Consider the following 72,089-nt stretch of genomic DNA (forward strand, 5'->3'; position numbering starts at 1 on the left):
TGTGTTAATGACCGAATATTGTTATATTCTAAACAAATATGGGGCAGCTCGAATAAAAGGGTGCAATGGACAGTTGCTGAGGCCCCACCAGGTAACAAGGGCCATAACAAGCTGCTTTAAATTGAATAACTTTTGAGTTTAATACACATTTATTTTAGGAACTGTCACTGATAAATGTGTCCAGTGCAATTTTTCACTATTTTTGATTAAAACATATTTTTTTATTACTTATCTTTCTATGCAGGCCTCTCCTATTCATATTCCAGACTCTCAATCAAATAAGTGCAACGTTACTATGGTAATTTGGGCAAGATTCAAATTGTAGAGCTGCCGAATAAAAAGCTAAATAACACTTAGAATAAAACATGAAAACCAATAGCAAATTGTCTCATATCACTCTCTACGTCATACTAAAGAGCGCCTCATTTAGTTTGCCAGCAATGGTTAGATATTAGCAGATGTACTGGTTAATCTTCCTGCTCAGAGGACTGCCTAATGTTTACATTTAATTTACTTATCTACAGTGTATGAGGGGACTGTTTTCTTATAAGAGTAAATTGCAAATTACTGGGATTAGTCCTATAATTCCTTGTACAAAACACTGGAATGTCATTTTAGAATTTAAAAATCCCAGTGTTTCAATTTGGGATTATCCAAAGACACATACTATTATAAACTGTTTAAATGCATTTTAAATATGGTCAACAATGGTCAGAAAATAGCTTTCCTTTAATAAGGTCCATTTTGCTACAGATTCCCATTGGCTAAACCAAGATTTTAGGGCCCCTAAACATTTGAGAATAAGGCAAGGTGATAAAACGTTCCACCAGTGCCCCCCCCCCCGGACTGTTTATACTATAACTAGCACACCAAGTGAAAGAAGCAAAAAAGACTGGAATTATAATAACCGGTACCCTCACAATGCGTGATGTGTCACAATCTCTTAGTTACACACACTTGTTGTTCAGAAACATCACGCACACTCACTCACTCATTCATTCAATCCCTGGAATAACGATAGATTTAAAATAAAATGTACTAATGCCCGTGAAATGTGGTAAGATGAAAACGAGGCAGTCACCCCAGCTTTGAACAATAATCGCACTAATACTACCCACCCCTGCACCGTAAAGCTCTCACACCGTCCAGGATATAATTAGAAAACATTCCAACTAAACAACACTGAGTCACACAACAGGCAAGGCTAATAAGACCGGCGCGACGAGCGCTCTCTGATGACGTCACCACACGAAGGTATGTTCGGCTCTCCAATACCTGGGGTGGGGGGTTTGCCTTGTGGGCGTGGTTTTGGGCAGAGACAATAAGATGCGAAACCACTGGGTCCTAAAGAGTCTAACCAGTTGTTGCTGCCCTGGGTACTGAATTATACTTTGGGATGGGATTGGGACATAACTGTCCATTTAGTTTACTTTTGAAAATGAGAAAGCAGGTCAGATTCAAAAGCAAATTAACTGTCCCATGTGGCCCTGCATCTAATCACTGACCAGTAACAGGTAAGTGAGTCACAGGTGAGGGAGAGGTAAAGTGCAATGCAGATCCCCTTTCTCTAATAATAGTGGAAAGAACCATGGGAAGTTTGTAAGAGGGAATGAGGCGTCAAGTGCACCCCCAGCCATGAGGCCCAGAAAATGAAAATGCCCCTGTGATGTATAGTTTATGATATGTGCAATCTTTATACTGTTTCTTTTTCTAATGTGTATCTGCACGGATCCCATGGGTTTGTGTTTTACTTGCTGTGTAAACATGCACCATGTTGCCCTGTTCAGTCACAATGGCTGCCCCCATGGCTATACAGCAGCTTGTTTATATACATTTCAGCAGTGGGTTAGAAGCAAATGCGCAGTTTAGTGTAGGATGACAGTACATTGATATTAAAATGGATATAAAACACTTCATTTGTTTGGTCTTACTGTCCCTTTAAATGAGCAATAACAAACCATGCTCTGTGCGTGCGCTTTGGGAATAAGGTGTGTTAAATACCCTGTCACAGGCCGTAGTTTTCGGTTGATCACTGATACTTTGGTGTTCTGCTGCAGACAGTATACTAGTGCCTAAACTACGTAATAGCACGGAAGCAAGGGATTGTAAATTTGAACCCGGCACAACACTGAAAAGTCCCACCAAGCATCAAGCTCCGCCCCTAAGCAGCTCCAGTACTGAGGACTTGTGCACATAGTGAGCGGCCTAACACTGGCTGAGCCAATAGGCGGCGCAGGCAATAGGAAGGAGGAGGTGGCTTTGGAGCAGGAATTGGTGGGAGAGAAGGTGGGTCATAACTGTGCAAGGCAGGGGGGCGGACTGGGATGGTATTGTGTCTTACCTGCTTGCTTGTCTCGTGCTGTTCCTACACCGCTGGGTTGTTTAGGAGAAGCGGCGACTGCTGAGCTCTGGACTGGACACAGAGGCTACGTGAGCCGGCAGGTTGGATGAAAGTTTGTACGGGTGTCAGTGCAGGGTAAGAAGGCCCCTTTCCTTCCACTGTGTATTCTCCTCGTTGGCTTCTTTTATTGCAGAGTTTTTCTTCTTCTCAGCTATCAGCGCTTTCTTTCCTTTATTGGACCACAATTCCCAGCATCCTCCTACGACCAGATCTCCTGGCATACCTGCACAGCTCTACTTTGGGGCACACTCCGATGATCTAAGGCTGTAATGAAGAGATGACCAACCTATCGTCCTTAAATTGTTATGGACTACAATGTCCTCAAACCCAAGCTGTCTGGGACTACAAGTTGTAGATCATAAACAGATGGAGGGCACACAAGCTGGCCATCCCTTCTGTAAATGTAGAGCCTAAGCTTGTAGGTTTAGGACACTGCAGTGTTTAACTTGTAACTATGGAATTCTTTTAGTGATTTATAGAAAATGTACAGCCCCATACATCAGTACATTCCTTGCCTGTCACCCTTCTTGTGCTTTCCTCTTCTTCTTATTTACTAGCTGGTACCTCTGCTCTGTTATTATTGTACTCACCTTCTCCCCTAGTCCTTCTTTGCAGGACAGTGAGAACAGTCCATTTGTGTAAAGGTGATATCTCCTTTGTTCCTGGGATGTATTTATTTTGCCTGTACTGATACTTTTATTTCTTATTTGTGCACAGACAGGCAATCATTAGGCTGGGTGATTGCATTCTCAATTTTTTTTATTTTTCATAGCTTTTAATCAGTTCTTATTGTGGTTGATTGATACAGCTCACAAAAAATATTACAATGCAGTATTTCACATTTAGCCCTAAAGCATGGCTTTCCATTCTGAACCTCTACAACTTTTGTTGATATGCATCCTCACACAATCCTGAGAGTTATATTTCTACAACAGCAGGGGGACACTAGTCTAACATGCCTACCCTATAAAATAATAACCGTTCCTATATGTAATATTTATCTGAGGCCCACATTAGGACTGTGATCATGCCAAAGATGTAGAAATCCCACTGCCATTCTGGAAACATGTGTCAGTGACACAAATGGAGTGTTTCTATGGCTAAAGGCATTATTTGTAGGATAAATGATAGTATTTTGACACTGTCACAAAGATGGCATCATCCCAGCAGCTTTAGGTAAGTGCCCAGTGAATCACAAATGCAGTGCTTGTGTATAAGCCACAGAGGGAGTCAGTCAAGTGACATATTATTTAGCTTTTGTTTATTCTTAAACCCGTTGGAGAAAACAATGAGGGATAACTTAGAACTTTGGTTTCACTGTGGAAAGGATATAAATAGTAAGGTAGAGGAAGAATGGCTCTTGTGTAACTTTGTTTCCATGAAGTAAGTGGAGAGTCTAATGTCAATAAATTCCAGAGGTGTTTGAAGCACCGTAGGTGGTTCTTCACAGTGATAGCAGTGAGGTTGTGGACTACACTGCTGGATGATGTTGTGATGGCTGATTATGTTAATTCTTTTTTAGAGTGACTTGGATAATTTCTTTGACAAGCATATTATCATAGGCTTTTGTCATACTAAATTTACCATATGTATAGATATTGGAATATGCTGTTTATATGAGGGTATGGAGGGGTCGGTGTGTGTATGAATGCTGGGTTTTCATTTGGAGGGGTTGAACTTAATGGGCCTTGGACTTTTTTCAATCCGATTTAGCTATGTAACTATGTGCTTGGATTTGGGTCCCCAGATATTGTGTTATTTCAGCCCTTGCGACATTGCCCTAAGTACTTGGATTCGGGTCCTCGGATATTTCTAGGCAATAACTTCAGCGTGCTCTAGCCAAAAAACTGTACATTATATAAAATTTTCAATATTTTTAACGTTTCAAATATAATTGCTATTGAAGTATTGTATGTTGTTTTTACATTTTTTCCACTCCTGGCTCTGTGTCCTGAAACAATGTTGCAAGCCAGCTGATTAAAAGAAATGTCTCTTATTATATTGCATGAAGTGTCATACTTTGTTCCTTTGTTTTAAAACTCCTACGCAGAGAAAATAAAAGAATAAACTGCTTTTAGTGGCATTTTACTCACAAATAATTTAAAACCATCTTCAATGAATGTCTATTAGAAAGTTTCTTAGTTTTCAGTTCCTTAGTATTCTATTTTCTTTTATTATGCACAAAACAGGAAGTGGTGGTCCACTTGAAGAAACTGCTTGCTACAATTACATCCTGTTTAAAAGTCTGATCTAGAAGTTTTAAAAGTATAGTGTTGTCAGGAGAAATGGTATCAACTGTTTACAAACAAATGTAGCAATGTAGCATAAGGTAGTGAAGTAAGAAAAATTCTGCTGGAAAGTTATTGCCACTTGTTTGCATGTATAAAGAATCTGTTTCTGGTTGCATTTGTCTTTATGTTCTCCACCTTGCTTTATGGTAGAGACTATAGATATTTAGTCAACATAAAAGCCACTATCCTAAGAGATTAAGTAGGATTTATTACCATTTATCTGAAGCCCTCATTTTTTTCAATATGAGAACAATACACGTTCTGTATTGAAAATATATTCTGCCGTTATTCTTTTATGAAAAAAATCCATATTTCCTCACTTGTTTCTGTTATAAAGTACTTATAAATTGTGTTTTTTTACTGACTCTCAATTCCACTTTCTAATGAGGATAATTTGTTATGAGGGCTCACAGTATTTACCCTTGGATACCCTTGTATTACAGCTTGTATTCGCTTGCATAGTTCGAAAATGCCTTGCACTTCGTTAACATGTTTTACTTGTGGCAATTCTGCTTTATTGTGGGAAAATGTGAAAGCAGCTAGTGGTAGGGTATTGTTAACGTGGATGACAAATATCCATGTGTGCCATTGCCCTAAATGTAATGAAAAATGCCAAGATCTGTTTGATTTTGGTTGTTATGCTAAAAAAATTTGATTGTTTGGGAGGTTGCTAAACAGGCTGTTCTGAGAACATTTTGGCTACCCTTGGGGATGCAGTCCTCACCTGGAGATATTTTTATACCTGTCCAATTTCAACCAAAGATTTCTTGCTGATTAAATCTGACCCTGTATGGCCTGCTTTACATATAGTTTTAGAATGCAATGATATCGATTTAACAAAACACTGAGTGGTTGTGTGGAATGTCTGATGCCCGCAGTTTTGCTGGCCGTGTTCCCTAAAAAAGCTGCTCATGTGGCTAGACCCTAAGTAATACAACATTTTCATTATGCCAACTAAAACCTGTCAAGATACTATAGAATTCATTTGAAAGTATATAAAAACAAATGAAAAAAAACTCTCATGGAATTTTGTTTTTTAGAACGATCAAATATTCTCTAGCGTTTAAAAAAAATAATCAAGTAACTGTAGCACCCTGATGAGAGGGAATAGTGATGATTAACTTGATTATTTCAGGAACAGTATCGTTTCTTAGTTCTAGTGGATGAAGCATTTATTATTATATTAATTTTTGTTTTCATTCAACTTTACAAAAGTAGTATTCTTGTCACTATTAAGCCACCTCAGATGCATGTGACTGTAGGTGTGGCTGTAAGGGGTTGCTCACTCAAGCACATACATAAACAGATTATTAAATTCTGATGCTAGTTGCACTGGTTTCTGTGCTGCCATGTAGTAATTATCTGTATTAATTACAAATCAGCCTTATATTGTGACAATTATATTCTATCTGTACAGTATATTTTGAGTTGGTCCCTAAGTTCAGTAAGCGACAGCAGCACAGAGCATGTGCAGTGAATCAGCAGAAAAGAAGATGGGGAGCTACACAGGCATCTTTGGAGGCCCAGATCTTCCATGCTAAACCCCCGTTGATGCGCATGCGACGAAAAAGACGTAAATTTCCGAAGGCATGTAAGAAGACACGAAGATTAACCAAGAGAAGAAGATGGCGTCCTTGACCTCCGGTGCACTCACTCTGCATGTGCGGTCACTATTTCAAGAGGGGACAGAATCCTGGGGTAGACTGTGCAGGAGGGAGGCAGGGAGGGGGCCAACGGAGGGGGACCAGTGGGGACTTAACATCAACAGGGTTTAGTTCTCCCTTAAAGAGATACTGTCATGGGAAAAAACATTTTTTTTCAAAATGAATCAGTTAATAGTGCTGTTCCAACAGAATTCTGCACTGAAATCCATTTCTCAAAAGATTGCTCCAACTGCTCATGCGCCATTAGGCCGCTCACTTAACTTTACAAGCTAGAAATGTTGTGCATTATGTTTTGGGCTTCAGTACCAGCCCAAAGCAACCACAGCTAGACATATTGTCAATTTCCCAGCTGCCCCAAGTCATGTGACTTGTGCTCTGATAAACTTCAATCACTCTTTACTGCTGTACTACAAGTTGGAGTGATATCACCCCTCCCTCCCCCCCCCAGCAGCCAAACAAAAGAACAATGGGAAGGTAACCTGATAGCAGCTCCCTAACACAAGATAACAGCTGCCTGGTAGATCTAAGAACAACACTCAATAGTAAAAACCCATGTCCCACTGAGACACATTCAGTTACATTGAGAAGGAAAAACAGCAGCCTGCCAGAAAGCATTTCTCTCTTAAAGTGCAGGCACAAGTCACATGACCAGGGGCAGCTGGGAAATTGACAAAATGTCTAGACCCATGTCAGATTTCAAAATTGAATATAAAAAAATCTGTTTGCTCTTTTGAGAAATGGATTTCAGTGCAGAATTCTGCTGGAGTAGTGCTATCAACTGATGTGTTTAAAAAAAAAACAAAAAAAAAAAACATGTTTTCCGATGACAGGATCCCTTTAAACTCAGGTAACTGATTGCAACCGATTACAGCCCAGAGCTTGTATTGTGAATCAACAGAAAAGTAGATGGGATGCCACTGGGGTCATGGGGTCATTGTCTAAGGCAGTGCTGTCCAACTGGCAGCCCATAACCCCACCCCGTATGGCCCTCCACTGAAGGAACAGTTTAGAGTAAAAATGAAAACTGTAAAAATAAAAATGTTTATAGTATTATTAATGAGCCAAAAATGTAATCTATAAAGGCTGCATCAGTTTGTTGATATAGACCTCGCACCAATCACCTGAATTCCCGGTGTTGTGATCCAATAGTTGGGCCCTGGGGCCCAATTTAAAATGGGCATATTGAGACAAAATCTGCTCATTTGGCGACCTCTACAAACAAACAGATCTGTTCATGTATGACCACCTTTAGTGCAAACATTGAACACCTGTTCAAACCTCATACAGATTGGAGTAACAGAACAGGCACTGTGCATAGTACCGTACATACTGTTCATATCTGAGTGGTCCTGATCGGTTTCCCTGTCTTCTGCTCTGCCTGTGCCTGTCCTACACTTCCTCTGTGTGCCCTACACTGTCTGTCTTACTCTGCCGTTTTGGGCCATACTCTGCTTGCCCAACTCTGCCTGTGTGGGCCATACTCTGCCCTACTTTGTCTGTGTGGGCCATACTCTGCTTGTCCTATTCTGCCTGTGTGGACCATACGTTGCATGCCCTACTCTTTCTTTGTGGACCATACTCTGCTTACCCTATTCTGCCTGTGTGGGCCATACTCTGCTTGCCCTACTCTGTCTGTGTGGGCCATACTCTGCCTGTCCTACTCTGAGTGTGTGGGCCATATTCTGCTTCTCCTACTCTGCCTGTGTGGGCCATACTCTGCCCTACTTTGTCTGTGTGGGCCATACTCTGCTTGTCCTATTCTGCCTGTGTGGACCATACTTTGCATGCCCTACTCTTTCTGTGTGGACCATACTCTGCTTACCCTATTCTGCCTGTGTGGGCCATACTCTGCTTGCCCTACTCTGTCTGTGTGGGCCATACTCTGCCTGTCCTACTCTGAGTGTGTGGGCCATATTCTGCTTCTCCTACTCTGCCTGTGTGGGCCATACTCTGCTTGCCCTACCTCTGCCTGTGCAGGCCATACTCTGCTTGTCCTATTCTGCCTGTGTGGACCATACTTTGACTGCCCTTCTCTGTCTGTGTGGGCCATACTCTGCTTGTCATACTCTGCCTGTGTGGACCATACTCTGCTTGCCCTACTCTGCCTGTGTGGACCATACTCTGCTTGCCCTACTCTGCCTATGTGGACCATACTCTGCCTATGTGGACCATACTCTGCTTGCCCTACTCTGCCTGTGTGGGCCATACTCTACCCGCCCTATGTGCGGGCCCTACTCTGCCTATGCGGGCCCTACTCTGCCTGTGGGAGAGGTGAACCTGGTTGGGTTTGTTAGCTTTTAAAAATAATTGTTAGGGGGTCCCCAAGGTTTTTATAATGTGCTGGGGTTGCTGTGCTATCCATAGGGAAGCATACTTCCCAACTGTCCCTTTTTCAGAGGGACAGTCCCTATTTTGACAGCTCAACCCACAGTCAATCATTTGTACTGGAAAGTCCCAATTTTCTCTGCACTGAACATCCAGAAAAAGAAACAAAGTTTCTAACTTAATTGGCTTTTTTTTTTTTAAAAGTCTTTTACAGTGCTTTGCTAATGAGTGCTGCCATATTTACAGCTCTGTATTCATATGCAGTATGAACTAGGAAGCTGACTGGGGAGCTGAAAATAATAGCCTTAATAATTTTCTACCAAGTGGAGAAAATACTGCATTAAGCTTCCTGCTTTAACAAGATCATGTAAAGTGGAAAATGAAACCTTGCCCATTGTTCTCTCCCACTGAACAAATGGTGCATACTGCAATTCACATATAAATGTTGTTCTTCACATCTGTATTAGGGGTTATGTTACTTAGCAAATTGTATGTTTTGTCATCTTACTTGCATATGGCTCAACGTGAGCCCAAGCACAGCACTTTCTCAAGAAAATTGGTTGTGTTTCTCTTTTTCATGCTTCTTCTTGACTCTCTTGTTATTAACACTTGTTTATAAAGTACTGTACAATAGAAGAGCAGTGCCAGGACAAGTGGTAGGCAGAATAGGTGGCTGCCTATGTTGCATCCTGATGGGGGGCACAATAGTAAGTGGTTCAGGGCCCTTGATTGAGCAGATAAGCAACTGGTGGGGTGAGCCAGGAAAGAGGAGGGTTCTAGTGACTTAAAGGAGAAGGAAAGCTCAAAGACAGTTAAATGCCAACAGATTAGCCACAATAGTGCGAGCTAGAACGCTATATTTATTCTGCAGAATGCTTTACCATACCTGAGTAAACAGCTCTAGACCCTGTCTCTGTTTGTTTAGGATAGAAGCTGCCATATAAGTTTGGTGTGACATCACTTCCAGCCTGAGTCTCTCCCATCTCACTTACAGCTCTGAGCTCAGATTACAGCAGGGATGGGAGGAGGGAGGGGGAGAGGAGCAAACTGAGCATGCTCAATCCCTGGAGGTTTATGCTGAAAACAGGAAGTCTGATAAAGGAGTCCATGTTTACACAATAGAAGGAAAGAAATGCATTGTTTCTTTTGATAGAGGACTCAGAGCAGCATTACTTTCAGGGCTTACTTATGTATTTATATAGACCTTTCTGATAAAGCTTACTTAGTTTTAGCCTTTCCTTCTCCTTTAAAGTGATTAGTGGTGGCAGAGGGGAGTATGTGCGTGTTGTGCACTGGCCGTGAATAGAACCCTGTAGAAGGGGATATAATGTACATCTAATAATTCAACTTACTTAGTCATACAGGAGACAAAAAGCACCCTAACTGATAAAGCTTACTCCATTTCTTTCCATATCCCTGTCATTGATGTCATATAATTCATCATTGTACCTGAGCAGTTTCCCACCTATTGCAAGTCCTGGGTTTCAGACACATGCACAGTTGAAGCGACTTTGGGAATAGCTCCAATCACGCACGTGTCATAAAGTACTTTTCATCAGTGAATTGTCAGAATAGAATAGAATGGAATGCAAAGATACAAAAGATGGTGACTGTGAACTCTGCTGCGCTACTAATCATCTACATGTCCTGTTTACAAACAGGGATTTTTTTCCATGTAATGGGAGGAAGCAGGGAATGGGGGTTGATGGAGGCCTGTGAATGGTGGGGTTTGTGTATGTGGAGGTTTAGTTCTCCTTTAAGATTAACTTTTTTGAAACGATTTGCAACTGGTCTTGGTTTTATATTTTTTTTATTATGTTTTTAATTATTTGGTGTTTGACAGCTACATTTTGGAATTTAAGCAGCTCTGTAGATTGCTAACTGATAGAACAAGGAGGTTTGCTGTGCTGCTGACCCAGTTCACCAGTCATAACTGATTATATATAGGCAGTTGAAGTGATGGAGAACAGAAGCCCAGAACTTTTTTCTAGATTAAAGCACAGGACAAACCCATTGTTCATACAGTACTATAATTGCAGATGTTTAGAGATAGAGAGAGAGAAATTTAGTAGGGCAGGTCATTGTGGCTGAATTTATAAAAAGCCTATGGTGTATTTTTAAGGAAGGATTCTCCTTACTGCACCAACAAAAATCTCTGCTCTCCTTACCTTTGTAGTGGTGCTTTCTCTACCTAGAGAGCTGTTTTATGACTTAAAGGAACAATAACACCAAAAAATGTAAGTGTTTTAAAGTAATGAAAATATAATGTAGTGTTGCCCTGCACTGGTAAAACTGATCTGTTTGCTTCAGAAACACTACTATAGTTCATATAAACAAGCTGCTGTGGAGCAATGGCGAAATTGAAAAACGGCTAAATGTCACAGGTTTACGAATGGATAACAGATAACACCATTAGACAGACAGACAGCTTATCTGCTATTTGCTGTGTAACTTGAGCTTTTTCTCCTTTGAATGGCTGCCCCCATTGCTACACAGCAGCTTATTTATATAAACAATAGTAGTGTTTCTTAAGCAAACACTACAGTTTTACCAGTGCAGGGCAACACTGCATTGTATTTTCATTACTTTAAAACACTTTTATTTTTTGACGTTACTGTTCCTTTAAGTTCTCAGTGTTTGCTTGATTCTATTTTATCTCCCTGATTTGTCCCCATGCATGGGTGACCAAGTGGGGCAAGGATATGCTCAGTTGGTAACCTCATCATGGAAGTGAATGTTTCAGTGCATAACTACATTGAGTCACCCCCCAAAACAATAAAAAAAAAAAAAAAGAGCTGGCACGAATTGCTTATTATGCACATGCGCATGACGTCACATGCCCGCTATGCGCATGCGAGTGACCAGACAATGCTGCTCGCACAGGGAGCTCCCTCCCGTTGTGGGTAGCCTATCGCTGGCGGGGGGGATTTTTTTCAAAAAAACTACTGTTATCCCCAACCGGAATGTGGGCTCTATTGGCCCGCACCTTTAGTTGGGGGATAACATTTTTACCCAACAGGTGCCCTTTAATCATCTGCCTTGTCTTACATTATATCAACTATGGGGTTTTCTTTTATTAGGCAAAAATAATTTTTTGTTGACATTCACTTTAACCCAGATTTTTCTGTTATGGGTGGTTTCAGAAATATTTTGATCAGTTAGAATTTTGTACAATGCCTTGAGGACCAAAACGAGTAGAAAAATGTAATGAGGCAGGATAGCTATACAGAGGTAACTGTATATTGCGCTATACAAATCTTTGCATGCACAGCTCTCAGTTTAGTGTTCCAATGGATTCTTTCCTCATGAGGGGAAACTTTGCTATTTATTTATTAGCATTTGCTGATTGTTTTCCTTTAATTTTCTCTGACGGCACATTGTGCATATCTAGCCTAGGCATCCTGAACATCTGCTACTGTTTATCTTTTCTCTCATGTCTACTGACAGAAAACAACCAACACAGTCTACAATGATTTAATTCTACCTTTTGGATTATAGGGGTTTTCAAGTCTGAATGATTTTTATGGTATTCTTACCTCCTGTATTGATTGTTTTTTTTTTTTTTTATATGAAATTTGTGTGTTTGACATGCAGTCCTGTCTATTGTACAGTACTGCACAATGTTGGTGCTTCATTACTAAGTTTTAATGATAATCATAATAATAATGGTGATAATTGATCCAACAAAGGTTATGCTGAACTTCATCTTTATTATGAAGTGTAAGAATGACAAAACAATACTAAAATGCAGGTTCTTGAATAAAATGATGCCTGCAGTAGTCTGGAGAAAATTTGGGTAAATCGATGTAAAAATACTGAACATGGAAGTAATGTGTGTGGTGAAGACATAAACTCAGATTTATTTAAGGCAGGTTTTCAATGTGGCCCAGCTAGGAGTAGTGTCTGAGGGCTTTACTGGCATCCAACTGAAGTTTAAAATTTGAACAATATGGGGCAGATTTACTAAGGGTTGTAGTGAATTCAAAGTGAATATTCGAATTGAAAAACTTAGAATTTCGAGGTAATTTTTGGGTAGTTAGACCATCAAGTAGGCCAAATTCGACTTCGATTCGAAGTGAAAATGCTTTGATTATTCGACCATTCGATAATCGAAGTACTGTCTCTTTCCAAAACTTCGACACTTCGCCACCTTAAAACCTGCCAAATTGCTATGTCCTCCTAGAACATATAGCCAACATTTGGCTACGTTTTTCGAAGTCGAAGTGAGATCGTACGATTAAATCGTTCAATACAAAGTACGATCGAAGTATGATTGTACGATCGGAGTACGATCATACGATGTTAATAAATCCTTTGCTTTCCAGCAGTACTGCTGGAAAGCTATATATAGATCACAGGACAATAAAATAATTATTGGCATGTTAATTGGTTTAATTTTCCTTACAAAATATGCTACACAGATAGGGACACTCAAAGTAGGGAGGCTACTTAAAACAGGCTCTGCAGCATGCTGACAAATGACACATATTTCTATACAAACTGAGTTTAGCCTTGGTAAAATCAGCATTGCATTTTGTGAATGAGCTGAGTTGAAGCCTCCAATTTTAGTCTTTGCTTCAGAGACCTGCTATAGACATGTTGTCCTATTATTGGCTCTGTTTTAGACAGGCTGTAACTAGATGGATAAGTAATTAATATCATGTTCACATAGGCTATCACGTTAAGACATATAGCAGGTAAGGCGTTAAAATGTAAACTCAGCATGTCTATCACTATGAAATTTTGTGGATTAAATCACTTGTTGGGTATCACATTTTGAGCATATGCTTTTGTGTGGCTGATGCCGCCTTTTAAAAATTATTTGTCTCCAGCTGAAACCTTACTATTTGTTTAACGTATCCGTATTAACCATTCAACAATAATGCAGTCTCTTGGCGTTTAGAGAGAAAAAGACTCTGGTTTTTCTTGGGGGCTACAGCTCCACATAATAATTAATTAATTAGATCTGCAGGGATCTTATTTTAACTTTCTTTCTTTCTTTCTTTCTTTCTTTCTTTCTTTCTTTCTTTCTTTCTTTCTTTCTTTCTTTCTTTCTTTCTTTCTTTCTTTCTTTCTTTCTTTCTTTCATAAAGGGGCACTTCGTTTTCCCGGTATCCCTTTCAAATATTTTGTGACTGTTTCAATGGGCTCTGGTCCTGCTATTTATGGTGGAACTGCTGTGGAGTAATAACCAATACAGGTAAACTATCTGATGCCATAGGTGTGCAATACTATGGCAGTGTGTATACACTAATCCCCTGCGTGGCTTGCCTCATTTTGACCCATTGTTTGGCTGCTGGGGGGAAAAAGGGAGAGGGGTGATATCACTCTAACTTGCAGTAAAGAGTGATTGAAGTTTATCAGAACACAAGTCACATGACTTGGGGCAGCTGGGAAATTGACAATATGTCTAGCCCCATGTCAGATATCAAAATTGAATATAAAAAAATCTGTTTGCTCTTTTGAGAAATGGATTTCAGTGCAGAATTCTGTTGGAGTAGCACTATTAACTGATTCTTTTTGAAAAAACATGTTTTCCGATGACAGGATCCCTTTAAAAATAAGCACACCCATAGATCAACTGAAATGAGTTGAACCTCAAAGAAATAATGGTTTCTTCCAATGTACATGTTTATTTCAAGTGGACCCGTCACCATCATCAGTCAAGCAAAACAAACTTTAATTACACTATATAAATTATTTGAATCTTGTTTCCTCCAGTTTGGGAATTCATAATTATAGCAAGTAGGCAGGAGCCATTTTGTGGACACTGTTATTAAGACAAGCCTTGCATCATCTCAGAATCTTATTTGTGCACCAGAATGGGCGACCAGATGTCCATCCCAGTGCCCTGGCTACACAATTAAGGGCTGGGACACACTGGGCGATTTGGGGAGATTTAGTCGCCTGGCGACTAATCGCCGCGACTTTCCACGACCAATCTTCCCCGAATGCCTCCCCTCGCTCTGCACCTGGCTAAAATGAAAAATCGCCTGCGCTAATCACATGCGGCGATTCGTTTTCCGAAGTCGCCCGAAGTTTCCTCGTGAGGCAACCTCGGGCGACTTCAGAAAACGAATCGCCGTGTGTGATTAGCGCCGGCGACTTTTCATTTTATCCAGGCGCAGAGTGAGGGGAGGCATTCGGGGAGAAAAGTTGCTGCGATTAGTCGCCAGGCGACTAAATCTCCCCAAATCGCCCAGTGTTTCCCAGCCCTAAAGGACCAGTAACATCAAAAAAATGCTTAAAAATTCATTGGTGCACAAAAAAAAATAAACACCAAGACAAATGTAACTTTTAAATAGCAAAGCCTTTATTAAGAAATAACTTACAGAAAGTCCACTTCTGCTCCTCTTCAGAAACGGTGAAAAGGCGTCCATCCATACTGCAGTGATCGATTACTTCTCCCTGGCTATTCACTGACAGGCATCACCTTCATCCTCCTGCAGGTTTCCAGCAGCTGCAGTGTCACGGGCTCTCCTCTCCTGCAATTACCCGACTCCTGTTGTGACAGCGGTGCAAAGTTTGTTCCTGTGCTGGCGGTGATCAACTAGCAGCAGCGGGTCCTCTTGCTTCCCTTCCACTGGCTTGGCCGTCTAGAGTCTCCCGAGTCCCGAAGCACACTTGTTCCTGCTACTGCATCGGCTTCTCTCCTCCGCTCTCTTCACCTCCCTCTCAGTCTCCCCTCCTCCCGGGTCCAGTCCTGTTCTGTTCCCTCCACCACGTCCTTTCCCTGTTTAATTCCAATCTCCACATCATTTTCACCTAGTCTGAGAAACAATAGAAATTGCAGCGCAGGTCATTCTCCTTTGCTAGGCCGGCAAAAGGTCACATGCAATCAAAAGGAAAGGGGGGTAAGATAGTCTGGTTTTTCCCCTCTGCTGCCCTTTCAGATCGCAAGCATGGCTGGATTGTACCCTGGCAGATATAGCAATATACTGTACATGTGTGCTGTTTGTTTGCCCTGCAGATATCCTGCTCTGGACTTTTCGAGCTCAGGCTGCAGGAGTTTGTGAATAAGAAGGGACTGCTCGGCACTTTGCAGCGGTGCGAATGCAATACCTTCTTCAGAATCTGCCTTAAGCACTACCAGAACAACGTGTCTCCGGAGCCTCCGTGTACTTACGGCAGCGCAGTCACCCCCGTATTGGGCACCAACTCCTTCATCGTTCCGGAGAGCAGCAATGTGGACCCCACAATTCCCTTTTGGATTCACATGGCCTGTGAGAAAAAGTGTTTCACAGCACGTCTTCTCCGATAGGGAACTGAATCTGCACACTATGAGAATGTGTGCAATACTGAAGAAAGGACTCAGCCCCTCTGCCAGGGTACAATCCAGCTGCCATACTTGCGATCTGAAAGGCCAGCGGAGGGGAAAAGCCAGCGAAAGCCCAGGGAATCAATGGAAAGGTGAGTGGTGGTGCCTGATGCAGGCCAATGATGCTATCGCATACAATATTGCACACAGTATTGCACACAATGCCACTGGAGATAGAGACAGGCCTGTTATCTGGGTTCTATGTACAGTATGTGTGTGACTATCTTACCCTCCTTTCCTTTTGATTGTATGTGACCTTTTGCCGGCCTAGCAAGGGAGAATGACCTGAGCAGTACTTTCTATTGCTTCTCAGAGGGGTGACAATGATGTGGAGATTGGAATTAAACAGGACTGGACCCGGGAGGAGGGGAGACTGAGAGGGAAGTGAAGAGAGCGAAGGAGAGAAGCCGATGCACAGTGAAAGGCTGGGAGGCAGTAGGAACAAGTGTGCGTTGGTACTCTGGAGACTCTAGACGGCCAGTTGAAGGGAAGCCGCCAGCACAGGAATAAACTTTGCGCCGCTGTCACACCAGGAGCCGGGAAATTGCAGGAGAGGAGAGCCCTTGACACTGCTGCTGGACACCTGGAGGAGGATGAAGGTGAAGCCAGGGGGGAGAAATCGATCGCTGCAGTATGGATGGTTGTCTTTTCGCTGTTACGTTTGTCTTGGTGTTTATTTTTCGTTGTGCACTAATTTTTAAACATTTTTTTTTTGATGTTACTGGTCATTTAAACTGTGAAGAGAATGGGGGAATGTGGGGAGAGCAGTTCTAAGAAGTGCTGAATGGAATGGAAAGTGAAAGTAATTGTCTGCACAGCCTCTATGCCCAGGGAATAGAGGAGGAGCAAACAATATTTGATTGACAGCTGAAATGTTTAAATGATCTTACAACTGCTATGAATGCTTTAATAAAAAATAGAAATTGGATTCATGTTTAATTTGAAAAGGACTTTTATTATACATCTATTTGTGTCTGGGTGGCAGGTTTTCTATGTGGCCCAGCTAGGAGTGGTGTCTGAGGGCTTTACTGCCCTAAAACCTGAACACTGAGTTTAGGAGATGACCATTTACTAGTTATAAAGTTAGTCAAACTAAACTATGCTGAATCTTGTATGCTTGACAAGAATTGTGGCTCAATAGTATACTTCCAGCCAGCATTTTATTTAAAATGCATCTTATTTTAGGGTGGGGTAATCTTGGCTGCTCTGATTTAATAGACTATGTGACAATTTGATTACTGCTGGAAAGCTATATATAGATCACAGGACAATAAAATAATTATTGACATGTTAATTGGTTTAATGTTCCTACACACAATATGCAGCACAGATAAGGACACTCAAAGTAGGAAGGCTATTTAAAACAGGCTCTGCAGCATGCTGACAAATGACACTGTTATTTCTGTACATCCTTAATTAACAAACTGAGTTTAGCCTTGATAAAATTGGCATTGCATTTTGTGAATGAGCTGAATTAAAGCCATCAGTTTTAGTCTTTGCTTCAGAGACCTGCTATAGACTTGTTGTCCTATTATTGGCTCTGTTTTAGACAGGCTATAACTAGATGGATAAGTAATCAATATGGTGTTCAGAAAGGCTATCAAGTTTAGACATATAGCAGTTTAGAAATGAATTAAAGGTGTATTTGGAGACCAAGTTACTCTGATAGTATACACATTTTATTTTTAATTTAAAATCATCCATTTAAAACCTGGCCGGCCAGGAACCAAACATATAACAATATAACTAAATAAAATATTATTTTCGAAATGATCCAACCTTTCGGTCCCTCTTGAGACCTTTTTCAAGATCCTGAGCGAAACGTTGGAGCACTGTGATGTGTGAAAAATAAAATCACTTGATTTACTAAGGGACGTGCTGGCCTGGGAATGCTTTATTTATTTCAAATTGTGAGTATATGATTGATATTTGGCTGTGCACCCCTGAAAAATTTCGGATACTGAAAGGTGTACTGTCATGGGAAAAAATTTTTTTTTTCAAAATTAATCAGTTAATAGTGCTGCTCCAGCAGAATTCTGCACTGAAATCAATTTCTCAAAAGAGCAAACAGATTTTGTTATATTCAATTTTGAAACCTGACATTGGGCTAGACATATTGTCAATTTCCCAGCTGTCCCAAGTCATGTGACTTGTGCTCTGCTAAACTTATCACTCTTTACTGCTGTACTGCAAGTTGGAGTGATATCACCCCCCTCCCTTTCCCCCCAGCAGCCAAACAAAAGAACAATGGGGGGGTAACCAGATAGCAGCTCCCTAACACAAGATAACAGCTGCCAGGTAGATCTAAGAGAACGCTCAATAGTAAAAACCCATGTCCCACTGAGACACATTCAGTTACATTGAGAAGGAAAAACAGCAGCCTGCCAGAAAGCATTTCTCTCCTAAAGTGCAGGCACAAGTCACATGACCAGGGGCAGCTGGGAAATTGACAAAATTGTCTAGCCCCATGTCAGATTTCAAAATTGAATATTAAAAATCTGTTTGCTCTTTTGAGAAATGGATTTCAGTGCAGAATTCTGCTGGAGTAGCACTATTAACGGATGCGTTTTTATCAAAATCCGATTTCCCCCCCCCCCAGATTTTAAGTAAAAAAAGTCAGGCCAAACTAAAATCCACAATTCGACCTTATTTATCATTGAAAAACGTGATCGGTTCGGAAGAAATTTAAAAAATTCGGGTTTTTGCGAAAATAAATTTTTTCGGGATTTTTAGCCTAAACTCAGCGCAGACCATGATATCTTCAAAATTAAAATAGGACCTTTGACTTCTACAGGACCCTGACAGCTTTCAGATTCAGACTTTTAGCAGCCTCGGGAGATAATAAATCATGAAAAATGTGAGGTTTTCTTTCTCTAGAAATTCAGATTTTATAGTAAAAAAAACGCAGATTTTTCTAGTTTTTGGCATTCGACTTAAATCAACAACCCAGTATGAGTTAAGGAGATTACGATTTACCAGCTATAAAGTTAGTCAAACTAAGCTATGCTGAATCTTGTATGCTTGGCAGGAATTTTTGGTTTAATAGTACACTTCCAGCCAGCATTTAGTCTACCTATGCATCTTATTTTAGGGTGGGGTAATCTTGCTATCTTCTGTTTCTGTTTTTCCTCTTCTCTATTTCTGCTTTTTGAATAAGATTTTTTTTTATTTTATTTTCTGCCCCGAAGAAGGACTTATTTATTATGGTGTTTTCTTTTTTTGTGCAGTACCTTTTATAATAGATGGTTTTATTATTTCATAGTAGTATGTAAGAGTTAATATACAGAATATTTATCTTTTTGTAAAAATATGTAGAACTGCACATCTTTTTTTTTTTTTTTTAGTTTACTTGCATCCCCAGACATATTTCCTTTGCATTTAGTGCTGTTTATGCAATTGTTTGATAAATATAGCAATCCAACCCAACCAGAAGAAGGGAGTTTGAGCAATGGCTTCATAGACAGAATCCACTACATGCCTTGTGGCCACATAGTTAATTTCAGTCCTGAGGGTATGTAGCTAGTCCTGCATAGTTGCTGAAAACTGGCTATTTTGCCTGCCAGTGGATAGATGGATTTTGTAGCAATAGGCCGATAGCAGTGCAGTGTTATTAAAATGATTTTGCTTTAAACACTCAACAGTCAGGTTAGGTAGCAGCTTTTTTATGATTATAAGTAGTGTAGAATACATTCAAACTGTTCCCAGCCCATAGATTAATGATCCCTTTTTGTAAATTATACACTTCTATGAACACTCCATAGCCTGTTCATAGAAATACCATAAACCAATTCAGTAAGGAAATCAGAGCACACAACGACCCTAAAATTTGCAAGAAAAAGTTTGTAAACCCTTTTGTGTTACTGGGATTTCTGCAGTAGTTAGGGCCAGAGCACGTGGAGCATCTGCTCTCAGCCTGCAAAAAAAAACCCAAAAAAATCCCAGATTTCCTCTCTGCCACAATCTGCACTGGCGCTCTATGTGTACCGCTCTATGTGTACCCTGTCTTACAAACACAACCTGCATAAATAAAAAGAACAATTGTAGATTTTGTTTGTATTGGTCTCATTATGTAAACATTCACAGTTTTGGCTTGAAAAAGTAGGTGAACCCATAAATTGGTACAACGTTCTTTAGCATCAGTAACCTCTACCAAATGTTTCCTTTAGCTGCAGATCATATTTGATCAATGGCTAGTTGATACAATTAGTTGATACATTTCTCAACAGTATATTTGGAATATTAGCAAATATTGTATCCATTCTAACAGCTGCCTTTAATGAACCTTAGGGATTCTGGTCAGCAGGGACAAAAATAGAAAATGTATCAATTTAGAACAGTTAGAGAGTTGGTGACCCCCCTCACAGAAGGTGAAAAATGAAACTTTTACATTTGAATATTAGAAAAACGATTACAAATAAAACATAGAGAGTTAACAACCTCTTTAAGAATAATTGAGCCAATTATCTTTGCTACCCCTCCTGCCCTCCTAAAACCATCATCTTTCCACTCCAACTTTGCACTCTTGACAAAATTGTGTGGCATATTGGGCAAAACACCTTATACCAATTGCTGAAGGCATGCTTTGCTACAAAAGATCACTTTTTTCAAGCAGCATTGGTTCCTAGGTTATTTCTGAGCATTCTGATGCCTTGCCTAAAAATGTTGAGTGCACTTGCATAAACGTCTATCATGGGGTTATATATTATTATAGGCAATCAGTAAAGGAACATGCCCAGTGTCCCCTCACTTTTGCATCATAGGCACGTGCCTCTTCTGCCTACACCTAGTTCCGACCCTGCTGATATTTAAAGGGGGAAGTCTACCCCCTTCAGCAAAATGTTTATTGCTGAAAATTCCTTTTTGCCCATTGTTTTAATTAAAAAAAATCTGTGTTTAGTTTATTCATTCACTAAACAGGGTAAACTGTGAAATTTTGTTGTGCAACTTAGGACAGTGACTCACAGGAAGATTTGTCTCCCACGATTTTTTAGACGCTGCTGTGGGTGACAAATCTCTCGAAAATGCCTCGCCATTGCAGGCCCCCAAAATGTCTAGAGGTTGACCTGTTTAGCAATATTCATTGAAATTGTATATGCGTTAGGGCCTCTATACCTCTATACCTCCTGGGCCCCCTGCCTGCAGTTGCAGGGTCTGCTTCCACTGTAGTTACGCTCCTGGGTACAACTGTTTTTAAGATAAAAAAAGGAACTCCTTATACAGAAGCTTCCTCAGTGGACTGCTGGTTTATTTGACTTTGCACTTTTGATCAGGAAGTAGTAGATTTTATAGTGGCGTGACTACCATTGGAGCAGCGGATGCAACTGCACCCCTTCTTGTCCATCCCTTGCTGTGTCAATTCACTACCAATTATGCCACTGGATTGTGACTGTTTTTTTTTGTATTAAAAAAATATGCTGTTCTGTAGATATTTCCTAATTAAAAAAATAAGCAAGCTTATGTTCAACACAAGCCCTATCACTGAACAAAAATGGGGGTATACTGTCCCTTTAACTGTGTTCGAAAAATAGCACTTTTATCATTCATGAACAACTGATCTGTAAGCCTGAGACAAAATTATTGTGCTTAAGAATGCATAAGCATACATTTAATATAGATGTATACTGCCCCTTTAAGATTTAATGATATTATATCTATTTGCTCTTTGCACAATAACAATAGAAAGTATTTGAAAGATTTTTATTCGTAAACAATTGAAAGTGAGATTTTCAGATATTCAATATACCATACATTTTAATACTAAGTACTTAACGCACAGCTAGTTCCTGTATTGAACAGTACATCACTCTGCTGCTGACAGTGATGTATAACCTAAGATAAACTTTTAATGCTTTTGTAGACTCGGCAGATTTGCTGTGAGTGGCAAAAACCTTAGCAATACACATTACTCTTTGGTTAATTTTAAAGTAAAACAGTCAGGCCCCTGACTAGCCTACAGTAGTTAAATAATGGACAGCTGGCTGGGGCCTGTGCCCCAAACTGTGAGAATGTTGTTGTGGACATTGAGCCAGAAGGCCAAACTCATTGCTTTTATGGCTGTTGCTAAAATGTGAAAGTAGCTGCAGTAAGTCTGTTTCTATACCCCTGTCACATAAAGGCACTTAAGGGGTCATTATGGCATTTTGGCACCTATGAAATTGCTCTTAGGGTAATGCCAGTTTTCTTACAAACAGTAGTGTACTTTTAAAGTAGCTGCTCGGTGTAAAAATAAAAACTGGGCAAATAGACCGGCTTTGCAAAATTGTTTCTAATACAGTTAACCTAAAAGTGTAATCTATGTACATTGTACTATGTAATCTATGAAGGCTAGAGTGAACAGATAACTTACAGAACAGAACAAAACACAACTTCCTTTGCAGCTCTCTAACTCCGAGTTAGTCAGTGATTTGAAGGGGCCACATTGATCCTTAGCATGCAGATTCTAAAGCAAACAGTTATCCCATGTGCACCCCCCAGTCATTGATTAGTTACTGCCTGGTAAAAAAAATCAGTGGAGACCAAGACCGATGCAAACAGGAAGTAGTGTTCTGGCTATTATGTTAGACATACAGTCACTCCAGCCTGCATTTTTTGCTAGCTAACTATATTGCAAACACGTTTTATTTTGCACAGCTTACCTATTTACCCAGTTTTTTTTATATTTGAGAGTTCCTTTGAAGTTGGCAATTTCTATAAATCACAAATAGTAACTTTTTAAGAACTGTATCTCTTTTAGAAAGGGAGGTCACCTTCAGTGATAATAGTTTTCAAATAGTGCAAATATGGCTTAATCAAATGCTTTTTATCTGTGTTTTTTTTTTATACAGTTTTTGTAAAAGGTAAGTTTTAAAAAATGAATGTATCGTTTTATTCACCCTTAATTTTTTTGATTAGCAGCTCAGAAGGATGTTGGCAGACTTTAGGAAAATGTAACCAAAATGAATATAGAAAGCAAGTGAAATTTATGAAGGCGAACTGCCCCTTTAAAAGAAAAGTGGCAATTAGGTAATACATTAGGATAACCAGACTACTTGAAAATTCAGGGACACATCTAAAAAATCCAGCTATAAGGTCTACACTGATTGCAATTTAATTTAAATTCAATCAGTGCAGCCCTACAGCATGTATTTATTAAAAATGTCTCTGAATTTTTAATTAATCTGGTATCACTCTTGTACATCTTTGCCTGTTAAAATATTATCCATATTTTGTTGTGGGTTTCCTCCCTTAGTGTAGGCATTCTTAAAACATCTGTTTTCCATTAATATATTAATGTATACCTGGAATACTGACTTTTAAGGGTTGCCCTAACTTTGGAATCAAATATGCAGCCCTGTTACATGGTATGAAATATGATATTTTGCTGTACAACCAACATATATTTTTCTAAATTTCCCTCTTTTTTTACACCTTGCAGGGACCTCAGTCATGTTAAAGTAAAACCCAAAGGTGTGCTGCTGAAAATGCTAAAAAGGCTGGACAAGATAAGGTTCAGAGGTCAGAAGCGAGACGAGTTCCTTGATTTAGTGGAGTCTCCCAATGCTTCAGACACAGAATGTGGAGATGAAATCCCCATGAAGATACCTCCAACGTCATTAAAAGATACTGAGGAGCTAAAGGACCCTGTGAGTTTTCTATCAAACTTTAAAGGGATACTGTCATGGGAAAAACATTTTTTTCAAAATGAATCAGTTAATAGTGCTGCTCCAGTAGAATTCTGCACTGAAATCCATTTCTCAAAAGAGCAAACAGATTTTTTTATATTCAATTATGAAATCTGACATGGGGCTAGACATATTGTCAATTTCCCAGCTGCCCCAAGTCATGTGACTTGTGCTCTAATAAACTTCAATCACTCTTTACTGCTGTACTGCAAGTTGGAGTGATATCACCCCCTCCCTTTCCTCCCCCCCCAGCAGCCAAACAAAAGAACAATGGGAAGGTAACCAGATAACAACTCCCTAACACAAGATAACAGCTGCCTGGTAGATCTAAGAACAACACTCAACACTGAGACACATTCAGATACATTGAGAAGGAAAAACAGCAGCCTGCCAGAAAACATTTCTCTCATAAAGTGCAGGCACCAGTCACATGACCAGGGGCAGCTGGGAAATTGACAAAATGTCTAGCCCCATGTCAGATTTCAAAATTGAATATAAAAAAATCTGTTTGCTCTTTTGAGAAATGGATTTCAGTGCAGAATTCTGCTGGAGTATCACTATTAACTGATGCGTTGTGAAAAAAACATGTTTTCTGAAGACAGGATCCCTTTAAACCTCAATATTATCTGCCTTATTTGTATCTTTAGTCTCAATTTCACCTTGAAGGGGTTTTGCAAACTTTGTTCCATGTACAAGCCAACTTTGAAAAGCTTCTGTGCATTCTGAGGATATACAGATAATTATAAAAAAATAATACAAATAATTATTTACAAATAATTCAAAAAAAAAAAAGGGACCAGGTTAAAACATTCTTCAGACATTCTATGACAGGGTCTCTTTTGGGTTCATTAGCACTTAAAGGGACATTATCCCTTTTTTCTTTTTTTTTGTTTTTGTTGTAAAGCTCAAAGGTATAGCTGTCATTTCAAATGATGGAAGTTTTGGTTAAACAGTTGTTTAAAGGAACAGTAACACCAAAAAATGTAAGTGTTTTAAAGTAATGAAAATATAATGTAGTGTTGCCCTGCACTGGTAAAACTGTTCACAAACACTACTATAGTTCATATAAACAAGCTGCTGTGGAGCAATGGTGGAAATTGAAAAATGGCTATATGGCACAGGTTGACTAATGGATAACGGATAACACCATTAGACAGACAGAGCTTATCTGCTATCTGCTGTGTAATCTGAGCCTTTTCTCCTTCGAATGGCTGCCCCCATTGCTACACAGCAGCTTATTTATATAAACAATAGTAGTGTTTCTTAAGCAAACACACCAGTTTTACCAGTGCAGGGCAACACTGCATTATATTTTCATTACTTTAAACCACTTTTATTTTTTGATGTTACTGTTCCTTTAAGGAGTCAGAACCAGCAAGGCAGTCTATAAACAAACAAACAAACAAACAAACCCAAAACTGCTTTTAAAGGAATTGTTCAGTGTAAAAATAAAAACTAGGTAAATAGGCTGTGCAAAATAAAAAATGTTGCTAATATAGTCAGACAAAAATGTAATCTATGTCTAACATAATAGCCAGAACTCTTTGCAGCACTATTGGTTTCTACTGATTGGTTACCAGGCAGTAACCAACCTGGAGCATGGCCAACTTTGTGTACTTTGAGGTTATTCAGAGGGGAAATGTATGAATGTTTGATTGCTAATGTCATTTTTTATAAATAGTATAAAGAAAAATCAGTAAAAAAAGAAACTGGTAATCCAGTTAAAAAGCACAAAGGACTGTTTATTCTGAAAAATATTTAAAACTAATTTTTAAATAGTCTCCTTTCTCTTCTCAAAACACACTGAGCATTGTACATGAAATATAGTTCATATTTATTGCAATAATATTACAAGGATAATGAAATGCAGTATGTGTATAATAGCAAAATATAATGATGTAAGCTGGAAGAAATGTATGAAGTAGCACCTTGTGGTATATTAGAACAAATTGTGGTATATTAGAACTGTGCAATGGACCCTTGTAAATCAGTATATTCTGTGGGGATGAACCATTACTGTATAGAATTATCTATAACTTCTTTGGTTAATGTATTCATTTTACCCCTTAACGAAGACTATTTTGCTATTGTGAAAAATAAAATTGTTAAAGGGGCAGTATACCCCATAGTTCAATATGAGTTTAATGAATTGAGCTTGTGCCATAGTTTTTGCTTGTTGTTTTAGTCTTGTCAAAACTGTTTTTTTGGTTTTCTTTTAATTTTATTTCTTAAGATAAACAGTTACTCCATGTTTTGTCACTGATCAATAGAAGTATATTATGCAAAATGATTATAAGAGATTTTTTAATAACTTGCAAGGACCAAACATTTAGAATCAGTTTTCTTCTTTGCCCAGTTTAGCTAAAAAAAAAAATAGTCAAAACCATTCATTTCTTATGTGATTAAAATAATATGCTAAAATGTTCAACACAAGTCCTGTAAACTGAGCTCATGCTAAAAAGGAGGTTTACTGCCCATTTAAAAGTAAGACTTTTGTAGTATTGTATTGAATTTTATAATGTAAGACTACATTACTTGCTGTGTACAATTTATGGCTGTGAAACTTAAGAGAATTAAGACTATTGGAGTTGCCACAGAGATGAACAGCTGATTTTCTTCATAACTGTACTGTTTGTAAAATTCTTTGCTTACAAGCAGCAGTATTGTACAATGGCAAAAATAGCAATCCACTTTTAAAGCACGGCATGAAGCAGATTGCTTTGAAACACATATTATATATTTTTTAGTGTTTGCTTTCAAATAGTGGGTTTGTTATTATACTGTATGATTTCAGTCAATGCAGTACACTTAAGTGAGGGATGTCAATCAGACCTTCAGCTGCCAGAGGATGCAGGGAGTTGTTCAGTTGCCGGAGGGCTACAGATCTGCCGTCTCTAGTGTCAAAGCAACTGCTTGTTCTTGCAGTAGATCTCCAATAAAAAAAACAAAAACTGAACCATTCAGCCTAGTGCTTATTGGTTTCTCTTCCTCCTTTGATCCTTGGCCAGGTATCTCCATTAACAGTGAAGCCATGAATGAGACTGAATTAGGTCAGGAGTGATTTTTGTAGCCCTGCAATGTTTTTCACTTGGACCCCTCCCTAACATTTTGAAGGCTTCAGTGATGTAGTAGTTTCTTGTACTGCAGGAGGATCACCACCAACAGCATATCTCTGTTTTCTGCACTAGCATTATCTCCCTGTGATTCCCAGGGAGATATTCCCAGGTCTGTATCTATACTTTGACTTTCGCTAGCAGATAATGTGTTCTGAATGAATGGAATTTGTAGGAAGAGGAAATATTCTAGCTCTGCTCTGTGCCTATGTATACCTTGATGGCTAATTTTCTTACTGGTGACACCAGGGATCTTTTTCCACCATATCTAAAAAGTGTGATATTTGTAACTGGAAATACCTGTTTTGTGGCAGGACTTTTGGGGGCATAAAATATATATATCTCAAAGGCTCCACTAAAGTCAATAGAAATGGTCAGGCTGTGATTAGACAAGGAAAAACAGATGGCTGAAAACACCTGAGTTTATTATAAACACAGTGTAAGAAAATATATTTCCATTGAACAGAAAGAAACAGCCTTCATCATTTTCGTTTTTTATGATCCTTGTCCAGTTCTTTTACACTATGTCTTCATTTGTCTTCAGGCTGGTTCAGGGACCATCATCATGGCTTCTGGAGTGGCAGAATACAACAGGACAGAGTCTGATCGACTTAATGAGGTTAAAGGGCATCTAGAAATCGCCTTACTGGAAAAACACTTTCTTCGTAAGTAGAACAAGAAATGCAAATGAGATTATACGCAGATATGAGTGATGGCTGGTATAGTTCTCACTTGAGCGGGCTATGATGCATATAGGGGGCATATTTGTCATTCTTTCATCTCTCTTTGCATACTCCAATAATAATACACACTAACTCTTAAAACCAAAGTTTCTGGCCAAACGTGTTTAGTGATTATTTCACTTCATCAGAGGCTCTCTCAGCAGTAAAGAGTGACTGAAGTTTATCAGAGCACAAGTCACATAACTGGGGGGGGGGCATGGATTGAAATATTTTTATTAAATGTTTTATTCATGTTTTTATTTTTGTACAGAGGAAGAGCTAAGGAAGCTGAGGGAAGAGACAAACATAGACACATTAAAGCAAGAATTAGAAAAGGAGAGGCAAAGAAGAACAGAACTAGAGCAAAAAATTACTGACATTGCCAAGACAAGGTATATTTGGTGCCTTGTGTGATTCTCTTTTCTCATTCTCTTTTGTCACCTACTTATAGGTGCAGGCCACAAAACATCCCAAATACCCTGCCACTTCCATATAGTGAAATTGCTGTAGACAAGTCAGTTAAATCATGTAATGTCATATATACACATCAGAAATAATTTTGCATTACTGTTTTCCCCACATGTTGACCAGTGGAGGGGTATTTCAGAAGTTTGTGTGCCTTGTGTTTTACAGATTATTTTGTGATTACTGATACTGTGGTAATGTGTATGGTTCCTACAGTGGTAGCAATAGAGTGTCCGATATGCAGGTTTTATGTGATTCAAAAATATGCTAATATCTTTAATATTTAATGTAAATCTCCCTTACCCTTTAATAGTTGGGTTAGCTGTTTGGATAAAAGTGGCTGCACTCCTTCACTAGCTCATATTTACCTGGGTGTTATTGAGTTGCCATAATATAATGTGATTTATTGCACAGAAATACAGTTCAGGGAACAAAAAATAACATGATGAACATTCTTATCACAGTCAACATAACCTTCTCCTGCCAGCCATCCACTTTAAAAATAGATCTGCTTGCTAATATTTTGGTGGCTGTGTGCTGTGTTTTCCACAGGGGCAGACAACAGCGAAAGTGAGGCACTATGAATTACTTTACTTGAGAGCATCTGAATTAAAATTTTCATCTAAACTGAAATGCATATATACCGTTGCAATTGTGCATTCTGTTTTTATCCCCAAAATACCAGCTGTATCAATTACATTTCATCTGGCAGTTTATTTATTCCTTGCTTACATTCCGTTTGGAATTGGGGATGTAATGTTAGTTCAATCTTCTAAAAATGTGCATATTGTGTGTTCCATTTAAACATAATACTTCCAAAAACCATTTAATACATCGCTAAAGTTATTTCAGTGTCTGTAATAAAACAGAGCCCAGTTGAGATTAAAAGGGGATTAAAGACAATCACAGACTAGTTGGTCGGCTGTTTTGATGAACAGACTGGCATTTTTGAAAATAATTACTTTGGCAGAGACATTTGTATTAAGAAATGTTTGTGGCAGACATTATACTCTTCCATCTCAACAGCATGACACTTTGAGATATTCATCCTTCGCTGATAAAATTTGATCAATATAATTTGATAGGTTTGATTGATTTGAGCTAATCGGTCAATTAAAGCTTTACCTGTGCAATTTTGTTGATGGACCAGAGATGTCCATGTTTCTTGTGTAGGACTTTGGTCCTCATTAAAGGAGAACCAAAGTTTAACAAAACAGTAGGCTTGCAATGCTGCCGATTATGGTTTGAGTTCTGTACCAGTCCAAGTTGACCAGAGCTTGTGAAGCAGTGAGAAAACCGTGAAGATTTGTTCCTCCTAATATGACCTTGGAACTCCCCATCTTTTCTCTACTATTACACTGCATATGCTCTGTGCTACTGCAGTTACCTGACTGAATTGCAATATACTGTATATAAATGTAATGACAGTAGGCTGACAGAAGGTTATTAATTCAGTTTTGCATTACATGGCAGCTCAGAAACTAGTGCACTTTTCCTCAGTATGTAGCATCAGCTTCCATAACAGATGGACCTAATTTTCTATGATTTGTAACTTCTCTAAGTTTAGTTTCTCAACAGCTGCCAATTGCTCACTGAGCATGTGCAGTGCAATAGCATTGATATTCCTAATGACACTCTTGCAACAACTTGCAATGCATGGATAATTATCGCTGAAATTCTGAACCTTTAAACCCGTGCAGTAAGCTGAGTACCATATATACTCGAGTATAAGCCGAGTTTTTCAGCATCCAAAATATGCTGAAAAAGTCTACCTCGGCTAATACTCGTGGGCAGTAACTGAGATTGCAGTCACTTTTAATCATTCCTTTACCAACAGTTCGCTTGGGGAGAGACTGAGATATCACACAGCGCCCTCTGTTGGTTATATGAAAGAATAACAGTGCGCCCTCTGTTGGTTATATGAAAGAATAACAGTGCGCCCTCTGTTGGTTATATGAAAGAATAACAGTGACTGCAATATCACACAGCACCCTCTGTTGGTTATATGAAAGAATAACAGTGACTGCAATATCACACAGCACCCTCTGTTGGTTATATGAAAGAATAACAGTGACTGCAATATCACACAGCGCCCTCTGTTGGTTATATGAAAGAATAACAGTGACTGCAATATCACACAGCGCACTCTGTTGGTTATATGAAAGAATAACAGTGACTGCAATATCAGACAGTGCCCTCTGTTGGTTATATGCACAAAATGTCGCTGTCTTGGGTATATTGATAATGGGTTGAGTGCAGAGGAATCTTGTATTTGTCTATGTGTTTTTTGTGGTCACACCCTCATTGCACCCCCGCCTAATGATTTTAAAAACTAGTGGTGAGCACAACTTTCCCTTGTTTGTTGTAGTTATGCAGGAGCAGTGACCGGCTCCATGTTGTGGCTCCCACCCCCTCCAACTATAGTCGGGTGATCCCACTGGTGTCTAATAAAAGGGCAGCCAAGTTTGGGAGTTTTACTTTGAAAGCAGCTAGTAAGTTGCAGGTAAAACGTATTCGTCCCTTTTATAAAATGTATAATTAAACCATAGAATTCTTAATGAATCAGATGAAAATTGAGTATAGGACTGGCCAGATATGGGATGACTTTGACGTAGTTGGCCAGCTTAAATATATTGCAATATATGGACAGACAATCCCTGTTTTGTTTAAAGGGTAGGGCATTTTTCAGTAGCAGTATGCACAAAATGTCGCTGTCTTGGGTATATTGATAATGGGTTGAGTGCAGAGGAATCTTGTATTTGTCTATGTGTTTTTTGTGGTCACACCCTCATTGCACCCCCGCCTCATGATTTTAAAAACTAGTGGTGAGCACAACTTTCCCTTGTTTGTTGTAGTTATGCAGGAGCAGTGACCGGCTCCATGTTGTGGCTCCCACCCCCTCCAACTATAGTCGGGTGATCCCACTGGTGTCTAATAAAAGGGCAGCCAAGTTTGGGAGTTTTACTTTGAAAGCAGCTAGCAAGTTGCAGGTAAAACGTATTCGTCCCTTTTATAAAATGTATAATTAAACCATAGAATTCTTAATGAATCAGATGAAAATTGAGTATAGGACTGGCCAGATATGGGATGACTTTGACGTAGTTGGCCAGCTTAAATATATTGCAATATATGGACAGACAATCCCTGTTTTGTTTAAAGGGTAGGGCATTTTTCAGTAGCAGTATGCACAAAATGTCGCTGTCTTGGGTATATTGATAATGGGTTGAGTGCAGAGGAATCTTGTATTTGTCTATGTGTTTTTTGTGGTCACACCCTCATTGCACCCCCGCCTCATGATTTTAAAAACTAGTGGTGAGCACAACTTTCCCTTGTTTGTTGTAGTTATGCAGGAGCAGTGACCGGCTCCATGTTGTGGCTCCCACCCCCTCCAACTATAGTCGGGTGATCCCACTGGTGTCTAATAAAAGGGCAGCCAAGTTTGGGAGTTTTACTTTGAAAGCAGCTAGCAAGTTGCAGGTAAAACGTATTCGTCCCTTTTATAAAATGTATAATTAAACCATAGAATTCTTAATGAATCAGATGAAAATTGAGTATAGGACTGGCCAGATATGGGATGACTTTGACGTAGTTGGCCAGCTTAAATATATTGCAATATATGGACAGACAATCCCTGTTTTGTTTAAAGGGTAGGGCATTTTTCAGTAGCAGTATGCACAAAATGTCGCTGTCTTGGGTATATTGATAATGGGTTGAGTGCAGAGGAATCTTGTATTTGTCTATGTGTTTTTTGTGGTCACACCCTCATTGCACCCCCGCCTAATGATTTTAAAAACTAGTGGTGAGCACAACTTTCCCTTGTTTGTTGTGGTTATATGAAGGATTAACAGTGATGGCAATATCACACAGCACCCTCTGCACATGGTAGTGGGACAGTGGGACAATGCACACAGTAATCTGTTTGGCAATTCTCTGTCACCATCAACTTTGCAAAGAAGTCCAGTTGATCGTTGGGGGGTTGCTTTGGTGGAATGTGCGCTGCTGGGAGACAGGGCTGTAGTTGTCTAGGCTTATACTCGAGTCAATAAGTTTTCCCAGTTTTCGTAGGTAAAATTAGGTACCTTGGCTTATACTCGGGTCAGCTTATACTCAAGTATATACGGTATATAAAATAAGGCATTTTTAGGGTTTAGTCATCTAATGCAGGGTCAACTGTAGACAGGGTGCTTTGCTTACCAACATTTAACTGTGCATAACAGATCACAGAAATTCCCTTTTCTTAGACCAGAAACTGCCTGTGTACCACCAGTGACATGTGGTTAATCTTAATGACAGATAGCATGAGCAGTTTGGGCTTTTCTTAAAAAACATCCAGGTATGAAATTAGCTGAAGGTGGCCAAATAGACAAACATCTCCATGTTTGGTGACCCCGCAAACAAGCAGATCTTAAAGGAACAGTTCAGTGTAAAAATAAAAACAGGGCTAATAGTTAGGCTGTGCAAAATAAAAAATGTTTCTTATATTGTTAGTTAGCCAAAAATGTAATCTATAATGGCTGGAGTGACCGGATGTCAAACATAATAGCCAGAACACTACTTTCTGCTTTTCAGCTCTCTAACTCTGAGTTAGTCATTGATTTTAAGGGGGGTCACATGGGACACAACTATTCAGGGAGTTTGTAATTGATCCTCAGCATTCAGCTCAGATTCAAAAGCAACTGATATGACCCATGTGGCCTCCCCTCAAGTCACTGAACAGTTCCTTTAAGGCTTATATTGTAACTCTCTGTTGCCTTTTTCAGGACAGATGAATCTGCCACACAGCAACTTTCAAAAGGACCGTCTCAGACCAACGGAGCAGGTACTGAACAAATTCATCCAGTCTCGGCTGGATACATGAATACATTATAACATTTACATACAAGTGCATGCAGTGCACAATATTAACCTCACCAGTAGATTTTCTATTATATGGCCTGATGCTTACAAAATATAACCCCCTTTGTTCCGAAATCCATGTTATTTGTTTATGTACTCCCTTTTACATTGTATTTTCTATGCAGTACCAAGCGCAGTATACATTTAACAGTACAAAAAATGTTTTAAAAATAAGGAAGACGATTTGTGTGTATATAATATAATCTATAAATACCCTTTCAATTCAGTTTCTGCATGTGAATTTTTGTTTTATGGCAATATATGTTTATATAAGCATAAATACACAATAGAAGCAAAAGAGCTACCGGTAATAATAAATAATTAAACATAGGAACTGTTGTGAAATGCATGTTTGTTGAAATTCATTGGAGTAGAGTTTTTTTCCCCAGGTTATGTTCTTGACCTTTAATGAGCATTGAAGCCTACTTGAACAGAGGTTTCTTATTATGACTCCGCACTATTTATCTGATATATTTTATGTTATTAACCTCATTAGACAAGCAAAGAAGTAAAACAATGTGCTACAGAGTCCAAAAGTGGTTTTACGACAAATTTGGGGAGTACATAGAGGATTTTCGATTTCAGCCAGAAGAGTGCACTGTGGAAACAGAGGAACCACTGAGTGCTAGAAGGTAATACTTCACACCTCTAAAGATCATACAGACTTTGTAGAGTTTTCATATTTACTTTAGCAACTATGTTTTCCTACTGTCAAAGAACTGTTGCATTTGCATCCAGCTAGAATGTTGCAAGCCAATTTATTTTGTGGAAATACCTTTTTATAATGTTTTTGTTTTTTTTTTTTTTTTTTTTACTGTTTTTACTTTTTTCAGATTGACGGAAAATATGAGACGGCTAAGTAAGTACTTATTTTAGTGGCATAGTTTCAAACCTTTTGTTTAGAGAACAGGCAGTGTGTTTGGGAAATGCTCTCTCTCACAAATGAAAGCTGAGAAATGTATGTGTGGCTGGTTCTTTAGTTCCACGGCTTTTAATCCAATCAAAAGGCCCTATAACATTTGTAAGTGTGTGTCAATCCTCATTTATTTTTTGCAATTTATTTTTTGCTGTATATGGATAACACATTCTTGAAAATGTGGGGCATTCAGTGAAGGAAGAAATCAATAGAAATTCACATTATCTGTAAGAGAGTCTTTTATGGTTGAGAGTATGCAGTCAGTAATGTGACGAGGAGGTGCGGGCTCGGGTGCAGGCTATGCAGCCGGGCCCCCTTCCGGAAGAAGAGATTGCGGCGGATTCACAACAGTGCGAACCGCCACTGTCTGCAGCTACCTGTATGATATGTACTGCTTTTTCTCCTATATTCTAAAAACACACACTGGCAGGTCAATTGGCTCCTGAGGAAATTGGTCCTAGTGTTTATTGTGTGATAGGGAACTTAAAGGAATTGTTCAGTGTGAAAATAAAAACTGGGTAAATAGATAGGCTGTGCAAAATAAAACATGTTTCTAACATAGTTAGTTAGCCAAAAATGTAATGTATTAAGGCCGGAGTGATTTGATATATAACATGTCAGTCAGATCACTACCTGCCTGCTTTTCAGCTCTCTTGGTTTACACTGACTGGTTACCCTGACTACCAGGCAGTAACCAATCAGAGACTTGAGGGGGGGCCACATGGGTTATATCTGTTGCTTTTGAATCTGAGCTGAATGCTGAGGATCAATTACAAACTCACTGAACAGAAATGTACCATGTGCCCCCCTTCAAGTCGCTGACTAGCTCAGAGTTATAGAGCTGAAAAGCAGGAAGTTGGATTCCGGCTGTTTTATTAGACATCTGTTCACTCCAGCCTTTATACATTACATTTTTGGCTAACTAACTATATTAGAAACATTTTTTATTTTGCACACCCTATCTATTTACCAACTTTTTATTTTCACACTGAACTGTTCCTTTAAACGGTAAGCTGCACTGGGACAGGAATATATGTGAATAAGGAAATACTCTGTAAAATGCTGAGCAAAATGTTGTTTGTCGTGGAACTGGGCTTCTTAGGGCCCAGCAAACATCCTGAACTCTAGGGCCCATTTTTACAGCAAATACATTTAGTTTGTGTTAAATGTTATAGGTGTTATAAATACCTATGGTGGCAATAGTAAAGGGCTGATGGGAATTACACTAGGCTGGCACCGGTGTCCTTGCAACGACATGGAGATCACCTAGTACTCTGGCAGGGCAGTCTGCACTATATGTAGAAAGACTAATAAGTATGTAACAATATTAAGAAGGTATTTAAAATCGATTTATACAAGTAAAAGCCCGTGTTTTTATTACCTTCTCTAACTTGTTTGCCATTTTGAAGTCTTGCACCAAATTCTGCCATTTAATTGGCATTAATCCTCAGTGGCTCTTAACACTGGGGGGGGGGTCACAAAAGTGGAGGTAGAGTAGTTAAAACTGGTGTAAATACAATCTCCATATTCTCAAACAGAAATCTGGCAAAATACTGACTGGTGGAAAAAAAAACAGTTTACAGAGATTTATGTAAATATGTCGTTAAAGCAACAAGAACGGAGAAGAAAAACTAAATTTCTGCATTGTTTCCTTCAGTCTCCATTCACTGCACTAATAAGTATATTCATGGATATTAACATCTTATTGTGAGGTACAAACCCTGTTTTCTGTATAATCAGAAATAAATAGCAATGGGTTTTATATTATTTTTATAGAAGAATTTTAATTGCTAACATAAAACCGGTAACAAAACCTTACATTTGCATTACTTTGCTATTTTTTGCTAAATTAATGAGGCAATGTTAGCATTTTGAATATATATACAGTCCAATATGTGGTGCACTCCGGTAAAAATTCAGCTCATGGCTGGGTGCTATCAGATATATCATAGATAGTTGTTTCCCACAATTGACACACTCCAGGACTTCATAATGTAGTCAAACACAAAAAGAATTTATTGTCAAGGTTTCGGTCCTGTGTGGGACCTTACTCAAGACATTACAGTAATGTTTCAAAGTCCTGGAGTGTGTCAATTATGGGGAACAACAAATATATGTATTTATTTTATTTATTTAGATATATAGATATATATATCTAGAGAGAGAGCTTTATTTAAAGGTGAAATAAATCCACCCTGTCAAATTGTAGTTGTTACAGAGTTGCCCAGCAGTGCTGGCCCCACATTTAGCTGTGCCACTTTTGTTTCTAGCATCCACCTTGCTGATCAGTGATCAGGCCCATACACACAGGAAGTTATACTGGCATCTTGGGCTATTGCAGAAGTTCCTAGGTGAGATAAGTAATGAAAACAAATATATGATAAGTGTTCTGCCATATTGGCCTTTTAAAGTGGCACAACCATTAGTACAAGTGCAGTCATTAGTACAACTGAGGGGCACCTTATGACAGACTGACAGGTGTAGGAAGTGCTATGGACAAATACAAAAAAATGTTGGTAAAATGTTGTGCGAAAAACAAAAGCTGTTTAAAAGACAAATTCACACAAGCGGAGATAGAGGTTTGTGACTATGGAGGGAAATCTTATGTTTTTATCTCCACATTTATTTTGTCTCAATATCACCAATTTTGTGAATTCCCCCCTTTGTGTTTGCACAACAAGGGACAGATTTAACAAGGGTCGAAATGAAAATTTGAATTTCGAATTTGAATTTTAGAGTTTTTTTATGGCCAAAACTGTCAAATTTGAGTTTTTTAAAAAAATTCAAGTTGAATTTTCAAGATTTATTATACTCTGGCCCTTTAAGAAGTCGAATGTGACTATTCGCAACATAAAACCTGCCGAATTGCTGTTTTAGTCAATGGGAGAGGTCACGGCTTCAATTTGTAGTTGTTTGAAACCTTCATGACATTCAAGTTTTTTTTTTTTTTTCAGAGAAAAAACTCGAATCGATTTGAATTCGATTTGAGTTTTTGGATCGATCCTATTCACCCAGTTTAACTGAACTAACTTGAATTAACCAAGTTTAACAAATTCGATTGGTTGAATTTCGAGTTCATGGGAGATATGGGGTATGTGATAAAGCTTTTGTTTTGCCATATTGGGCTTTCAAAGTGGCATGGAATCTTTCTCTGAAGGGCACAACCATTAGTACAAGGCACATTTACAACTGAGAGTCACCTGACAGGTTTAGGAAGAGCTAAAGAGAAATTCAGAAAAATGTTGGGAAAATGTCATTTGAAATGCCTAATTTTGTCTCAGTATCACCACTTTTGTGAATCCCCCACCCACACTTGTGAGCATTGTCAATCTTTAATTCTACAGTTTAGATGGTAAGTTAACATTTTATAATGTTATGGTTTTATCCTTCTCCTGAGAATTTGTCAGCATCAATACCATTATTCTTTAACTGTATGTGGTATATTTTAAACAAAACAGCGGTCAGTACAGTATTTAAAGATACACTTTGAATTCTCAATTTGATTTCTTTTTTTTACTAGAAGAACCGTATTGCTATGAACACTGTGGAAGTTTATTGAACATAAATGTTTTTATTTGCATTTTCAGAGAGAGGTGCCAAACCTGTTACAAATTTTGTAAAAAACCTTTCTGCCTTATCAGACTGGCATTCTGTCTACACTTCTGCTATTGCCTTTATTGTAAGTATCTGTGTTTAAACTATAGAAGAAAGTCTTGGTTTAAATCAGTGTCCATCTATTTAAATTTTGCTGGTTTCTGTTCTTTGCTTGACATGCATGGCAAAAGCTGGGCTCCCCCTTTCATTTCATATGCTACAGTGTGGTTACTAAGGTTAGCTAGCAGTACCTACAACACTTTGCTGAAAATGAGCCAGTTAGGTTATACAGCTAGGAGATATTAAATAGAAACATGTTTAAATTTTGTATGTGCAACCTTGAATAACTGTTAATAAAACTGTCAGAAAGCTGCATTGGTACACAGGATGATTTGGGCTTGTTTTTCAACATACACTTTACAGAAGCACTTTATAGAAAGCAAATTTGCTAATAATTTACCAACAGTTCTATAAGGGTTTACTCTTTAAGGGCAGTGACATGATGGATGCTTTCAGATCTTGGCCTACCATGTTTTTTAGTAGGCAAAGACACAGATGGCATAAAATCACTTGTTTGGGTATTCCAGGTGACTAGGCTATGTATGTATCTATTTTTTGTGGCTTAAATAAAGTTCTCAGTTCTTTTACAAGCGTGTTTGTGGGATCTGTGAGTGCCTGCCATTTTTCTTCTTTGGTTGGATGCCTCCACCTCCAGCTGTAGGTATGGGGTATGAGCACTTAGGCCCCACATATTACTGGTGAGATAATAAAAATGTATTTTAGTTTTTTACATTGGGATTTTCTTAAGTATGTTCCTGGTAACTTCCATTTTTCTTCTTTGGTTGGATGCCTCCACCTCCAGCTGTAGGTATGGGGTATGAGCACTTAGGCCCCACATATTACTGGTGAGATAATAAAAATGTATTTTAGTTTTTTACATTGGGATTTTCTTAAGTATGTTCCTGGTAACTTCCCTGAAAAAAACAACAGTCCCTCTTTTGGTTATCTATGAAGATTTTCTTTTATCCAGCTCATGATATACACTATCTAGTACAATTCATTCAAATTTCTTTTGAAAAGATTTCACCATTCATCCTAGTTGAACTGAAGAAGCCCCTCGGGTGAGGGGTGAAATGTTTTCAAGATAAACTCTAAATGTCCAGTTGCATTTGAATTAATTCTGCTAGACTCTGTTTATTTGAGATCATTGCCGAAAAGTGCTTCATTGAGTATTTTCCGGACATTCTTAAAGACAGCTATTAAGGACAGTTGTATCTGTTTGACCCCTGTCTAGAAATAAAGATTAAGATATTAATTTCATTACCTAACTAGACTATACAATATTCTGAAGAAAAGCGTCTTTCACAATACGCTCAATAGGCAATATTGAGAAAAAGACAACACTTTCTTTGATTTTTTTCATAGTTGCAGACAATTGTGGATACATTGCCTTTAGTATTACTTCTTTTCATGGTTTTAAGGTAGGCTGATTGATGACATGCTGCAATAGTCTGTCATGGCATTGCCAGAGGAAGAAATAACTATAATCTTAGGAAGAGAGCTAAGATTGTGTTATTGATTTAATGGACCAATAATAAAACAGAATTTTTTGAAAAAGGTTTGAATGTTCAAACTAAATTAGCCATCCATGGTATTTGATTTAAGGTTTTCCTGAGCTAGGGTGACATGTTATATCTTTATTCTACCACTTAAGAATTGTGTTGTGCATGCTGTTTAACTGAACTGTATTTCTCTTCCTTTGCAGATTTACATGAATGCTGTTTGGCATGGCTGGGCCATACCTATGTTTTTATTTTTAGCTATTTTGAGGTTATCACTAAATTACCTCATAGCCAGGTAACTGATTTTAAATTCATATAATAACAAATTTATAACACCTTACCAAGCATACCGTTATTATAAAAAAAAAAACTCTTTGGAGAAGTCACTCTAAACTTTTTTGACCAAAATCTGCCCTGTGCAAGCTGCTGACCGAAAGATGCTGTTCTATCAGTTTTAGATGTGAATTGTGTATTGGTGGTTTTTTTTCTTTTTCATTTAAAACATTTTTTGTGGTTAAGAGTAGTTCGTATTATCCACAATTTTTAGCTCTAAAAAATATGATATGCCAGGTCATAGTTCGGTGTTTTTTGAAATGATTATGAGAATAAAAAAGGCAAACCAACCTTTCACAAGTTTCAGAGAACCAGGAAGAAATTTGATTGGGAGTGATACTATGTAAACAATGTAATAAGTAGGGATGCATTCCGAATCCTGCTGAAAAAAGGCTGAATCCAAAACCAAATCCTGGATTCAGTGCATCCCTAGTAATAAGAGTTTGCTCCGGGTTGCTCGTTTGAAACAGGCATCTGATTAGACCAGTTGCAAACATTGACTTTTATTACATTACCCCTTAAGTTTTTTTTTTTAAATATATATAGCAAAATGGTGCGCATGTAGCCGAGTGCAACAATCAGTTGGCTTTGGTTTGGTCTGATGCAGATAAAATACTTGCATTGTTTTAATACTAGCAGTTCATCAATTTACTGTGTAAGCCTATAAAACTTTTATCAAATTCCTTCTACATTTTGTGCAAATGTTAAATCTGTTAATTAATGCTGCCAGTTAGCAGGGTACATCAGTGATATTTTCTCTCTCCTTACAGTGTTGGAAATGCTGATGCTCAAAAATACTACAGTATTTTCAGGTTTTATCTGTTGAAGAGATTTGTTATAATATTTTTACTCATTTCCTGTTGTATTTAGGGGGTGGAGGATACAGTGGAGCATTGTGCCTCAAGTTTCAGAAACCATAGTAAGTGTTTGTGATGACATATTCCTGAATGTTGATCATATAGATCTTTGCTAGACATTTGATTGTGTTTTGGGGAATAATCAACAAGCCACTCTTCCAAATGGAAACATTTTATCTCTCATAATCAAATACAGGTATGGGACCTGTTATTAGGGTTGCCATCTTTCCCAGCTCCTTACTCCAGACAGAGGGTGCAGCTGGGCAGGCCGGTGATTTCACAGGGCAGGGCTATGGCATGTTGATCAGCAATAGGCCTCAGAGAGCAGTTTTGACCGAGACAACCCTTTTGAAAACTGTGCTGTCCGGGTTAAAGCCAGCCAGGTGGCAATCCTACCTGTTATCTAGAATGCTCTTGACTCTCCGTAATTTGGATCTTAATACCTTAAATCTACTAGAAAATTATGTAAGCATTAAATAAACCCAATTGACTGGTTTTGCTCAAATAAGGTTTAATTAAATGTTAATTTGGATCATGTACCGTTTTATTATTACAGAGGAAAAGTAAACACATTTTTGGATTATTTGAATAAAATGGAGTCTAAGCCTAATTTGCAGTTTTACGGATAACATCCCATAACTGTACATATTTCAACAAAAGGCATAGATGTGTTAATTTATACTTTACATACTTCTGCATTGTGGACATACGTGGTATTATATTCTGTTAAAATATAAATTGTGTGCCTGACAGTGAAATTTAAAAGGATGTTGTTAAGAATTGACCAAAACTAGTTTGAAAGACTGCTGCTTTCAGTATCACTAAATGTTCAACATATTTAGAATGTGGGCAATTTATCCCAAAGAACAGCAAAGCAAGTTATGTTTTTTCTTTTGTTTATACTAATGACACTGAGGTTTGACATGGAATAGCTTCTGAATTGAAATTCTGTGATACTTTGTAACATCATTTTCATAACAAAACTATAACAATCCCATTAAAGTATAACTTTATTTATATATAGCACTATTTTGATATGCAATGCTGTGGAATTTTGACGGTATGGAAAAGCTCTTACAAGAAATACAAGAACAATAAATAATGATAAACTATACATTGATTAAGAGACTTATTTTTACTAGACTTTTACGAAAGCCTCTGTAGTCTGTATATCTAGTCATTTTTATTTCCCTAAACCTGAAAAATCACTCTCTTTCTCAAAGTGGCTATCTAACTGTTTCCAAATATTTTGTGTTGTGATGCTTGTTAGGTATATAACGGCAATGACACATAACTCATTTTGCAGCCCAGGCAACTGAAATTTTGTGTTATTGCCAGAAATGTAAATCATGGCAGGTGAAATATTCAATTTGCATAATCATGTAAAATGACAATTTTTTGCATGATTTGGGTAGTTTACCTGAAGTGATTTACATTGCCAGTAATGGCATCACATTTCAGTTGTTTTGTTGCCTGCACTTGTTTGTTGTCGCAGGCAACAAAACAACCCAACTATCTTAAAAGTCTACACTCTGATACATTTTATTTTCTTAGTAATTGTAACTGCTATTTATTTTTTATAAATGCATGTTTTTGATAACTGTCATTCCATTTTTGTTTTTCAATGGATAAATATTCTTTCCCCTTAGGAACTTCCAAAAGAAGATCTGACGGTATCTGAGAAGTTTCAGCTAGTACTCGATGTAGCACAAAAAGCACAGGTACAGCATTCCATTTCTAGCACTAACCAGCAGCTGCATAGTTCAGATTCATGGTGGACAGACAAACTCACATTAACATACAGCAACTTGGCTTTCCTGATTAACATTATTGTTAGAATCCTGGACCTGCAATATTGTCTTAAAAGTCTCTTAACCAGGTCAATGACCAATTCAACAATATACGCTACTTGATTTTGAGGTTTCATCACTTGTATATAACTGTTCAGTAAACCATATGGTATAGTTTTTCCAAGTCCAATTTATATTAATATTTGTGTGATCCACAGCAGAAGCCCATTAATTAATTCAAATTATATCTGCAATTAATTCCATTACACCATTAAGGGCAGCTTTATCAAAATGTGAGATTAGAGCTAGCCACAGAAAAACTTGCCCACTTATTTACTGTATTCCTATGGGATTTTTAGAAGCGTATTTATCAAATGTGAACTCTTTTGATAAATACTTTTACAAATCCCATAGGAATAAATAGAAAGTGGGTGAGTTTTTTCTGTGGCAAACTCTTATCTCATATTTTGATAAATCTGCCCCTTAAATCTTAAATTCTTTAAATCTTAAAATACAATTATTGCAATGCAAAGTAATGTGTTTATTAATGTGAGTAGAAGCTGCCATACTGAAAACCAATTAGGAGCAGGCAGTCAATGAAGGCAAACTTCCACCAGGAGAACAGTTCAAAGTGAAGAAATTTTATTGTGTCCACAACCTTACGCGTTTCGTGTCATAAACACTTGATCATTTAGCCTATGATTAAGTGTTTATGACACAAAATGCGTAAGGCTGTGGACACAATAAAATTTCTTCACTTTGAACTGTTGTCCTGGTGCAAGTTTGCCTTCATTGAGTGCTTGCTCCTAATTGGTTTTCGTTTTATCCGCTGCCCATGCTGAGGGCTCAGAGCGGTGCACCTGGGTCACTTCCCCTATGTGGTGAGTAACCGCTTTACTTTTGGAGACCCTAATACCATAGATGAAGCTGCCATACTGTTCCTTACTTCAATATATAAGGAATTTAATTGTCATCTCACAAATCTCCCATTCCTCTTGCAGAAATGCAATGATAAGTCCTGTTGGAAATAACATCAGATGAGCAACTTTTAGTGAAATTACTAAAAATAATTGGAAAATATTTATTTATATTTGATATCAGTGAGTCAGAGAAACAGAAAAAATAATACCAATTTTACTTTTAATGCAGAACCTATTTGGGAAGATGGCAGACATACTGGAAAAAATTAAGAAGTATGATTTTTCACATTATATACCTTATAAACATTATATCAATGCAGCTGGAGCTAAAAGTAATTCTTCTTTGTATGTGTTTCTTCCAAATTTACAGCCTCTTTATGTGGGTTCAACCAGAAATGACCCAGAAGCTTTATATTAGTCTCTGGGCAGCGTTTGTTGCATCGTGCTTTTTTCACTACAAGACAATTGGCCTTTGTATGGGTAGGTGTATACACTTATGTGCTACGATGGTTTTACAATTGCATAGTAATGAAATACTGAATAGAAAATGTACCATTTATAGTGACTTGCGTTATTGTTAATATACATTAATTATTAGGAGATAACCTTGTTTTCCCTGAATAGCCTGTTGAATATTGGCAAAGGATAAGTTATTTTACAGGTTATACAGCAGAATAATTTAGTGATTGGTCTGTTTTTGGGCAGAACTAGAGGGGGTAGTTTATCTGCACGAATTTGCCCATGGGCTCAAATCAATGGTATCTAATAACATTTTTGCATTCATTATTCTACCTGTAGTTGGCTGAAACAGGCAGTCACTGATTGGTTGCTATGGGTTACTGCCCATGGGCAAATTTTCCCAACATTGATAAATGAGCCCCACAGTGTTCTCATTGTTACCTGGTTGTTAAAAGCATACTGTTGTTTCATTTAACAAAGACATATGAAATAGCAATAGTTTTAAAGTTGCATACATACAGGTTAGTTTTCACTATATGTTTTATTTTCTCTAAGAGCTTGAACCATGATTTTCCTAAATGAAAGAGGCATATTTCAATGTTCCTGAAACACTGTGTTATCTTGTGTACCCTGCAGGACTGTATGCTGGAATCAAGTTTTTTCTCATTGACTTTATCTTTAAACGCTGTCCAAGACTTCGAGCAAAGTATGACACCCCTTATATCATATGGACAAGTCTGCCAACAGACCCCCAGCTTAAAGAGCGGACAAATGCAACTTCATCAAGAAGGGTATGTATATTTGTCTTGCTTCCAATGCATTCCAAAAAACCCCCAAACTTCAAAGCATTCTGCTTAAAGGCAGCACCAACATGAGTTACATGATGAAACTTGAAACCAGTACTCTCTATGGTGTTCCATATGCAATACTCATCCTATAGACTATAAGGAGGAGAGGCTTCCAGCAGTTCAAGGAGTTTTAACTGATTAAAATTGCAGCAACGGAAACATCCTTTAAGCCATTGACAAATATTGCAGAAAGGAGCAATTCTTTGTGCATTACTAGCAGACACAGAGATATACCACTATAACTGCTTATAACAGAATTTTTTGAGTTCTAATTCTGGAGCTGGAGTGCTAAAGTTTATTTTAGATATGACTTCAAATACACTGCCAAAAGAAACAGCTTTGTTGTAGTTAGTGTGAACAAGCTGTCTTAAATCTGAGGTTGTATGGGGACAGAACATTTCAAAGCAGTTAATTTCATGGCAATACATAAAAAGAACACCACCCCTGATACATATTCTTCAGTTTGACAGTTTTGTCTCTGTTACTAATGCAGCGATCCTTAAAGGGTCCTTCCAAACACTTTTTTCAGTTCAATTGTTTTTAGATTGTTCACCATAAATAAAAACTTTTTTCAATTGCTTTCCATTTTTTACAGTTTTCCCAAAAGTTAAGTTTAAAGTTTAATGTTCCTCTGTCTAGTGTTTCAGTCTGGTGGCTCAGTGATCCAGGAACATTCTGAACTGTTACAATTTGCTATATATAATTGATACATTTCTCAGCCGCATCTGTGGAATATTAGCAAATATTGTATTAATTCTAACAGCTGAAACTCAGGGATTCTGCTCAGCAGGAACAAGGATAACACATGTATCCGCTAAATGTATTCATTTAAAACAGTTAAAGAGTCGGCTACCTCCCCCTCTCTAAGCTGCTTTTGAAGGTGAAAAATGAATCTTTACACTTCAATATTAGTTAAACGGTCACAAGTAGAAAATGGAAAGTAATTGGAAAAAGTCGTTATTTCTGGTGAACAATCTGAAACTAATTAAACTGAAAAAGGTGTTTAAAGGTGAACAACCCCTTGAAGCAACATTCTTAGTAAATGTGCAAAGTGAAAGGTAAAGATTTGAGGAATGATGCAGTCATATCCATTATTGTTTTTGTTTTGGGGTTTCAGATTGAAAGAATGATCCTTGCTTTGACTTGAGGATACACATTCTAGTTCATTTTATTTCCAGCAGCTTTCTGCTTCGAGGTCATTAGTGTTATTTACACTTTCAAAGTCAAACAGCTCAAGGGCAAAAATTCTAACAAGCAAGCAAGACAAGTATTCTCTACACATGGTTTCATTTTTCTGTTCTAACATGCTTGCTTAATCTCAAAACTATATTGGGTTCATTCACAGTGAAAAGAATGGGTACACAGTTTGACCTACAATAACAGCAATTTCCCAGCCCTTGTAGGCTTTTTGTTAAACATGGTATGTTCAGATTTATGTACCTATTCAGCTTTAAGAAGGGTTGCAGAACTTCCATTCTTAGTAATAAAACCACCTTTATTTCACATATGGCAGGATCACAGCAATGTTTCAGACTGTACAAGTACTTTTTCAAGATAACAAATTATATGACAAAATACTTGTCAGAAGGTTTTGTGTTGTCTGAAATGTTGCTGTGATCCTGCCACGTGTTAAATAAATGGTTCCCCCTAATCATTTTTTGTACATTGTAGTACCCCTCAATACTTGCTGTTCTCATAAATATTTTCCCTTTTCTGCTCTAGTGATGCTGCAACAGGTAGTTACATATGTGTTGCTGTATAAACTTAAATAATGCATTGTCCTGCTTTGCTGTTCTGCCATTTTTTATTTGAACAACACCAACATAATCTTATGTCAAACATTTTGTCTCTTCTAGTGGAGACCACTCACTGTGCATATACATGTCTAAATCCTCTCACTGGTTTGTTTTGTAATGTGTATATAATGTGAACAAGACCTCACCTTTTCTTTTGTCACTGTCACATTTGTGTTTGTTTTTTTTTCCTGCTAGCTGTCAGGGCATGACAAGGTATGAAACACAGAGTGACATTTTGTGTTTTTTGGCATCTTGTCTACATAACAATATAGTATTTTATTTTAAACCTCTCTGATTATGTCCGGTTAAATAAACGCTGGATTCACATGTTCTACATCTACACTAATGACCCAAGCCATGAGAGCTAACAAGACTAATACATTCAAAACAATCATGTGCAAATTGGTAGGCATTGTATTTATGTAATGCATTTTATATATAGGCTTGATTCCATATATGAGGCTATAATCTCAGAAAACAGAAGTTTTATACATGGGTTACGTTCTACTTTATTCTTAGTTTGCCTTTCATTTAAGGGGAGTAATCTGGATATATTTTCCATTGAGTGTAGTGGTTGGTACTGATGGTAATGGAACGCAGGCTATGCAGTATTTTTCTGCAAGTGGTAAAAAATAAACACTGTCTAGCATAGTTCTGATTTGTACCAATAAAATAGAAGTCTTAGGGGCACATTTATTAAATTATTTAATTATATTTACCTTTGAGTTAACTTTTAGTATGATGTAGAGAGGGATTTTCTGAGACAATTTGCAACTGGTTTTCATTTCATTATGTTTTTCATGTTTTTAAATTCTTTGTGGTTTGTGAGTTCTCTAGCTTTGTATTCTTTCTTTTTATACTTTCTAGTTTGCAATTTCAGCAACCTGTTTGCTAGGTTCCAAATTACCCTAGCAACCATGTATTGATTTGAATAAAAGATTGCTATATGAATAGGAGAGGGCCTGAATCAAAAGTAGCAATACTATTACATTTTTAGCCTTAAAGAGCATTTGTTTTTTAGATGGCATTTGAAAGCTGGAAAGAGTCAGAACAAAAGTGGCAAATAAGTATTGAAAATTGAAAAGTTGCTTAGAATTGGCCATTCTATAACAAATGAAATGTTAATTTAAAGGTTAATTAAAACTAGTGAATTCAAAAGTTGCAGCTTTTGTGCTTAATGAGTACAAGTGTTATTGAATTGACTCATTTATCAATGCAGATTATAAATGCAGATTTAATCTGTATTTATTTCTGTGGTTGTCCATATTTAGCACAGTTCTGCCCAAGTGTTCCATATTAACAATTATCTTATTCCCTTATGGGAAGAAAGGATTTTTTTCACCGGCACATAGGGAATGATGCTAGCAGAGCGAACCCTTGCAAAGTTTAGCATGCAATAAACTTTGCAAGGATCGCCTGCTAGCATCATTCCCTGTGTGATGGTGATATTTTCCTATTCCTATGTGGTTGTGAGGTGGCCGATACCTCTCTCACTGTGCACCAGGGGTTTGTGGTTTTTGGACCACCAGGGTGTTGCAGTGGAATCTACCTTCTAAGAAAGGATAATTTCACAAAGCTCAGAATCAGACACAATGCACTAAGATGGCTGCCTCCACACCAATATTACAGCTAAAAAAATAAATTTGTTGGTGCAAGAATAACATTTTAAATTGTAGAGTTAATTATTTGCACTGTAAACAGTGTAATTAACCTTCATCTACAACAGGTGAAACAATTTTTAGATGATATGTGCCCTTTACGTTCTGAAAAGGCATGAACTTTTAAAATAAAAGCATGTATATTAAAAAAGTATTTATCCGGGAGCACCAATAGTTTCAGCAATCCTTACTACTATATGTTGCAAAAATAGGGTCCTGTCTGTGTAAGCTTGTCTCTTGATGTTTGTGGTTTTAAATAAATCTACCACCAGTCCATGATGCCCATAACCATTTTCACATAAATACTGATATGAATATAAGGGCCAGCTTCTCAATAAGTGGATGGTTTGTGATGGCTAGCTTGCGCTTGTATGCTTGTTGACCCTCTTGCTGAAAAGGGCTGATCACAAAAGTGTTATGGTGGAGACCTAAAAGAATGCTAGACTTTGCTAGCTTTTTGTATGTGGGATCGCATGATAATGCAGACTATGGGTCTCCTAGGTGAGTGGTGATCATGGCAGCTTAAATGGAAGTTTGGCCACCTCACACTTTAGATTTGCTCTTTACAATTATAAAAGTTTTTTTTAAAAAAAAATATTTTTAACAAAAGAGTGCAGTTTCATAAATCATATGTATAAATGATCATGTACTCTAGTATCCTAGAGCAGGGCTGTCCAACTGACCCTCCCCCTTGTGTGGCCCCCCCACATGAAAGTCTGCCTGCTGTGATTCCTTACCTTATGCAAGATTCAGACCGTAAACTCCTGCATTGTTCACAACTGTAAGACTTCCATTGTTCACACCCCTAAAGCCCTGTACTGTTCACACCTCAGACCCAGACTGAAAGTGCCCACATTGTTTTCCTGTTCACACCTCATACAAACTGCTGGAAGTAGCATAGTGTAACTTGTCCATCTTAAAGTGGTCGTGATAGGTTTCCCTGTCTCCTGATCTATTCTGCCTTCCCTATGCTCACTGTGTGTACCATACTCTGCCTTCCCTATGCTCACTGTGTGTGCCATAATCTGCCTGCTTTATGCTCCCTATGTGTGCCATACCCTGCCTTCCCTATGCTCACTGTGTGTGCCATAATCTGCCTGCTTTATGCTCCCTATGTGTGCCATACTCTGCTTGCCCTCTGCTCCCTGTGTGTGCCATATTGTGCATGTCCTATGCTCCCTGGGTGTGCCACACTCTGTCTGCCCTATGCTCCCTGTGTGCCATAATCTAAATCCTGGAAAATTACTTTTATCCCAGGAAACCATATATTTTTGGAAAGTACACATTTTGCTGAAAGCAAACTGAGGTATCCATGTCTCTCTACTCCAAAGTACCAAACATTTTCTTTTCTGAACATAGCAGTTTCTATAAAAATGAAAACTCTGAAAAATCACCTCAAAACTTTCACTTTGCAAGTTTGTATCTCCCACATAGCATTATGTACCAAGAAATAACATCCTAAACACGAATGCCGGAGGTCTTCTGAATAGTTTCATGCCCATTGTGCATAGGATTAACAACATTTCTGCCGTTTAGAGACCCCAAAATAAGTTAGCACATACAACTTGTCCTGGACGTCGCTTCAGCTACTGAATAATCCACACATGTTCTACAAATTTTACGTAAAAAATACGTTGAATCTCATAAAAAATGCTTTCTCATCTGCGATAATGTAAATTGCTGGTGGGTGAACATATGCCTGGTTTTTCCAAAGTAGCCCTCGGTAGAGGAGATTTAACATAGGTGACTAATCTGTACGTAACCCCTCGGCGTAGATTCTTCCAGCGAAGTTCCACACGTCCATCTTCTGGCTCCTCGTTAAGTTGACTGAGAGATCGGCAATTTCCGTGTAATTCCGTACATACGCAGTTGTCACAAACTGGCAAACTGCTCCAACTGCGCATGCATAGAAATACCAATCTCTCAGTCAGTTTACAGAGGAGCCAGAAGATGGACGCGTGGAACTTCGCTGGAAGACTCTGTGCTGAGGGGTATGTATGGAGTATGGGGCATCTCCCGGGGGGGGGTAGTTAGCCTGGAGGGAGGGAGGGCTACCTGGGGTGGGGGGTAGGGTTTTTTTTCCCACAGGTTGATTTCTCCTTTAAGAAGATTTCCAGGTACATGTTGTGATTTGTTCACCAGCATTTTTCTGACTGAGATCCCTCTACTCCAGGGGTCCCCAACCTTTCTTTACCTATGAGCAACATTCAGATGTAAAAGGAGTTGGAAACATGAAAAATGTTCCTGGGTGGTGCCAAATAAGGGGTGTGATTGGCTATTTCGTAACCTCAATGTGGACTGTCAACCTACAGGAAGCTCATTTTGGTAGTACACCTCGTTTTTATGCAACCAAAGCTTGCCTACAAGCTAGTAATTCATAAAAAAGCACCTGTTTTGAGGCCACGGGGAGCAACATTCAAGGGGTTGGAGAGCAACATGTTGCTCACGAGCCACTGGTTGGGGACCACTGCTCTACTCCATATGTGTGTGTGCTCTTACAGGCTAACATTGTGGCTGCTAGACATTAAACAAAGCAAGAGAATTTTCCTATGAATACTCTATTTACTTGCAGATGTGTCCCAAGATTACCATCATTGCCATTTCACTAAATATAACTCCATGATGAACACTAATTTTGCCTTTAGCTTACTGGCAGATTATGAAGTATAAGAGGAAGAAAAGTGTTTTGTGCACCTCTCATCATGGCCTGCTGCTTTTAAATCCAATATTCCATGCAAAAGAACAGTTTTCTCCCATGTGTGCTTTACAGACATATAGATCAATATACTCCCTGTGCTTCTTTGTAGATCCAGACTGTTTACTCTAGAGGTAATCTGGCCTCCAGTGCCCCACAGGGAGTCAGTAGAGATGAAGAAACAGGCCGCTTCCATAGTACCAAAAAAAGTAGTTTTCACGAGATCTTTAGTTTGCTTGAAACTGAGCGCCCTCTACCAGGTAACTACTTTGTACCATGCTTTTATATGATGCCTACTAATTGAAAAATGCTTAGTAGAAGAGTGAGAGGTCTTTTAAAGGAACAGTTCAGTATAAAAATAAAAACTGGGTAAATAAATAGGCTGTGCAAAAAAAAAATGTTTCTAATATAGTTAGTTAGCCACAAATCTAATGTATAAAGGCTGGAGTGACTGGATGTCTAACATAATAGCCTGAGCACTACTTCCTGCTTTGCAGCGCTCTTGGTTTCCCCTGATTGGTTACCAGGCAGTAACCAATCAGTGACTTGAGGGGGCTTTATGGGTCATAAATGTTTGCTTTTGAATCTGAGCTGCATGCTAAGATTACAGGTATAAAAACCTCTTAGTGGGTGGTTTTTAAAGGAGAAGGAAAGGTTAAAACTAAGTAAGCCTTATCAGAAAGGTCCATCTAAATATACCAGTAAACCCCCAAAGTAGTGCTGCTCGGAGTCCCCTGTCAAAAGAAACACTGCATTTCTTTCCTTCTATTGTGTACACATGGGCTTCTGTATCAGACTTCCTGCCTTCAGCTTAAACCTCATTGCCCTGGGCAAGAGCATGCTCAGTTTGCTCCTCTCCCCCCACCCCTCCCTTCTCTTCTGTAATCTGAGTCCAGAGCAGGGAGAGACTCAGGCAGGAAGTGATGTCACACCACATTAATACTGCAGCTCCTATCCTAAACAAACAGAGAGTTTCTAGAGCTTTTTACTCAGGTATGGTAAAAGATTCTACAGAATAAATGTAGCATTCCAGCTTGCACTGTTGCAGCTAATCTATTGGAAATAAAATGCCTCTGTAGCTTTCCTTCTCCTTTAATGGGTGGCTTTTAATGGGTTTACTTTATTATTCCCCTTTGCTATACCAGTACAATGGCTACAATTGTGACATAGATACCTTTAGTATGGTTTAGCATTAACCTATATGTAGTTATAAAGGGGATGTTGATTTCTGCCTATTGTATTTTTTTGCTTCTGTAACATATCAGCATGGGAGAGCCTGCCCACATTCTCCCATATTCTGGACAACACCATTCCATTATAACTGTTTGATAAAAACTTTTCCGCCATTTTTTTAGTGATTCGTGGACATAGGATTCCCTCAACTGAGGTAGTCTTTCTTACTTTCATCATTTGATTTTTTTGGTAGGCCTTTAAACCAACCTGCTTGGACTCAACAGGTTGGTTTAGTATAGACAATTGTTTTAAAGCCCATCTTTAAAACAGTTCCCCTCCCCTCACAGCCAGGCTCCATATATCTCGTGCCCTGTGTTATGCTCTGACTTAACATGCCATAGTGCATAGCTTATATAAATTCTTTTGCATTAAACCATATTTCATTTTTTTCTCCCTTGTCTAGCCTGTGAAACTGGCTGGCGTTGCTGCTTGATTAACAGAGATCGCAAAATGCCAACTGACTACATCCGCAATGGCATCCTTTATGTTACAGAAAAGTAAGTGCTTCTTTTCTCAGTGGTTTGGTATGGGATCCCTTATATGGAAAACTGTTATTCAGAAAGCTCTGATTGCAGGAAGGTCATCTCCCATAGACTCCTTTTTAAGCATAGTATTCTAATTTTTAAAAACTATTTTTTAATCTTCTCTGCAATAATAAAACAGTCCCTTGTACATGATGGTAACTAAGCTGCATGAATCCATATTGGTGGAAAATAATCCTGTTGGATTTATTTTAGTATTTAAAGGATTTTTAGCAGATTTAAGGCTTGAAGAGCCCAATTACAGAAAGATGCCTTATCCAGAAAACTCAAAGTCCCACGCATTCTGAGTAATAGATCCCATACCTGTATAATAACTAATAGTTGTCCTTACAAGGATCTAGTATAATTGACAGCATACTAACGACACAGCCCAGTTTTGTATTCAAAGAATTTTATAGGTTCCATTAAAGATTTTGTCACCATATTACCATCTTATTTCACTTCAGTATTGATTTGTTATTATTTTTAGGCATTGATAGCTTTTTTAAACTAATTTAGCTGCAAGTGGGGATGCACTGAATCCAATATTTAAGGATTCCGCCAAATGCCAACTTCTTTACATAAGATTCGGCCGAATACCAAACCAAATACTAATTTGCATATGCAAATTAGGGCAAGGAAGCGTATTTCATGTCAGGTGATCTCTGAGGCAGCACATGGACCATCACAAAATGGGGGCTTATGGGAAAATATGTAAATGGAAATATTTACTGATATATATATATATATATATATGACAACCTGGCAAAGTTCTTTAATGGGTCACTTATATAAATCTGTTGTTGGTTGTAGTTTTCTGAAGGTATTGTTTTCTTTTAAGGTTTAATTGCTATAATAAAAGTATATTTTAATACTGTTCATTTGATGTGTTTGAGCAAAGACCACAAACATTAAACTTAATGTACAGGAAATTAAGAGTGAGAGGCCTAAACATCCTAACTTGTATATTTGAACATTTTAATATTTACAGTTTTTTATGCTTTGAAAGTTCAAGATCGGGTTCCTCTAAAAGAAATAAGGTCATAAAGCTTACAGACATAACAGACATTCAGAAGGTAAGTTGGTTCCATAAAGTGGCATGAATGCAATATACCTTGGTCTGTATACCAAGGAATGCAAAATCTGTTATTGATTGGAGTTAAAATGATCCCTCTAGCTCTGCTATATTGATAACATATAGCCAAAACTTGCCATAAAGTATTGTGACATGCTTGCCATTCTGGAAAACGTCAGTATACAAGAATGGCAAACTGTATTATATACAGCAGTATTTGCAGCTACTTCTAAGCTGAAACATTATATTCCAGAGGCAGAGTGTTTTAGGTGAGGCAGTTAAAATATTTACATGTACCTGTAACTTCAATGATATTACAAATGGGACATGAGACATTGGGGCTAATTATAGTAAGCCTATGATAGTTTTGTGGAAACTTTGAGAGCTTTTGTTATAGAGAATGCAATGATTTAATTTGTGAAGACTTAGCTGTTTACTTTTATTTACTGCTCCATCATGTAGAGACAAGGTCATTAAAATCTTAGAGGAATTTGGGTTGGACTCTAATGCAATGGCTCCTGTTTCCTTCCATGTTTCCAACAAGCCTAAGGCTAGTGCCACATGTGGCTGTTTATACAGCCGATCCACTGCATGATATAACCGTCTGTGTGAAGACACGTGGAGCAAATTTCAGCCCAAAAAACATACTTTCGCATTACATCATGGTGCAGATGTGAGCTGGTTCTCAATAGGGCAAGTACATAATGGCTTGTATACCCTATCACTGGATCATTTATGATATGTAGCAAGTATACCTTGATACAGCCACACCTCAAGCAACATAGTTTGTGAAATTAAAAACCCTTTCTTGACAGTAATAGCCCTAAAAAGTACTCATTTTTGCATTGATAGGGGATTTTTCCACCATTGATTTCTTTATTTAGTTGTCATAGACTCCCAGTGGTTGTTGGTGGGGGATTAGCTTGACGGGCAGTTGAAGTATTGCATATTAGGATATGCAGGACAGTAGCAAGCGCTCATCCTAACCGGCCTTTGGCTTGGCATCTTGCTGTATCTAGGGAATCAAACAAACATTTTATCCCAAACCTCAACTGCAAAGTTAACTTCCTTTATTTCTTAAACAGAAAATTATTATGACCTAACCTATAGAACCTGTTATATATTTGTTGATCTGCAATGATTGTTAGAATAATGTTCTTGGTCTGTTATCACATTGGGCTTTTCATGAACTTTGTTTTTTTTTTTTTTTGTCCTCAGTATAAAGTGTTATCGGTACTGCCAGGGTCTGGGATGGGTATTGCAGTATCAACACCATCTACACAAAAGGTATTGTATACTGTATGTCATCAATGTAATCTGAGTGCTTTGGCTTTCTGCCTTAAAGGACTTGAGAAAATTATAGAAGAATATATTAGGGCACAGATTCTAACCTTTCTAAATCTGCTTTAGAGGCAACATATACAACTTCTTACAGGAAGTTTGACCAGTTTTGAGCATACTGCCCAACCATCAGAATGTGCATTCTATTTGTCATGCCTTTTAGAATGGGAAGTCAGTGAAAACAGAACTGTAAAAAAGAGCCACACCCATGTATGACAGTATGTGACAGTCAGTGTCTTACATGTACTTTGCTTACTCACCTTTACTTACAACTTGAATACCAAAAAACATAGGACCAAAATATAAATATGACCCATTAAAAATACTTTATTGATAACAAAAGTATAAAACCAATCATGACACTGAATAAATATAACAAGAGCCACAAGACTATTCACATATATGAGACTTGTCACATGTATTGCATTGAAATTTATTGTTTTGCTCTTTTAAATCTAAATCATGTGGTGTGAGGGCAAGTAGTTAGGGTACATCATTTATCTGGATCACATCATAGCCTGCTCCTCTGTTAATGAGAGCGCACCATGCCATGTGGGTACAGTATGTTTGTGTCTGCAGGTGAAATTGAACACTATTTTTGCATCTTAAGGGCAGAAAAGAGGGCAAGGCAAAGATTCATTAGATAGGACTGTCAAGGGGGACACAGGGACCTGGAGCAACAGGTTGCTTGTTATTAAGCTATACCACCTAGTATCCTTGCGAGCAGGAAACATATAGGCTTAAAGGCAAGCAAAAGCCTCATTCCCCACATCATCAGTTATACTGAAAAATGTCTCTCTTAGTGTACCTCTTAAAAAAAAACGCAAAGTTGTGCAGTGTGATTTCTTTCCTGTCGGAGACCCCTGCAGCAGTATGTGCAGTTGAAACTGATCCTGGCCTGGCTTCAACTGTTAATGCTCTTCTTCACACAGAAGAGGGGGGTTGACAGATGCAAGATGGAGTCTGCTAAGCCTGCTGCATTTTTGAGAAGGTACACTAAGAGAGACTGCAGGCAGAAAGGCCATTGGATGGAGCCTGGGTGGAAGGGAGACTTTCTCGTATTGAGAACTGTAGACCAGTTGGTAACTAAGAGTCAAAATACTAAGAAGCATTAAAATGGTACTGGAATTTCTAATACAATATTTTTTTTCTTTTCCTTTTTTCAGCCTCTAGTTTTTGGTGCCATGGTTCACAGAGACGAAGCATTTGAAACCATCTTCAGCCAGTATGTCAAAATCACGTCTGCAGTAACAAACAGCGACACCTAGCACTCACCCGACCACCCCTACTTTATAGCTGTCATCTTTGCCTTTCACTTCTTTATTCTGTTTTGCAATAATTTTACTGAATAGACGGTTATATTACAGTAAATGAGTATTGGTTTTTTTTCAGTGTGTGTCTTTCTATGTATGTACGCTTTTTTTTTTTTAACAACGTTTGTCCTCCCATTATTTTTAACAGAATGCAGAATGGAATTTACAGATATAAGCACTGATGATCTTTTATTTAAATCTAAGGTCTTAATCTTAAAAGCTTTTCAAAAACATCCACCCAAAATTATAAAGCCCTAATATTTAAGGTTGTACACTGTGTAGATGGTTGTCTATTACAGCAGTGACTTTGGAATGATGGCTGAAATCAATGCAACCTTTTGCTGCATATGGGTTGTGTAATGAAAGTTACCAAGAAGAATATGCTGCTCGTGCGATTTTCAGACCTTCACCTGATTTTTGAAAACATCCCTTAAGTATGGCACCTTTGCTCTGAACGTTTGTTTGAAATCTGTGATTTAGCCAAAATGTTTGCATATTTATTAGGACAGAATCCCCATCTGCACTGCTAATCTAGTGAAAGCTTTGTTTTTCCTGGTTGGTGTTCTAGAGATCAGAGCTAAATTATAGCATGATTACTTACATCCAGCTGCTGCATTCAAGGCAATATCTACCCTCCCGTTGCAATATCATGCCTTTGCTACATCATTTTAAGTCAGAAGAGCCTGGTTTGCACTTTAATTAAACCCTAAACTTGAGTAAAAATGGCAGAATAGTTTTGTAAGAGAACAGGAACTACAGCTTTTTTACATTGTGCAATATGATTTATAATTGGGAAAGATTTGCAGTGTGAAATGTATTAGGCATGATTTAAGTTACAATCAAATACAGCATTTTGAGCAAGCTGTAGAAAAACGATGGGCTTATTTTGGAGCAATTTAAATTAAGATCTATCTATCAGAGTATATATAGATGTTTGATGCAAAGTTGTTGGATGTAATATATACATGTATATATTATATCTAACCATGTCACAGCCACCCTAACCCCAACTACATTTAAAGGAGAAGGAAAGGCTAAAATTAAGTAAGCTTTATTAGAAAGGTCTATATAAATACACCAGTAAACCCTCAAAGTAATGCTGCTCTAATGAGTCCTCTGTCAAAAAAAAAAACAAAAAAAAACGCCACATTTCTTTCCTTCTATTGTGTACATATGGAGTTCTGTATCAGACTTCATGTTTGCAGCTTTAACCACCTGTCCTTGAGCATGCTCAATTTGCTCCTCTCTCCCTCCCTCCTCCCCTCCCTGCTGTAATCTGAGCCCAGAGCTATGAGTGAGCAGGGAGAGACTCGGACAGGAAATGATGTCACACCAAGCCAATATGGAAGTTGCTATCCTAAACAAACAGAGAACACTTCAAGAGCTGTTTACTCAAGGATGGTAAAACATTCTGCAGAATAAATATAGTGTTATTGATTGCACTATTGTGACTAATCTATTGGCAATAAACTGCTTCAGTAGCTTCCCTTCTCCTTTAATACAAACTACCCTGTGTTCTCAAGAGAGCTGGGATCCTTCGGAAAGATCATTTGTATACATGCAATTTGTATATTTGTAAAATCATGTCTGAAAATAACCGGCAATTGTCTTTGTTTAGATCCTGGTTATAAATGTGAGATTTTTCCTTCTAATTTTATTTTCAATAACTTTGTTAAATGCATGAGTGTTTTACATCATTCAGCCGGCTGTTGATGGACTTATATTTCTGTTACAATCCTGTTTAGTAGCAGTTGAAGTCTAGATCAATAGCAACAGCAAGAACATTGGTTGGAGATGCCTACTTTAATATTTTTTTAAATCTCATTTTAGGGGAATGATACTTAGAAAAAGTAGTTGCATCTTAGGATGGTGCCACATGTTTCTCATTCAAGTGAATGGGAGGTGACAATGGTAGTTTTGCAAGCTTCTCTGCTGGCTAAAAGGCAATTGCTGACAATGCACTTCATGTGCCAAATGGTACCTATGGGTTTTTGACCTGAAGTGTATTTTTGTGTTCCACCATAAGTGTTGAACTGATGAACTGGGCGTAAACATGAAAATGAACTCCTAAAATAATGAACTGATCAATACTAACCTTTTTTTTTTTTTTTTTTTTTGCACTGGTGATGGGTACAGACCTACACTGCAGAGTGAAAACAGTTAACAAATGTGTTACGAAAAAGTGAAATACATAATTCAATCCATGTACAAAAAGTTACCCATGGGCGCACGCTCTAAAAAGCAATTAACATTTTGTGACAACAAGCATTTTGAGATTTAAATTACACAGGATAAAGGGCGGGATGTGGTCATGTGGCAATATTATGTCCTTTCAGGACAAAGAGAAACTGTTATGCTTGCGCTTCAATATTTATTTTTCATCAGCAAAATTATTCAGCAAGCACGCATTTGCACTAAGACTTGTTCAAACAATTGCCCGGCACCTTTGTGAAAGAAATTAAAAGAGGTTTGTTCACCTAAAATGTGCTATTACTGTAATGTAGACCATTAATTCTGAGAAAATTTGCAATTTATTAATTTTTTTTTTACCCTATGTGGTTATTTAATTACATTTTTTAGCTGTTTTGTTTCAGCAACTGTCTGATATTGCACAGGCAGTGGAAATGAGTAGGAGAGTGTCTAAATAAAAACATAATTAATAACAAGTTACAATGACAATCAAATTGTAGCCTTACAATGCATTTGTTGCTGCTGGAATCCGTGACCTCTTTATAAATTATGGACAGTGGCAGAAAAAAACCCCAAAAAAACCAGTGTGCATAGGTTCATGAGATGGTGAACCTCAGTTAAAAAAAACAATCTTTATCCATAGCCATTTTCTAATGTTGTCGGCTCTTTCTGGGAAATTTCACCAAGATCAGTTTATTCTAGAGCTAGCTGATTAACTGGTAATACTGCCAAGCCCACCCAGAACAAATTAAATTAGAAAAACCATGGTGTGGTTTTTTTTTTCTCCATTGCAGTTTTGCACAGGTAAAGATACAAAGGAAACCCAGTATTAGTAGGTGCATGTATCTTTGGCACATATTTGTTACACTTACATTGAATGGTACTATATTCATTGTGGCAAAGGTAGTCATGATGTCAATGTTACATAACCTTGCTTGTAAGAAGGAGACATTTTAAGATACTGGAATACTTTAATATTAAGTATATGGAAAGCAGAACAAATTATTTTTGCAGTGATGAATTTTAACTGTGACTTTTGTTTTCTTGTATTTGTATTCCTTTGGGCTGTCTCTGAAACAGATTGTAATATATTCTTGTTCAACTATTTTTTTTAAAAGAAAGTGGTTGGTTTGAGTTCCCATACATGTTTAAGGGACAATGAAAACAGCCTTTAAAACAGAAAACAAATGTTGTGTGTTCCTGGTTAAATGTATAAATGTATTTACTGCATATTCAAGAAATGTGCTTTAAGTCCTTCTCAAAGTTGTGTAAAAGCGGGTTGCCTGGTGTCCCCTAGGCAAATGTAGTATTCAAATGCGACTTTTTTTTATACAGCATCTCTACTCTCAGTTAAGCAGTGGAATTATCACCCAGGAGCCATTTGCATTAAATAAAGGAATGTTCAACTTATAAATGGACTTGGATTTACATTTCTTTTTAAGAAATACTGAAGTAAAAGAAATCACCTCTCATATTGAGTTTGTCTGTGAAACGGCTTAACAGCTTTGTGCTTTGTCTTCTTGGTGTGGCTCTCAGGTTTATTTTATAACCCTCATCCTGCCTATTGACATACTTTTTAAATAATAAGCAATGCATGTTATATTTTAACATTAACACAATGCTAGGAAGCACTATAATGCAAACATACTGGTTTGGAAAAAGACAAACCCTAAATAACATTTATGGTTATGGGATTTATCACGTTTAGGCTTCTCATAGTAGTACTTTGTTGGGTAATAATAGGAAAGGTTTTCAGCACATATTCACTGAGATTCTTAGGGGAAATTTTTATTTATCATTTTATCAGCTGTTACTGGTAGAACATTGTCTTGACAAATGACATTGGTCATATAATATGGTGCTTAAGATGCTTCTCAAATAGGTTTCCAGGGCATATCTCCAGGTTTGCAGAGTAAAATAGCCAGTGAGGGAGCCATTTGGTATGGGGCTCTTTTGCTCAAGTCTATTGATCCCAAATGCTGGTAGCTAAAACTGCTGATTTTGTCCCCCTCATTGTACACAATTTATGTGGAGACTGCAAAATGTCCTTAGATATAAGCCTTAAAAACAAATTACTGTAAAATTACTCACAGAGCTATTCTAAGCACTTCCAATATCTAAATGTTGTTTTCTTTTTTAAATACCAAGATGCTGGTAAAAATATGTATTGCTAATATAATAGATTTTGTAGCAAGGGTGGCAGCTGCTGGGGAGTTTTACGACTGTTTTGCAGTCAGGGGAATGTGTCAAAAGAAAGAGAGCGGCTCTGATGTTGTTTTCTTTAGGATAGACATTAAAAAAAGTCAGAAAATCATTCATGGAAATTTCTATAAGTGCTTAGAATAGCAACATGAACTAATTTACAACTAACTTGTTTTAAACATTTACATTTCCTTTATTGACCGTTATTACTGTGTGTATTTATGCAGTGTTTTAGGAATCTTGTCGTACTGATGTTTTAGAGCAAAGGTGTATGACATGAAACCACCAGCCCTAATTATCAGATTGAGTCTACCATGCTAAGTATTTAACTTCATTGTGAATTTTGTACCATTCCCTGGAGACCATACAGCGGATTTCTTAAAACCAGTCACTGTTACAATATATTTTGCGATCCCTTCCTAGAGAAAAAAAATATTAATGGGACTTTAATGTCTTTTATACAAAATATTATACTATTATCTATCATCTATCACAACTAAAACTTTTGGATATTTGTTTTCCTTGCATACAGATGGCAGATGTTATGTACAATAGAGAATATTGAATAGAGAACTGTGGTGAGTTCTAGCTCCTTGTAATACATGGACTTGGCTTATCCCTATTTCCAGGTAGATCTGCATTTGTGGTCCTTCTATGATATATCTGGTTAAGGCACCTAATAACAGCACTGCTTATGATCACATCCCATTGACTGAGGTTGTACATGCAAAAAGAGCTGGCAGGAACAATAGATGCCCCACAGGACTTTTCACTTGAAAACACATCAGGCTTCCTACTTGTTTTGGATATGGCCTCCCTTTACAGACTAAAATTATTTGTTTAAGGATTAAGCAATCACAAGCACAGAAAACATATCCATATCTATTCAGATGATGTGTATAGCATTTTCCATTTTCAGCATTTCCAAAACATCACTTAATGGATAGAATTAGCACAATATTCACAAGTAACATCCTATAGGTTAGGGATCTCCAACTTTTTTTTACCAAATAAAATGTAAAAAGTGCTGGGGAAACACACAAGCATGAGAATTTCCTAGAGGTTGCTGCCACTGGCTGTTTGGTATCCCTATTCAGACTATACCCCCCAAACAATGTAGGTCTCTATTAAAAGATACTGAGTAAAACAGCTCATGTGTAAAACCCTGCTTCATGTAAATGAACCATTATCATAATAATATACTTTTTTAGTAGTATGTGCCATTGGGTAATCATAAATAGAAAATTGCCATTTTAAAAAATAGGGGCCGCCCCCTGAGATATATATTCCAGTTTCGTAAGATTCTTTAATATGTCATTCAATTTGATATAAACTATCTGTTGCTTAAGTGTTCATTTTGGGGGTATAGTTTTCCTTTAACTGTTTCTCCGTGTCTTCAAAACTTGGTTGGCTTGGAGCCTTGTTTGTTGTAGTGTAACACTGCTAGAAAAATAGTAAATTAAACAAAGTGTTCACATTAAAAGTGGTGGGTTTCCCTGTACAATTTTCTTTTAATATTCTTATCTGGTGCAGTTTGCAGTAACTTTCAAGCATAAGGATCAACAATACAAATGTTGCTACAAAAAGTTAGTTTGGACAAGTTAATATTTATGCAAGAGCAGAGTTGGTGCTCAACACACACTAAGAAAGCCTTACAAATTGATATCAAATCAATTTATAGAAACCATGAAGGTCCCTTTAAGTGATCGCTGCTGAAATATATAACGTTTACCTATACTGCCACAATATTTAAATCTTCAAATTTGCTAGCCCATCACTCAGAATACAAATAAATGAGAAAAAAATTATTTTTAGTGAAAATGTTGGCAGAAAGAAGTTTGTCAGAAGATCCATGTGTGTGTATATATTTTTGACATTTTCAACTTTGTATTAATAAAGATGTTAGTTTTTACTGAATTCTGTATATTTAGAAGGCTATTTCTTGTATTAAGACTGTATTAGAAGGATATGTTACAGTTTTCATGTCTGAAGTCAGTCTTATTTTTTTTCCCTTTAGTTGTGAATAATTTTAGCAGATGAAACATGTAATAATGACTAACTTTCCCTGTACATTTTTTTAAAGAGAAAAATCTTTTATTGCATAACAAACAAGGACATAATTCTTGTATAAAATACAATTTTGTTTAAATAAACATTGGGAAATTGTTTTATTTGCACATGTTATTTACCCAGCAAAGCTGTTTACCCCCACCGACAAATTAATGGGATGTCCATGTGGTATGCTGCACTGCCAGCTTATTTGTCCCACGATACCAGAGGCAAACAGATGTCATTTAGCATACCTCAGACATAAGGTAACCGTTAAGGCTCCTTCTTGATGATTCTTCCATGTAGACCAGGAGTCCCCAACCTTTTTTTTACTCGTCAGCCACTTTCCAATGTAAAAAAGAGATGGGGAGCAACATAAGCATGAGTAATTGGCCTATATGGACAGGTAGCCTAAAGGGGTTGGTAAGCAACATGTTGCTCACGAGCTACTGTTTGGGGACCACTGATGTAAACCATGTTTGAGCAAGCAATGCTATACTGTGGAGCCATGCAACACCACTCCTGGGTCAGGCAAATCTACCTGCAGGGAGGGTTTGCAGCGTAGGAGCTGTAAGAGTTTTCTTGATCTTCTAGTTCTTGCTTTGACTTCTACACTTCTCCTTAACTGCCATTTTTGACTGCATTACATACAGTGGAAATTGCTATGCAGGCATCAGTCCGTTTCATTTTCAGATCCTCACTTGATGCTTAGAGGAGCCCATGATTGTTGAGTGACAGACAAAAGTTTGGGGTGATTTTTGGGGGGATGACTTTATTAAAGGGATACTGTTATGGGGAAAAAAACATTTTTCAAAATGAATCAGTTAATAGTGCTGCTCCAGCAGAATTCTGCACTGGAAGCCATTTCTCAAAAGAGAAAACAGATTTTTTTATATTCAATTTTGAAATCTGACATGGGGCTAGACATATTGTCAATTTCCCAGCTGCCCCAAGTCATGTGACTGATGTTTTTTGAAAAAAAAACATGTTTTCTGATGACAGGATCACTTTAAGCTTTGCAAATGTCAACGGGGAATTACCTCGTTCAGCCTTAATAGTCATTAGGAGCTCTTAGTATTCGACTCTGTGCAGAAATATTGTTTATCACTGGACAAGTGAAAAGGTGTCCAGTTACTATTTTCTTATTATTTTCTTATTATTTTTCTTATTATTTTCTTTGTTTTTGTGTTTAAAGTATTTATATAAATATATATATACATTGTATATATATATATATACACCCTCAAAAACCCCGAAGACTTGCTAAACTAAAATAATATTTTTTAAGAGCAGCAAAAAGGACTAGTAAATAAAACTGTTTTTATATAAAAAATGCTAGAAGCTATAATTCGTCTGCTTCCCAAACTCAATAAAGAGCATACAGACCCACAAAATTTTAGACCAGTCTCAATAATAAATGTGGATATGAGACTCCTGGCTAAGATTATCCTGAGATGACTTTGACGTAGTTGGCCAGCTTAAATATATTGCAATATATGGACAAACAATCCCTGTTTTGTTTAAAGGGTAAGGTATTTTTCAGTAGCTGTATGCACAAAATGTCTCTGTTTTAAATATATTGATAATGGGTTGAGTGCAGAGGACTCTTGTGTTTGTCTATAAGATTACTGCTGTCAGGTTAAATAAATTAATGACTAAATTGGTTTACCCAGACCAATCTGGTTTCATACCTTACAGACAAACTGTGGACAATATTAGGAGACTTATTAACAAAATACATTATGCTATATTAGATTATGCTATATTATTATTAGACCTCCGAAAAGCTTTCAACACTGTATATTGGTCATATTGCTTCTTTAGGTTATTTGGAATCAAAGGAAACTTCATGAACATGATAAGTCTTATTTATTAAAGGTCAGGCTTTAGAGGTTCTTGAAACCAAGACTACACTCTTAACAGGGGAATGTAATAAAACTCGCAAAGAGCAAAAACAATTCGCACCAATAAGAATAAAAATCCACATCTCGCAATGTAATATTGTTCCTTAAACTGTTATTACATTGCGAATTTTAATTGCACACTCTTAAGAAGTGCTTAAAGGTTCGTAATCTTTTGGAGCAAACATAACGACTTTTTCAGTAAGAAGTTTTATTATATTGACTGCGCATTGGTGCAAACTATAAAATTCGCAAACGGTCTTCCACTGTCTGAAGTGGTCGGGTTCACAAAAGCTATATTAAATTTGCGCAAAGCAAAATTTGTTCGCACAAATACATAACTTTTTGCATTGCGAATAGTTTTTTCCATTACATTCCGCCTTAAAACACTAAAACCACGACTGGCATTGAATATATGAAAAGAACCAAATATAAAAAGTTTGAATGGAAAAAGCAAAATTTGATTGTTATTAAATGGGCGCCCAAATGTATTGGCCTCCTCCTACCTTTACAATATAAAGGTGTACATGCCAAGGTTATCCCCTGCCCTCCCTGATATTTGCACTTGCCCAGACAGGACCCCAATATCTCACGGGTGCAGATAAGACATATTTTAAAGTAAGCCTTTATGCAGATGACATTTGCCAAACTATCACCAAACTTCCAAATTTGTTTGCCCACTTTGAAAAGATTTCTTACATGTCGGGCCTAGAAGTAAATGTTTTCAAGTCTCAGGTCTTAAATACTTTTATGGTTACCAGATGGTAACCAGAGACTTGAGGGGGGCCATATGGGTCATAACTGTTTGCTTTTGAATCTGAGCTGCATGCTAAGGCTCAATTGCAAACTCACTGGACATTTATGTCTCATGTGGCCCCCCTTCAAGTCGCTGACTAAGGGTACAACTACACGGACGATTCCTGTGCATTCGTGGCAGATCTGACGCGCTGTGCCAAAACGCAGGCTTTGGATGCAACAGAAAACAAGGTAAGAAATACAAATGTCGGATGTTGTGGCAGAGTTCATCCGACGCAGTACTACTGTCTTCTGCAAACGCATCCGACAGTCATCTCGGACGAACGCTGCGATACCATCCGACATTCCTGTTGCTTACCTTGTTTTCCATTGCATCCAACTTGACGCCTGCGTTTTGACGCAGAGCGTCGGATCCGGCACAAACGCACAGAAATCGTCCGTGTAGTTGTACCCTTACTCAGAGTTAGAGAGTTCAAAAGCAGGAAGTTGTGTTCTGTGATTACATTTTGGGCTAACTAACTATATTAGAAACATTTTATTTTATTTTGCACAGCAAATCTGTAATTCTTTTATGACCTCTTGTACTAACATTCCTCATCCTTTGAAGGTCAGAAACAACCTGTTTTTATATACAGTACATATGGACTAAGTGAGGAAATGCAGATCCACAGACACTCCAAAGAAAATAACCTGGTTATCATTTAATCCCTATACCCTAATTGGTATTTTAAGGGATAGTATTATACACATTATATGGTGTTTGTATGGATTATACAGTTATAAGGGTTAATAATTAAGCATAAGAGTGAATGCACAAACAAGGGATATCTATTTTTGCACTTATATACAAAAAGTTTATTTTAGTTAACAAAAGTGTGTGTATGTATATATATATATATATATATATATTTTTTTCCCCCAACAATTATGATGCACCAATCAATTAAACCATGTCACAACGTGAATAGGGTGCTGATCCGTATAGCGGTGAGTAATTCCACTTTCAATAAATATATAGTATCCAGCCAGATCGCAACACCTTAGTAAAATGTGGCATTTATTGTTACTGTTAAAACATTCCAATATGTACTTCCGTTTGCAACATTGTTTCAACTTATCTGTACAGAGTCCAGCATTTTTAAGTCCAGCAATATCGCCACATTTTTAAGCACCCACGCAACGTTTCGGGAAATCCTCCTTCCCTTTCTCAAGCGTTTCCAGCGTGCAGTGGCGTCTAGGACTCCATAGTTGAATCCAATGCGTCTCTATGAGAGGCGGAAGTAACGTGGCCGATCACTGTGATGACTCGTCTTCATATTGGAGACGGGTCTGCACGTAAGCAGACACATTCCCCCACCTCTTGGTTGCTATCAAGATTCCTTAGCTACGAAATATTTAGAAAAAACATTTGTGAGAGCATTCATTTCCTGTTACATGGAAAAAGCGGGGGTGATCGAACCCTCATATTGAAAAGAGCAGAAGTAAAATGGATTGATAGATTGGGAACCCTGATTCCGCAGGGGTTGAATCGTGACTTTGACCTACATTTATTTTTGTGATAGATATAATGTTAATTATAAATTGAAATGCTGGCTGGGTATAGTTGTCCATATAGAATGTAACAAGTCCCATGTAACAGGAAATGAATGCTCTCACAAATGTTTTTTTTAAATATTTCGTAGCTAAGGAATCTTGATAGCAACCAAGAGGTGGGGGAATGTGTCCGCTTATGTGCAGACCCGTCTCCAATATGAAGACGCGTCATCACAGTGATCGGCCACATTACTTCCGCCTCGCATAGAGACGCATTGGATGCAACTATGGAGTCCTAGACGCCACTGCACGCTGGAAACGCTTGAGAAAGGGAAGGAGGATTTCCCGAAACGTTGCGTGGGTGCTTAAAGATGTGCCAATATTGCTGGACTTAAAAATGCTGGACTCTGTACAGATAAGTTGAAACAATGTTGCAAACGGAAGTACATATTGGAATGTTTTTACAGTAACAATAAATGCTACGTTTTACTAAGGTGTTGCAATATGGCTGAATACTATATATATATATATATATATATATATATATATATATATATATATATATATATATATATATATATATATATATATATATATATATATGTATAGTATATATATATAGTGTGTGTGTGTATATATATATATATATATATATATATATATATATATACACCAATTATTCTCAGACCAGCACTCCCTGTTATAAGAATCAATTATTTTATTGTTGCATCGTATCTATGCCCGACGTTTCGGTCCCTGTTGGGACCTTTTCCAACAGGGACTGAAACGTCAGGCATAGATACGATGCAACAATAAAATAATTGATTCTTATAACAGGGAGTGCTGGTCTGAGAATAATTGGTGTATACATAATTACCGTGCACCCCTCCCTTTGTTGAAGTTATTTGCCTTGGAGTGTGGATACTCATTTGGAAGTGTATATGTATATATATATATATATATATATATATATATATATATATATATATATATATATATATATATATATATATATATATATGCGAAAAAGTAGTAGCGCACTCCAAGGTCTTCTTTTAGTTAAAATTAATTTTTATTAAATTAGTGGCATAAAAATCAACGTTTCGGCTCCTATCTAGAGCCTTTCTCAAGATCAAATAAGCCAAAAAAGTACACACAGTTAAATAACCCACATTTGCTCCTCCCCTCGTGCAACACCCCACACCCACTAATCTTCACAGTAGATTAACCCTATTTAAAAACAATAATAGTCAAAATGTAAATTAAGGCAACGAGTTGATACAAAAAATGTGTTACAAGGATATAGACCAATATTAATATCTGCAACAATGTATAAATTTTACAGAATAAGGATTGGATACTTTCTATCTAGGATTCAAAAAACAGCTCAAAGAACACTGTTCATTCAAGCCCTTAGGTACAAGCGTGTCCAACCTTTTGATCCAATATGCCTCTCTTTGGAGGAGCAATTGTGATCTGTTGCCACCTCTTCTTGGCTCCGGTACATGGTCAATACCTATAAATTTAAACATGGGTAATCTGTGGCCCTTCTCTAGAAAATGTTTTGCCACAGGTTTTACGGTTTTCCCGTCCCTAAATGCCGTACTTATGGCTGATCTGTGACCATCCATACGGATTCTTAAAGTTAAGTCTGTCTTACCTATATAGGATAACCCACAGGGATAGGTGACCATATACACAACATGTGTAGTGGTACAAGTAATCCGGTGTTTAATCTTTATTTTTTGGCCATTTTGTGGGTGATGAAAAAATTCACTAGGTGCCATATGTCTACAAGATATACAACTTGGGCACCTAAAGCATCCTAATTTACCTGATGGTAGCCACGTCGACTGTTGGCGTTGATAACTCTTCACTGGATCAGTAATGACTAATTTGTCCCTCAGATTTTGTCCCCTAGTGTATGCCATCATAGGGGGTTCAGGGCATAATTTAGCTAATCCTTTGTCCGCTGTGATAATAGGCCATCTCTCTCTAACTAGTCGACTAATGTGTCCAGAGGCTGTATTGAATCTCGTGACAAAAGTCATTCTCCCCTCTCTAGATTTCTTATATGGTGTTGTGCCCTAAGGCAAAACAGTGAGTATATTGGTCCCCCCATTCATTTTGTGGTGTCACTTCTTGAATTATGCTTGAAAATGAACTACTTTCGATTTGAGAAACGATTTTATTTGCAGAGGACAGGTACGGCGATGGGGGCCTCCATGGCCCCTGTATACGCCAACCTTTATATGCATTATTATGAGGAGGAGAACATCATGAAACAATTTGGGGGCCAATTGCTCTGTTATAAGAGGTTCATCGACGATATTTTCATTGTATGGGACGGTGACAGTTTGTCTTTTGAAACTATGATTAATTACCTCAATGGATTGACATCTCCGATTAGATTTACAGCAGTGTGTCATGAATGGAGAGTCCAATTTTTGGACTTGGAGGTTTGGCGTGAGGGTAATAGACTACAATATTCCTTGTTCCGGAAAACTACGGACAGGAATACTCTATTGCATAGTTCAAGCTGTCACCCGCCCACACTGAAACGATCATTACCAGTCTCACAGTTTTGTCGTGTATTACGCAATAACTCGGATGTTGAGAGGTGTGAACTTCAGGTGAAAGAAATGTGGGACAGGTTTAGGGCTCGTGGCTATGAGGTGAAAGTTTTACAAAGTGCTTTGGATCGGGCTCGTGAGAGAGTACGAACACCATATAAGAAATCTAGAGAGGGGAGAATGACTTTTGTCACGAGATTCAATACAGCCTCTGGACACATTAGTCGACTAGTTAGAGAGAGATGGCCTATTATCACAGCGGACAAAGGATTAGCTAAATTATGCCCTGAACCCCCTATGATGGCATACACTAGGGGACAAAATCTGAGGGACAAATTAGTCATTACTGATCCAGTGAAGAGTTATCAACGCCAACAGTCGACGTGGCTACCATCAGGTAAATTAGGATGCTTTAGGTGCCCAAGTTGTATATCTTGTAGACATATGGCACCTAGTGAATTTTTTCATCACCCACAAAATGGCCAAAAAATAAAGATTAAACATCGGATTACTTGTACCACTACACATGTTGTGTATATGGTCACCTGTCCCTGTGGGTTATCCTATATAGGTAAGACAGACTTAACTTTAAGAATCCGTATGGATGGTCACAGATCAGCCATAAGTACGGCATTTAGGGACGGGAAAACCGTAAAACCTGTGGCAAAACATTTTCTAGAGAAGGGCCACAGATTACCCATGTTTAAATTTATAGGTATTGACCATGTACCGGAGCCAAGAAGAGGTGGCAACAGATCACAATTGCTCCTCCAAAGAGAGGCATATTGGATCAAAAGGTTGGACACGCTTGTACCTAAGGGCTTGAATGAACAGTGTTCTTTGAGCTGTTTTTGAATCCTAGATAGAAAGTATCCAATCCTTATTCTGTAAAATTTATACATTGTTGCAGATATTAATATTGGTCTATATCCTTGTAACACATTTTTTGTATCAACTCGTTGCCTTAATTTACATTTTGACTATTATTGTTTTTAAATAGGGTTAATCTACTGTGAAGATTAGTGGGTGTGGGGTGTTGCACGAGGGGAGGAGCAAATGTGGGTTATTTAACTGTGTGTACTTTTTTGGCTTATTTGATCTTGAGAAAGGCTCTAGATAGGAGCCGAAACGTTGATTTTTATGCCACTAATTTAATAAAAATTAATTTTAACTAAAAGAAGACCTTGGAGTGCGCTACTACTTTTTCGCATGTTTTACTGAACCCCAGGAGCAGCACCCAGGCAAGGTTGGGAAAAGTTTGAAGAATTAGAGGAGTGCGGACTGTGGAGATATATATATATATATATATATATATATATATATATATATATATATATATATATATATATATATATATATATATTCTAAATATTTTGGACACTGCACCCAGGCACGTTTATACCATGTTACGTGAGTGCTGACTTCCCCATGGATCGATACTATATATATATATATATATATATATATATATATATATATATATATATATATACACATATACACACACACCAATTATCACATAGATCCGCACTCCAAATGTTCAGTGAATCAAACCATTTTTATTTTGCATATATTCATGTGTCCATCATTTCGACCCACTTTAGGGCTTTTTTCAAGGATAAGTGAATATAGTGACATTAGTGCATTTATACCAACACCTCCCCACAGTTTTTGGCACCAAAAATGAGGTCATATGAATCAAAGCCTCACATCACCAATTGTCCATTACAGAATAACCTTGAAAAAATTTGTTTCATCAGCACACAGTGCCGCTGCTGTGCAGTATATGTGAAAACAGTCCAATTTGATACATTATTTGTCAAGTGACAGTGTTATCTCATTTAAGTGTGATTGGTAAAAATAAAAGAAACAATGTAATAAAAACATTTATTTAAAAAAACAACCAGTCTACAACCTTATTGCTTATTGTTTACATGTCTCTGTTTCCATATTTACTGTCTTTTCTGTATATCACCACCTGGAAAAAAAAATTTAATTCAAAAAACAGTTTAGAACCAGCTGGTCATTCAGACCTTTGGGTGCAACACAATTTAATTCATGAATCCAGTATGCTTCTTTCTTTAATAGGGCTTTATCATCCCCCCCTTCTGAACCCAGCAAGACCCTATAGATTGGCATACACCTAAATGATGCTGGGCTATGTTTGGCTTCTGGCCAGTGTTCGGCCACCAATTGTTGTGATATGTCTTGTTTTTTGTTCATCTCTTTTTCTTTTTTGTCTTTCTTATCAAGATTAAGCACTGCTCTAATACTGGATCTGTGCATTCATATGCGCTCTTTTAGCTGTCTAATGGTTTTACCACAATACCGTAAGCCACAAGGGCACTTTATAAAGTAGACAATGATATTTGTGGTACAGGTCATTCTTTGTCTGATCTCATAGCTTTTTCCAGTTTGCGGATGAGTAAAGCTATCTCCCACAATTAGGCTACTGCACATGACGCATCCCCCACATTTATACACCCCAGGGCGTTGTGTTAGGAAATGCTCTTTCTGCGATGTCATATATTTCTCTGTTGGATCTGAAGGACTCAAACTTTCCTTCAGATTCCTACTGTAGCTGAACTTGGGTTTTTTTGGGACCTTCTTAGCCAAACTCTCATCACTGGAAATCATGGACCAGTGTTTCTGTACACTCTGACATATATGACTCGACTGTACCCTGTACTGACTCACGTAGTACATATCTTTGGTGTCACCCCTGTGTCTGCTACGGTGTTGCTTTGTTCCCATAGTGTGATGTTTCAGTCTAGGGTTAGAGCCCAATCCTTAGTATCATTAACCAACTTCACTGGATACCCTCTACTAAGAAACTTATTGCCCATGATTTCAAGATCTTGGGCTCGTTTTCAGCCTCACTGCAAAAGCGAACCACCCTAAGCATCTGAGACTTAGGTAGGGAATTTAATAAATGTTTTGGGTGGTTGCTTTGATAGTGAACTCTATTTTTCCTATCCATTGGCTTTACATGTATACAGGTATTCAATTTCCCACCTTTTTTGTAAACTCTGACATCTAAAAATTCTATACTTTCATCACTATATTTTAGAGTGAATTTAACTGGGCTGCCCATCTCATCTAGCTCATTTACTGGACC

At 37.8% G+C, this 72,089-nt stretch overlaps 1 protein-coding gene across 1 annotated transcript; it reads left to right on the forward strand.

Annotated features, from left to right (window-relative positions):
• Positions 1 to 2,392: 2,392 nt before the first annotated feature.
• gramd4.S (GRAM domain containing 4 S homeolog) lies at positions 2,393 to 55,817 on the forward strand (the record flags this gene model as incomplete). The annotated part of the gene is given in 19 exon segments (NM_001097852.1): positions 2,393 to 2,476; positions 23,414 to 23,621; positions 27,318 to 27,438; positions 27,767 to 27,887; positions 32,721 to 32,779; positions 33,353 to 33,488; positions 33,690 to 33,715; positions 37,360 to 37,451; positions 39,132 to 39,223; positions 40,132 to 40,180; positions 41,768 to 41,839; positions 43,058 to 43,101; positions 43,199 to 43,308; positions 43,924 to 44,078; positions 50,397 to 50,544; positions 51,921 to 52,014; positions 53,030 to 53,114; positions 54,332 to 54,400; positions 55,621 to 55,817. Coding segments are annotated over 18 exon segments (1,737 nt in total). The 5' UTR covers positions 2,393 to 2,476; positions 23,414 to 23,459.
• Between the last annotated feature and the right edge of the window lie 16,272 nt (positions 55,818 to 72,089).

Source organism: Xenopus laevis, chromosome 3S (assembly GCF_017654675.1).
Source record: "Xenopus laevis strain J_2021 chromosome 3S, Xenopus_laevis_v10.1, whole genome shotgun sequence".
Lineage (NCBI taxonomy): Eukaryota > Metazoa > Chordata > Amphibia > Anura > Pipidae > Xenopus > Xenopus laevis.